Source organism: Coccinella septempunctata, chromosome X (genome assembly GCF_907165205.1).
Source record: "Coccinella septempunctata chromosome X, icCocSept1.1, whole genome shotgun sequence".
Lineage (NCBI taxonomy): Eukaryota > Metazoa > Arthropoda > Insecta > Coleoptera > Coccinellidae > Coccinella > Coccinella septempunctata.
In genome coordinates, this window is record NC_058198.1 from 20,995,567 (window position 1) to 21,067,655 (window position 72,089).

Below are 72,089 nucleotides of genomic sequence, written 5' to 3' on the forward strand. Positions count from 1 at the left end.
ACGGGTAACACATGCATGAGATGAACAGAAGACGTAACAGTGTAAACATCGCACGCTAAAAAAAACCTGCCAAGAATCGCTCTATTTTTCCCTTCTAACACGCTAGTGAAGATAAATATTCCGCAAAGTGCCGTGCACGTGCCATTGTTCAGGAAGACAAAAAGGATTAACACCGTTGAACAGCAGACAGGTAAGATTCCTGATGCCAGATCGTTCGTTTGCCATTTTTTCTAACTAAAATACAATACAGTCCACATTTCTCTCTTATAAACTGAGTTTCCCCAACAATGTATATATATAATATAGTATAGTTATTACCGTGTTCTCGAAGTTCTCCTCAACACTGAGATACTCTTCCACAGTTTTCAAAGAGTCCTCGTCGTCCAAAGGGAACTGGAACCTCGTGAATATTGAGTCCCTTTTAGTTGCTGGAACTGTAATGAATCGGAATAAGAGAATTCGAATTAATTTGAGATAATTGAAACGAGGTATCGCTGGAACCTTCATACATTGTTGCAGCCGTGTTGCAGAGGCGATTTTTAGTTGGAAATATGACACCTTGAGGCGCTTGAGATCAGGCGGTATCAAGTCGCGGGAATTTAAATAATAACCAGCTCGATAGGAGTTGAAAGAGTTAGTGTCACTCAGTCAGAAATTCTGCAGATATTGAAACAATGTACGTTTTCGGAGAGCAACCGGCGATCGCCGGCCTATGTAATTGATTCCAATATCCGGTGATGAGGACTTCAGAACGGGTGAAAGCGGTCAGTCCTGTAGATTAAGAAAGATTTATTAGTCTGGAGACCCTGAGAGGAAAACAGTTCTCAGAATTCGAAGTAGCCGAAATTTTCTTGTAACCGCCGAGCTTGGGAACGCTGATTTTTCAACTCAGCAAGAATTATCGTCCAATGATTTCGATTTTGGGACGTTTTGGTACCACCCGTAGCGTGGGAGAGAAAGACCGGGGAAAAAGTACGTCGGAAAAAGTTAGTCAGTCGGTCCGAGGAAAGTGATCAAAAAAGAATACCCCTTTAAGTCGGTCCGGGGACGTGATCTGTAAAATATCGAAAAATATACCCCTTCGAGTCGGTACGGATAAGTAGAGGAATTATAAAGTCTTTTGTAGAGTCAGTCATTAAAGAAAGAGAAAAGGGACTTAGAATAAATAGGTTTTCACGAAGTAAGAGAAAAGTATAGGTAGATCACGGAATAGAATCGGAGACTCGGTCGGCTCATAGATATTTGGAAAAGTTCAGTATAAAGAAGAGTCCAGTCCTTTGTTTTGTTGGTTTTGTTCAAGTAGAAACGGAATATCGGGAAATAGGTAGTTAAAGAGAACGGAAATAATTTGGAGTTAAAGTCAGTTTTATCCGGAATCAGTAAAGTAGTATTCGAGGAGTGATCGTTTATTTTTTTGAGTCGTAGTAAGACCAGATATAAATTTGTGTTGAAATTTTTGGATAGGGAATCTTAAAGCGAAAAACGTTTGCGACGGAAAAGTTCGGGAAGTTCGGTTAAGTGTAAAGAATTCGCCGATTTGTGCGGGTAAAGTATGGTGTCGAAAAGTTCTTCATCGGCAGCGTCCTACCAATAGCAGTCGCAGAAAAGGTAGAAAGTTCCAATTTTTTTTTATTTGTCCAGAGTCCTGAAAGCTCCTCTAAAATTCATTGATAAAGTATTGATTTATTATTGCGCGCTAAGTTGGGCAGTTGAATTTTAACCCAAGATTTTTGTAACGGAAAATATGGTTTATTGTTTTGCGCTCATTTGCATATGTTTAAGAAATTGAAGATTTTTGTTGGTCGTCTTCGACCGAGTACGTATTTGTAGAGAAGTTCCAATTTTATTTTGCCAATAGATTTATTTGTTAAAGTTTTTCATGAGTTTCATTTAAACTTCTCCTCAGAAAAAAAATAAGAACTTCATTCATTATATCATACCATCTGTGCTTCGATTGTCGAGACGTATCTCTGTATCCTCTACAGTTTTGAACTAGTTATTTGTATAATAACCGTTGAAGATTTCCGAGTTTTCGCAGAGAGATTGTGAGTGTTTCAAAGGTACGAAAACCATCGTTGAATTTTATTGAGATTCATTTTTTCTGAATTGGTTTCTAAGTGTGAATTATTTTATTTTGTTATCAGTTGGAGTTTGTTTACATTTTTCGCGTCTTCACGTCTGTGCGGTTGCGGCTCCCCACCACTTGCGCACTACTAGTAATTTATTTTCAACGTCGACCGGTTTCCCATTCCCACACGGGAACCGAGACCAGTATTTCTAGCGCTAGAAGCGGAGCTGTTACGGTGCGCTGAGTAGTCTCCTAGGATTTGTACTCGCGTATTTGTTACTTTCCTATATTGGGAAATCTCCCACCGGGGTCATTGCTAGTTTGCGGAACAACCTCTTTGAATATTTGGAAGAGATAGAAAAGACTCCTCGTTCCGTGGTTTCTGTAGATTGTTCTTTTTTCCTAGTTTCTTTTTCATTCCTTATCCACTGGCTGTATACCTTTTTCCTTCCGTGGCCTTCCCTATCTGTGTTAAAGCCTCTCATATCGGCCCATGAGAGTGAAAAATCTGTATTACCCTTTTCCCTTCCTTATTTGAACATCTGCGATTCAATTTCATTAATTAGCATTCTTTACGAGGCTCTGATGGCTCGGTGCCTCATATGCTCAAAGAAAACTTCAGGCACTCGTTTCTCCAGCTGCTCCAAGTGTAAAAGTTCCTTTCATATAGACTGTCTGCCACCGGAGCAGTTGAGCTTGCTGGGTACCAGCTGGGAGTGTGATCGTTGCAGGGGGGAGGGGCGATCTCTTCGTAGTAACTCTACTTCCTCGTCAAAGATGAGTGATTTTCAATGTTCTCCGACTACTTTGAATGCTGATCAGTTCACCTTACTTATGTCGAAATTAAATGAGATATCCAATGATATTGCCGTTATAAAAACCACCCAACTAACACTTCAGTCGGATCTTACTGAATGTAAGTCCATCTTGGAGAAGCACTCATCTGAGTTACTTCGTCTAGACAAAACATTAACTGGGCACTCACATTCCATCAGTCAGCATGATTTGGATATCGCTTCTTGTTCGTCCAGGATCGACCGCTTGACAGACAGTCAGAACTCACTCAAAGTTGTGGTGGATTCTGCGAGTCACAGATTGTCGAAGGTTGAGTCCTTGCAGCAGGGGATTCTAACTAACAACCGGACCACCCCTAGTCTACAACCATCTGAATTACTTGACCGTCTGCGGAGATCACATAATATCCTTATCCGTGGGGTTCCTGAGACTGGCGCTGAGGAAGACCTGTCTTCAGTTTCAAGTATACTCGATTGTGTGTTGCCAGATGCTAATAATCAGTGCGTTTCAGTTGCGAGGATCGGTAAATCTTCTACTGATCGTCCAAGAATTCTCAAGGTTTCCTTTTCTAACTCAGTGATTGTTAACAAAATTCTTAGGAATAAAGCACTGATAAAAAGTGTACCAGATTATCATAGAATCATCATTTCGGATGACAAAACGCCTCTGCAGGTTAAAGAGCTCGACAGCTTGCGCGAAGAGCTCAGACGCAGAAGAGGTGCAGGAGAGTCTGGCATTGACATCAAATATATTTCTGGCACTCCTACCATTACCAAAACAGATCATACTGCGCGGTCGAGGAATTAGATGAAACATGCGAGTGGTCAATCGTTTATACAAATGCTCAGTCTTTATCCTCAAAATATCTCGAGCTTCTGGCTTTTGTTGCATCCTATCGCCCCACTTTTGTACTTGTGGCTGAATCTTGGCTCCGTCCCGACATTCCGGATGACTTGGTCACTTTGCCAGGCTACTCTATTTACAGAAGTGACAGCATAACAACTGTGGGCTACGGTGGTGTGTGCATTTATGTGTCCAGCCAAATCTACAATTCATTCTCTGTCCAGCATTCGAGTCCCAATTTTCCAGGAATCGACTCTTTGTTCATTGATCTCTTCAAGGGCAATTCCTGCTGTTTCTCGATTGGTTGCATCTATCGTCCCCGTCCCTCTGTTTCTGATGGACCACTCGCCGCTTTGCTCGCAAGTCTTTCAGCTAAAAAGAAGAACCTCTACATAGCTGGTGATTTTAACATGCCGGATGTAGTTTGGCCCTTATCATCAAAAATCTATAACAGTGCATCAGCTGTTTTTGCGGACATGATCCGTGATAGTGATCTCACACAATTGGTCGACTTTCCAACTCGTTTCAGAGGTACACAGTCTCCTTCCCTCCTGGATTTGATTCTCGTTAATGATACCGACATTGTGTCCAACATCGAACAGCATCCCCCATTCGGGAAATCCGACCATGTTGTGATTCGGTTAACTTTACTACTTAAATTTCCTTCCGCAAATAATATAGCTACCAAGTCAATCAAGATCACTGACTACGAAAAACTTGTCAGTTTGGCCGAAGGAGTTGACTGGGTGAGTTTGCTGCAACCTGCTGCTGATGTGGAGGTGATGTGGAACTCTTTTGCTGAGACTTTACTGGGTTTGTATGACCGCTGCACCGTCACGAAGGATGTTTCTTTCATTCCAACTAAACCTTGGATCAATGCCGAAATCCTCAGGCAGATTCGTCATAAGAGGTCAATCTGGCGGAGGTATGTTCGTGGCAGAAAACGAAGGGATTATGATGCTCACCGAGCATTTTCTAGTTACCTATCAGCCACAATAAAAAATGCCAAAAGGGAGTACGAACTTAAAATAGCAAGATCTAAAGACCGCAAGAAATTTTTTAAATATGTCAGATCAACTTTGAACTCTAAAGTGGATACTCCATTGGTCTACGACCAGAACAACAAACTGTGTTCAGGTCCGGAAGAGTCTGCTAACGTTTTAGCTGATTCCTTTGCGGCATCTTTCACGCATGAAACTGGCCAACTACCTAGGATGATTAATCCTCGCTTATCCGCTGAACTTAGTGATGTAATTTTCTCTCCATCCATCGTGGAGACCCATTTGTCTGCTCTCAAAGTTGACTCCTCACCTGGTTCCGATGGAATCTCATCCAGACTTCTGAAAGAGTGTGCCCACTCCATTTCGCTGCCTCTTTCTCTTATATTTGCCCGCTCATTTGCGACTTCATCGCTGCCGTCTGACTGGAGAAGTGCACGTGTGACACCTATTTTCAAAAAGGGAAACAAGCGTTGTGCCGCTAACTACCGTCCTATCAGCCTGGTACCAATTGTTGCGAAGGTTTGCGAAAGAGTTATCCATGGACAGGTGCTGCGGTTTGCGCTGGGCCATAACCTTATCCCCCGATGCCAACATGGTTTTCTGCCGGGTCGCTCGGTGATCACTAATCTGCTCGACTGTGTTGATGCCTGGTCGATGTCCCTCGACAGGGGTGATCCTGTTGATGTGATTTACCTTGACTTTTCTCGGGGGCATTCGATCGTGTGCCCCACAGACGCCTCCTATACAAACTTGAGCACTTTGGCATTCGTGGGCGCCTGCTTTCTTGGATTGAGGCATTTCTTTCAAACCGATCTTTTAAGGTTCGTGTTGGGGATTCTTTTTCTTCTCCCAGAGATGTTTTGAGTGGAGTCCCCCAGGGGTCTGTTTTGGGTCCACTTTTGTTTCTGTTGTATATATCCGACTTGCCCTCCTGCGTTGTCTCGAATATCTCCCAATTTGCAGATGACACCAAATTATTTGGTAATCCCACTAGTGCCGGCATTATTCAGGACGATCTTGACTCTATCTCGAGGTGGTGCCAGGACTGGCAGCTGCCGCTCAACAGTGATAAGTGTGTGGTTCTTCACATGGGTGCTCGGAATCCGCGATATCAATACTTACTTAATGGTATCCCCATTCCTGTTTCAAGCAGCCATAGTGATCTTGGTGTAATAGTGACGGATACTTTGAGTTGGTCTGAGCACATCTCTCAGACTGTAAGCAGGGCCAAAAGATCCTTGTTTCTGCTGCAGAAGTCATTTGGCAAGTGTGACCCACGTACATGTGCGCTGGTTTACCGAACTTATGTGCGACCCATCCTCGAGTTCGCTGGTCCTGTGTGGTGTCCGGTTCTGTCTCGCGATATGTCCCTGCTCGAAAACCTCCAGCGTCGTGCCACGCGTATTCCCTACGGAATCTCGCGCCCTTCTTATGATGAAAGACTATCCATAATGAGCCTGCCTAGGTTCGCCGACCGGAGAACTCGTGGTAACCTTTTAACAACTTTCCGTGCTTTGCACGATCTCTTTGGTGTGAGCTTGCGTCGCTTGTTCACGATGAATACGGATTGCCGTTTGCGGGGTCACTGTTTAAAACTGAGAAGAGAGAACTTCAGGACGGTTCAGAGGCAGCACTTCTTGTCGAATCGGGTGTTTAGTGTGTGGAACTCGTTGCCTTCATCTGTGGTTGGGTCGTCATCTGTGAATTCATTCAAGAACAACTACGATGGTTGGCTTCTTCGTGGATGATTTTGAAGGACTGCTCACTTTGTATTTTTGTTTTGGAATTTATCTCTTATTGTATAATCGAGCATTTTTTTTTCTTATATGTTAAATTTTTTGTGAGTTTATAGGCATGGCCTCAACTCTCATCTGTCAAATAATAATAATAATAATAAGTTCAATGTCCTTCGTGCGACGGGCCGGATCCACATTTTTTCCCCTTTCGAGGGCCTTCAATTAGTGTATTTAACATCAAAAAATAATCACCCCATGACCAGTGGAAAGCCGCTCTTCCACTGATCGAGATAAGGGGTGCATTATTACAGAACGCCCTGCTTGTCTTCTAAGGAAGATTTGATCTCTCCGAGATCTGTCTTCATGTCAGCCATGATGTTTGTCAAAAACGCAAACTATTTCTTTATTTTTTTTAGTTCATCCTCTATTTATAACAAATTTCAAAATTAAAATTCATTAAAAACTTTAAACTTCGAATACTCTTACCTATTTGTATGTTGTTTTTATGAATTGGGCAACAGCAACAAGTGCCCAGTGGAGAATCTGCTATATCAGCAGTTTCTGAAGCATCAGCATTTCCTTTAAAATAAAATATTATTATTATTCTCTCCACAAATTTTTCATTTTCAATTATTCCACATGCAAACAGGCAAGTACTGTAATTTTCATATAATTTATCAATGCAGGATATTTCATAAATTTATGAAATATCAATTTCTGTTGTGTTCCTTCCAACCCAGTGTCATGTGAATTGAAATAAGAGACTCTCCAGCGAGTCAAGCAAAGGTACATATGAAATATCATCTTGACAAGAGAGAGATCATTCAAGTCCAAAGCAAGTTAAGTTTGCGACCTAATGATTAAAAAAAAAACACTCTTGTTGATGAATCTGTAATGTATATAACAGATGTTTGTACATATTGTGAATTCAGTATTAAATGAGACACCGAGCTAGCCAATTGTTTTTATCAAATCGAAATACATCACATGGCGCAGTCGACGCGAACATAAGCGTGTGTGGAAAATTGAAATCCTCTCGTGGAAAAATAATATTGAATTATAATTGTAATAATGACAAAGACACCATCCGAGATGAAATCAGAAGAAAATTCGTTGTACGTATCCATGTCAGCCAAGCCACCATCCGAAATGAAGTTAGAAGAAGATCCAGCAGTGGAATGGAAATTCTTTCTACAGTGTTCAAAAATCTGGGTGTTGAGATTTTTGGCAATTACTTAAAAGTGGACTGTTACCAAATGATTGAGTTGGAGATGGTAAAATAAAATCTTTATTGTATATCAAACACGTCACATAATAAATAGACACTCGCATGAAGTAAAATTATATACAACATCTAAACAGAGTGAACCTATTTACAAGTATTGAGAAGTTATTGAGAGAATTTGAGAGTAATGTTTCAATGAGAAAATCAACGTTGTATTTGCTTGAGAGAAAGAGCAGGTTGAGTGAATTTCATGTATCGAGTAACAAGATCAATTATTATGCGTTTGATAAGAATTGAGAGATTTGAGATAGATCTACTTAAAAACGTGTTTATGTATTTTGAGTTGCATAATAATCGAGCTTGATAGTTATGAATTGATGTGAGTGTTATCATGCAAGCACAACGTTTACAGTGATAGAGTTTACGATTTCATAAACTGTCTCGCTATCAGAAAAACAGAAGGTTGCAGTGACAACTTGAGAAGTTAGAGATATGTAATGTAGTGAGACAGGTGTAATGAGACAGAGTGAGAGAGATGATTACCAACGCTTACAGGAATAGCAAATCTATTAGAAAAGCAGAAGGTGTTGTATGAGAGTACATAAATTGAGGTGAGTTGTGTTACAAATGTAATGTAGAGAGATGATTACCAACGCTTACAGGAATAGCAAATCTATTAGAAAAGCAGAAGGTGTTGTATGAGAGTACATAAATTGAGGTGAGTTGTGTTACAAATGTAATGTAGAGAAATGAAATATTGTAAACGTAGAAAGAATTAATGAGTAGTATTCATAATTGAGATGAAACAAGAAGAGCAGTTCATAACTTTAGAGAATAGAAATAAAGTATCATAAGTTTCAGGTAATAGAGACATGCAAAAGTTTATAATAAATTATACTTATTGAGTTGAAATCAGGTTGGACCTCCTCGAGCGTTATCACAAACCAGTCTGTCCAAGAGAGTTAATTGAGTGTATTCCTTTGTTCGGAGTGCTGAGTGTAGTGAGATGGATTTCGATCTGGTCTATGAGAAGCCTTCGAAGTGTCCAACTTGAGCGTAGAGGTACCTGAAACTTAAGAGGCCTGAGAAGTCTGATCGTAAGAGGTGTAAAGTTAATCTGAGGTGACATATATACAAAATGAGAGTGAATACAAGTATATAAGCTTCTAATAGAGTGGTGTGAAATGTGAACTTGGTGCTAAAATCAGAGAAATTAAAATGTGAGTGATTGTCGAGGTGATGTGATTCACAGTGAATGAAATATCGATGCATTTTGAGGAGGTTGAAGCAGTTAGGTACATTGAGCACGTGGTTGATTGAGAGATTTGGAGAAAATTGAGAAAATATACATGCAAATATGATATAGAGATGTACAGCAGAATATTGCAAATGTAATAGTGAGAAAATGCATAGCGATGGAGTGAATGTTGAGAGGAAAATTATGTAAAATGAAATTGTAACGTGACACATGCAAAAAATGATTACATTTTTTGTTGAGTGAAAAAAGTACTGTACCTTTTTGAGATGTTGATCGATTGATTATTATAATATAAAATAATATTATTAGATTTGAGCTGACTGAAAAAGTTGAGAGTGCACTAAAAATCACGTTAAGAATTTAGACCAAGTTCCAATTCACTTGAGCGAACGAAGAATCTAAAAAGAATGAATTAAATTGAACAGATTCAACAGGTTCCACCGGTTTTTTTGAGCAGCTGATTGACAGCGATTTAAAGGTTACGTTCACAGAAGCATGTAACGATAAACGTAGTCACTGAGTTGCTAAAGATGTGCATCTAGTGATAGAGTTGGGTTAAAAATTACTCCAATTTTTAACATTCCGGCCGCCATAATTAACGGAGTTGATTATAATCGAGTAGGTCTTCGTAAATTATCCATTGTGAGGAAGTTGAGGCAATCCATCACTCCAGTGTCTGAGCTACTCAATCCACCCATAACTGGAGCGAACAGACTGCTTTCAATCCTCAGTGTGGAGGAATGGATGAGATGGCTGCACTTGAGATGTGGGTAGTTGTGCCATGAGTTGTTGAGAGCGGTGCCACAGTGCCTTGCATGTAGAGTTGTTTGGTGAGTTTCATCTATAACCAAAGAAGTAAATTGAGAGTGTTGAGGAAGAATAGTTGGATGCTTGCTATCTGGGTCGAGCTGAGAATGGGAAATTCGTCCGCCTACACGAATTACACCATTGTTGTCGAGTTGTCGAGTGAGTCTACTGAATACATGTGAAGAGAGAAGTGGAGTGTGTGATTGAAGAGCCTTGAGTTCATGTGGAAAGTAGACTTTTTGAGTTGCCTTCGAGATGCATCCAAGTCAGTTGAAGTCAGGTGTGTGAGGTGTGCTGGATCCAGCTTGCGTTGGAGTCGTGCGAGAACCTTTGAACAAATAGAGGTGATTCTTAACAATTTATTCAAACTGGAATACCTGTAGATGAGATCCCATGAGTAGTCTGACGTAGTGGAGGTGAGTATGGAGATGGCTGGTCTTGCTTCTGATTCATGGTCGGTTGTCGGTGCCGGCTGACGATTTGGCCATGAATCTTCTGACTTGGAAAGCCATGGTGGTCCCGTCCACCATAGCGAGTGGTTGCGAAGTTGAGATGAAGTTAACCCTCGTGATGCACAGTCAGCAGGATTGTCTTTGCCGGAAATATACCTCCAATGGGCCCTTGGAGTTAGATCTTGGATTGTTGCAACTCTGTTCCGTACAAAGTCCTTCCAACGTGAAGGGTGAGTGTTGATCCAAGCTAGAGTGATTGAGGAGTCCGTCCATAGAGTGGTTGAGTGAATGTTGAGAGCTAAAACATTATGCGCATAATTAACGAGTCGAGAGAGGAGAAGAGCAGCTGATAATTCGAGTCTCGGGATTGTGAGTGGTTTTAAAGGCGATACTTTGGTTTTGGAGCAAAGCATTGTAACTTTGCATTCCTTGGACGGAGTTCGAACGAGAAGATAGAGAACGGCTGAAATGGCGAGTTGAGATGCATCAGAGAAGCCGTGAGTTGGATGAAAGAACCCTCTTGAGTGTTAATCCATCTTGGAATTGTGATGCTGGCCAGCTTAGAGAGATCTTCACTGATGTCGTACCATTTCTGTTGGAGTAGTTGAGGTAGAGGTTCGTCCCATGATAACTTTTGGAGCCATAATTCCTGCAACAACATTTTAGCCCTAATCGTAACAGGGGAGACTAAACCGAGTGGATCAAATATTTTAGCAATATGAGATAGAACTGATCGCTTGGTGATCAAAGACCCAGATAGATTGGAGCTGACTTTAAAAGTGAAATAGTCTTCTTGAGGGTACCAGATTAGACCTAACACTTTAGTTGAGTGAGAACCTTCATCGAATGAGATTGGAGTGGGGGTTGATTCTTCCTCTTGAACGACGTGAGAGAGACTTGAGACGTTTGACTGCCATTTTGCTAGCGGAAGGCCGGCCGCCATGCAAAGGTTCTGGAGTTGTTTGGCAATTTCGAGAAGTTGATGTTCAGTATCTGCTCCACCACAAATATCATCGACATAACGACCTTTCGTTAGTGGAGGAATGGCTAGTGGAAAGTTGTGACCCTCATCTTTGAGAAGTTGGAGAAGAACTCTGATTGCCAAAAATGGAGCTGATCTTGTTCCGTATGTGACTGTTGTGAGATGGTATGTCTTCACGTTGTTGTTTGAGTCGAGCCAAAGGATGCTTTGAAGATCCCAATCATCAGGATGAACAAGAATCTGTCTGTACATCTTTGTGATATCTGTAGAGAAGACAAATTTAAATTTACGCACCCACATAAGAACATCAATCACGTCGAGTTGTAGTTTCGCTCCGGTGTGCATAATATCGTTGAGAGAAATGCCAGTCGAGGTGGGGCTGGAGCCGTTGAAGACTACTCGCAGTTTCGTTGTAGAGCTGTCTGTTTTGAGAACACCATGATGAGGAAGAAAATATCTTGAGTTGACCTTTTCTGACGAGACTGGTTGCATGTGCTGGAGGAGTTCATATTCATCGAGAAATTGGTGGTAGAGCAGAGAGTAGTCAGGATCCTTGTCGAATTTCCGAATCAAGGCTTGCAGACATCGGAAGGCTCGTTGTCTGGAAGAACCTAAGACGTCAATAGATGATTTCAATGGTAATCTTACTACGTATTTCCCTGAGGAGAGCCTAGAGTGAGTGGAGACAAAGTGGTTTTCACATTCTTGCTCGTCAGAGGTGAGATGTGACGTAGACGTTGGTTGAATTTCTTCCTGTTCCCAAAACTTAGTGAGGAGATGATGTAGATCTTCATCTTGAACAGTATGAAACATTGGAGATTGGATTGGAAGGCGTTCCTGTTCTTGACACACATGTCCTAGGATTAGCCAGCCGAAGATTGAGAGTTGCGCGATTGGAGATGATGGAGGGCCTTTTTTCATCTGAGGAAGAACAACTGAGCCATATACATCAGCACCCAAAATGATGTCGATGGCTCTTGAGATGTGGTATTCTGGATCAGCTAACTTGAGATGCTGGAGATGTAGAGATTGCTGAAAACATGTATAGAAGGAAGGCAAATTAGAGAAAGATGATGAGAGAATGTGAGCATCAATATTTATGGTTTGATGGTCATACGTCGACTTGAGAGTGAGGGCGAGAGATCCTTGTGTCTTAGAAGTCTTTCCATGAATTCCCACAATTACAACATGCGACTTCCTTCTAGAGATGTTGAGTTTTCTGGCTAGATCTTGAGAGATGAAGGTCAGCTCGGATCCACTGTCGATGAGTAGTCGAACCGTGTGTGATCCTGTTGAGGTGATGAGATGGGCGATGGCAGTGGCGAGGAGAGTGTTGAGTCGTGGTTGAGGTAGCTGAAGAAAAATAATTCAACGTTTCTTCGAACTATTTTGACGGCTTTAGAGCTGAGTTGCTAGAACTCACCTCCCTTTGAGCAGATTTTTGAGATGTGAGAGCGTATTGTGGAAGCACTCGAGGGGGTACCGGTGGAACTTTGCAGTGTGGTTTACTGCTGAGAGGAGCATCATGTAGAAGTGTATGATGACGACTTCCACAGATTTTGCAGATCTTTGTCGTTCTGCAAGAGTGGCGATGATGTCTACCGAGGCAGTTAGAGCAGAGGATGCGATGTAATACTACATCAGCTTTTTCTTGAGGTGAGCGTTTGGAGAAGCTAGGGCAATCTGCAATAAAGTGGTCGTGTCCACAATCATCACAGGTGTAACTGGGCATAGAAGAGACTTTTGAGATTGGAGTGTTCGAGGAGGCCGATTTGCTTGAGATGAGTGAAGGAGAAGGTTTACTTTGAGCTGTAACCTTTTGAGAGATGGTGTGCACTGTTGTGCGAGAGCGAGAGGATTCTTGAGTTGACTGTCTCTGATTGGACTCAGTCCATTCTAGAGCTCTAGAGCGAGATTGGAGGAACTCCATCAACTGAGCGAAGGAGGGAAATTCGGTATTAGAGGAGATGAGAGTTTCCCAATGAGTGCGAGAGGCGTGATCCATACGATTGATGATATGGAACACCAAAAGATTGTTGTTCTGCTCTAGATCTTCACCTAGAGCTTTCAAACTTTGGAGAGGATTGACGATGCTGTCAATAAATTGACGAAGAGATGAGGCGGTAGAATTTTTCTGATTCGCCAATGAGAAGGAGAGAAGTTTTGTGTATTGAGAAGAGAGGAGCAGCCTTTTATTCTCATATTTGTCCATAAGCTTCTTCCAAGCTATGGGGAACGAGACTTCCGTTAAGGGAAGACTAGAGATGGTGTCGAGAGGTTCGTGAGAGAGACATGTCCGAAGGTAATGTAACCTTTCAATGTCAGAAATTGAGGTGCTATTGATCACGAGTGATTGAAAAAGGTCTCGGAAGGCAGGCCATTTTGAGAAGTCGCCTGAGAAAGTGGGAATTGAGATGTCAGGCAATCGAGGACGAGTTTGAGAAGATTGAGGGGCTTGAGCAGAAGTGGATGGCTGTGAATCCACAGGATTGAGTGACATATTGAGTTGTATTAATTTCGAGATGGCTGATTGGAATAGAGAGTATTCCTCGAAGAAGACTGAAGATGCGAAGTATTCGTGGTCGAGACACGACTCAGGCCACGCTGACTCAAAATACGAGTGAGTCTTTGAGAAGTTCTTGTGAAGGTCTTGCAGTCGCTCTTGAGTGTGTGACAGGTCTTGCACAGTCCATGTTGAGATGTTGGACAGCTTGGAGAAGATGTCCTTCATGAGTTGTAGTCTACTCAGTTGAGTAGCGACTTTCAATTTGAGGTTGGTGGGAAGACCAGCCGAGCGAGTTTGAGGTCCCACATCAGGCTGCGAAGATGTGGAAGATCTGGATGATCGAGTAGGAGGGACCTGGAGTTGAGCGTCATCCTCTTTTGGAGATGGAGAAGATCTTCCCGACTTTTGAGACATGACCTTTTTGAGATGAATGTGATATGAATGAATGATTATTCCAACTCAACCATCCGGCCCGAAGGACCAAATGTTCAAAAATCTGGGTGTTGAGATTTTTGGCAATTACTTAAAAGTGGACTGTTACCAAATGATTGAGTTGGAGATGGTAAAATAAAATCTTTATTGTATATCAAACACGTCACATAATAAATAGACACTCGCATGAAGTAAAATTATATACAACATCTAAACAGAGTGAACCTATTTACAAGTATTGAGAAGTTATTGAGAGAATTTGAGAGTAATGTTTCAATGAGAAAATCAACGTTGTATTTGCTTGAGAGAAAGAGCAGGTTGAGTGAATTTCATGTATCGAGTAACAAGATCAATTATTATGCGTTTGATAAGAATTGAGAGATTTGAGATAGATCTACTTAAAAACGTGTTTATGTATTTTGAGTTGCATAATAATCGAGCTTGATAGTTATGAATTGATGTGAGTGTTATCATGCAAGCACAACGTTTACAGTGATAGAGTTTACGATTTCATAAACTGTCTCGCTATCAGAAAAACAGAAGGTTGCAGTGACAACTTGAGAAGTTAGAGATATGTAATGTAGTGAGACAGGTGTAATGAGACAGAGTGAGAGAGATGATTACCAACGCTTACAGGAATAGCAAATCTATTAGAAAAGCAGAAGGTGTTGTATGAGAGTACATAAATTGAGGTGAGTTGTGTTACAAATGTAATGTAGAGAGATGATTACCAACGCTTACAGGAATAGCAAATCTATTAGAAAAGCAGAAGGTGTTGTATGAGAGTACATAAATTGAGGTGAGTTGTGTTACAAATGTAATGTAGAGAAATGAAATATTGTAAACGTAGAAAGAACTAATGAGTAGTATTCATAATTGAGATGAAACAAGAAGAGCAGTTCATAACTTTAGAGAATAGAAATAAAGTATCATAAGTTTCAGGTAATAGAGACATGCAAAAGTTTATAATAAATTATACTTATTGAGTTGAAATCAGGTTGGACCTCCTCGAGCGTTATCACAAACCAGTCTGTCCAAGAGAGTTAATTGAGTGTATTCCTTTGTTCGGAGTGCTGAGTGTAGTGAGATGGATTTCGATCTGGTCTATGAGAAGCCTTCGAAGTGTCCAACTTGAGCGTAGAGGTACCTGAAACTTAAGAGGCCTGAGAAGTCTGATCGTAAGAGGTGTAAAGTTAATCTGAGGTGACATATATACAAAATGAGAGTGAATACAAGTATATAAGCTTCTAATAGAGTGGTGTGAAATGTGAACTTGGTGCTAAAATTAGAGAAATTAAAATGTGAGTGATTGTCGAGGTGATGTGATTCACAGTGAATGAAATATCGATGCATTTTGAGGAGGTTGAAGCAGTTAGGTACATTGAGCACGTGGTTGATTGAGAGATTTGGAGAAAATTGAGAAAATATACATGCAAATATGATATAGAGATGTAGAGCAGAATATTGCAAATGTAATAGTGAGAAAATGCATAGCGATGGAGTGAATGTTGAGAGGAAAATTATGTAAAATGAAATTGTAACGTGACACATGCAAAAAATGATTACATTTTTTGTTGAGTGAAAAAAGTACTGTACCTTTTTGAGATGTTGATCGATTGATTATTATAATATAAAATAATATTATTAGATTTGAGCTGACTGAAAAAGTTGAGAGTGCACTAAAAATCACGTTAAGAATTTAGACCAAGTTCCAATTCACTTGAGCGAACGAAGAATCTAAAAAGAATGAATTAAATTGAACAGATTCAACAGGTTCCACCGGTTTTTTTGAGCAGCTGATTGACAGCGATTTAAAGGTTACGTTCACAGAAGCATGTAACGATAAACGTAGTCACTGAGTTGCTAAAGATGTGCATCTAGTGATAGAGTTGGGTTAAAAATTACTCCAATTTTTAACATTCCGGCCGCCATAATTAACGGAGTTGATTATAATCGAGTAGGTCTTCGTAAATTATCCATTGTGAGGAAGTTGAGGCAATCCATCACTCCAGTGTCTGAGCTACTCAATCCACCCATAACTGGAGCGAACAGACTGCTTTCAATCCTCAGTGTGGAGGAATGGATGAGATGGCTGCACTTGAGATGTGGGTAGTTGTGCCATGAGTTGTTGAGAGCGGTGCCACAGTGCCTTGCATGTAGAGTTGTTTGGTGAGTTTCATCTATAACCAAAGAAGTAAATTGAGAGTGTTGAGGAAGAATAGTTGGATGCTTGCTATCTGGGTCGAGCTGAGAATGGGAAATTCGTCCGCCTACACGAATTACACCATTGTTGTCGAGTTGTCGAGTGAGTCTACTGAATACATGTGAAGAGAGAAGTGGAGTGTGTGATTGAAGAGCCTTGAGTTCATGTGGAAAGTAGACTTTTTGAGTTGCCTTCGAGATGCATCCAAGTCAGTTGAAGTCAGGTGTGTGAGGTGTGCTGGATCCAGCTTGCGTTGGAGTCGTGCGAGAACCTTTGAACAAATAGAGGTGATTCTTAACAATTTATTCAAACTGGAATACCTGTAGATGAGATCCCATGAGTAGTCTGACGTAGTGGAGGTGAGTATGGAGATGGCTGGTCTTGCTTCTGATTCATGGTCGGTTGTCGGTGCCGGCTGACGATTTGGCCATGAATCTTCTGACTTGGAAAGCCATGGTGGTCCCGTCCACCATAGCGAGTGGTTGCGAAGTTGAGATGAAGTTAACCCTCGTGATGCACAGTCAGCAGGATTGTCTTTGCCGGAAATATACCTCCAATGGGCCCTTGGAGTTAGATCTTGGATTGTTGCAACTCTGTTCCGTACAAAGTCCTTCCAACGTGAAGGGTGAGTGTTGATCCAAGCTAGAGTGATTGAGGAGTCCGTCCATAGAGTGGTTGAGTGAATGTTGAGAGCTAAAACATTATGCGCATAATTAACGAGTCGAGAGAGGAGAAGAGCAGCTGATAATTCGAGTCTCGGGATTGTGAGTGGTTTTAAAGGCGATACTTTGGTTTTGGAGCAAAGCATTGTAACTTTGCATTCCTTGGACGGAGTTCGAACGAGAAGATAGAGAACGGCTGAAATGGCGAGTTGAGATGCATCAGAGAAGCCGTGAGTTGGATGAAAGAACCCTCTTGAGTGTTAATCCATCTTGGAATTGTGATGCTGGCCAGCTTAGAGAGATCTTCACTGATGTCGTACCATTTCTGTTGGAGTAGTTGAGGTAGAGGTTCGTCCCATGATAACTTTTGGAGCCATAATTCCTGCAACAACATTTTAGCCCTAATCGTAACAGGGGAGACTAAACCGAGTGGATCAAATATTTTAGCAATATGAGATAGAACTGATCGCTTGGTGATCAAAGACCCAGATAGATTGGAGCTGACTTTAAAAGTGAAATAGTCTTCTTGAGGGTACCAGATTAGACCTAACACTTTAGTTGAGTGAGAACCTTCATCGAATGAGATTGGAGTGGGGGTTGATTCTTCCTCTTGAACGACGTGAGAGAGACTTGAGACGTTTGACTGCCATTTTGCTAGCGGAAGGCCGGCCGCCATGCAAAGGTTCTGGAGTTGTTTGGCAATTTCGAGAAGTTGATGTTCAGTATCTGCTCCACCACAAATATCATCGACATAACGACCTTTCGTTAGTGGAGGAATGGCTAGTGGAAAGTTGTGACCCTCATCTTTGAGAAGTTGGAGAAGAACTCTGATTGCCAAAAATGGAGCTGATCTTGTTCCGTATGTGACTGTTGTGAGATGGTATGTCTTCACGTTGTTGTTTGAGTCGAGCCAAAGGATGCTTTGAAGATCCCAATCATCAGGATGAACAAGAATCTGTCTGTACATCTTTGTGATATCTGTAGAGAAGACAAATTTAAATTTACGCACCCACATAAGAACATCAATCACGTCGAGTTGTAGTTTCGCTCCGGTGTGCATAATATCGTTGAGAGAAATGCCAGTCGAGGTGGGGCTGGAGCCGTTGAAGACTACTCGCAGTTTCGTTGTAGAGCTGTCTGTTTTGAGAACACCATGATGAGGAAGAAAATATCTTGAGTTGACCTTTTCTGACGAGACTGGTTGCATGTGCTGGAGGAGTTCATATTCATCGAGAAATTGGTGGTAGAGCAGAGAGTAGTCAGGATCCTTGTCGAATTTCCGAATCAAGGCTTGCAGACATCGGAAGGCTCGTTGTCTGGAAGAACCTAAGACGTCAATAGATGATTTCAATGGTAATCTTACTACGTATTTCCCTGAGGAGAGCCTAGAGTGAGTGGAGACAAAGTGGTTTTCACATTCTTGCTCGTCAGAGGTGAGATGTGACGTAGACGTTGGTTGAATTTCTTCCTGTTCCCAAAACTTAGTGAGGAGATGATGTAGATCTTCATCTTGAACAGTATGAAACATTGGAGATTGGATTGGAAGGCGTTCCTGTTCTTGACACACATGTCCTAGGATTAGCCAGCCGAAGATTGAGAGTTGCGCGATTGGAGATGATGGAGGGCCTTTTTTCATCTGAGGAAGAACAACTGAGCCATATACATCAGCACCCAAAATGATGTCGATGGCTCTTGAGATGTGGTATTCTGGATCAGCTAACTTGAGATGCTGGAGATGTAGAGATTGCTGAAAACATGTATAGAAGGAAGGCAAATTAGAGAAAGATGATGAGAGAATGTGAGCATCAATATTTATGGTTTGATGGTCATACGTCGACTTGAGAGTGAGGGCGAGAGATCCTTGTGTCTTAGAAGTCTTTCCATGAATTCCCACAATTACAACATGCGACTTCCTTCTAGAGATGTTGAGTTTTCTGGCTAGATCTTGAGAGATGAAGGTCAGCTCGGATCCACTGTCGATGAGTAGTCGAACCGTGTGTGATCCTGTTGAGGTGATGAGATGGGCGATGGCAGTGGCGAGGAGAGTGTTGAGTCGTGGTTGAGGTAGCTGAAGAAAAATAATTCAACGTTTCTTCGAACTATTTTGACGGCTTTAGAGCTGAGTTGCTAGAACTCACCTCCCTTTGAGCAGATTTTTGAGATGTGAGAGCGTATTGTGGAAGCACTCGAGGGGGTACCGGTGGAACTTTGCAGTGTGGTTTACTGCTGAGAGGAGCATCATGTAGAAGTGTATGATGACGACTTCCACAGATTTTGCAGATCTTTGTCGTTCTGCAAGAGTGGCGATGATGTCTACCGAGGCAGTTAGAGCAGAGGATGCGATGTAATACTACATCAGCTTTTTCTTGAGGTGAGCGTTTGGAGAAGCTAGGGCAATCTGCAATAAAGTGGTCGTGTCCACAATCATCACAGGTGTAACTGGGCATAGAAGAGACTTTTGAGATTGGAGTGTTCGAGGAGGCCGATTTGCTTGAGATGAGTGAAGGAGAAGGTTTACTTTGAGCTGTAACCTTTTGAGAGATGGTGTGCACTGTTGTGCGAGAGCGAGAGGATTCTTGAGATGACTGTCTCTGATTGGACTCAGTCCATTCTAGAGCTCTAGAGCGAGATTGGAGGAACTCCATCAACTGAGCGAAGGAGGGAAATTCGGTATTAGAGGAGATGAGAGTTTCCCAATGAGTGCGAGAGGCGTGATCCATACGATTGATGATATGGAACACCAAAAGATTGTTGTTCTGCTCTAGATCTTCACCTAGAGCTTTCAAACTTTGGAGAGGATTGACGATGCTGTCAATAAATTGACGAAGAGATGAGGCGGTAGAATTTTTCTGATTCGCCAATGAGAAGGAGAGAAGTTTTGTGTATTGAGAAGAGAGGAGCAGCCTTTTATTCTCATATTTGTCCATAAGCTTCTTCCAAGCTATGGGGAACGAGACTTCCGTTAAGGGAAGACTAGAGATGGTGTCGAGAGGTTCGTGAGAGAGACATGTCCGAAGGTAATGTAACCTTTCAATGTCAGAAATTGAGGTGCTATTGATCACGAGTGATTGAAAAAGGTCTCGGAAGGCAGGCCATTTTGAGAAGTCGCCTGAGAAAGTGGGAATTGAGATGTCAGGCAATCGAGGACGAGTTTGAGAAGATTGAGGGGCTTGAGCAGAAGTGGATGGCTGTGAATCCACAGGATTGAGTGACATATTGAGTTGTATTAATTTCGAGATGGCTGATTGGAATAGAGAGTATTCCTCGAAGAAGACTGAAGATGCGAAGTATTCGTGGTCGAGACACGACTCAGGCCACGCTGACTCAAAATACGAGTGAGTCTTTGAGAAGTTCTTGTGAAGGTCTTGCAGTCGCTCTTGAGTGTGTGACAGGTCTTGCACAGTCCATGTTGAGATGTTGGACAGCTTGGAGAAGATGTCCTTCATGAGTTGTAGTCTACTCAGTTGAGTAGCGACTTTCAATTTGAGGTTGGTGGGAAGACCAGCCGAGCGAGTTTGAGGTCCCACATCAGGCTGCGAAGATGTGGAAGATCTGGATGATCGAGTAGGAGGGACCTGGAGTTGAGCGTCATCCTCTTTTGGAGATGGAGAAGATCTTCCCGACTTTTGAGACATGACCTTTTTGAGATGAATGTGATATGAATGAATGATTATTCCAACTCAACCATCCGGCCCGAAGGACCAAATGTTCAAAAATCTGGGTGTTGAGATTTTTGGCAATTACTTAAAAGTGGACTGTTACCAAATGATTGAGTTGGAGATGGTAAAATAAAATCTTTATTGTATATCAAACACGTCACATAATAAATAGACACTCGCATGAAGTAAAATTATATACAACATCTAAACAGAGTGAACCTATTTACAAGTATTGAGAAGTTATTGAGAGAATTTGAGAGTAATGTTTCAATGAGAAAATCAACGTTGTATTTGCTTGAGAGAAAGAGCAGGTTGAGTGAATTTCATGTATCGAGTAACAAGATCAATTATTATGCGTTTGATAAGAATTGAGAGATTTGAGATAGATCTACTTAAAAACGTGTTTATGTATTTTGAGTTGCATAATAATCGAGCTTGATAGTTATGAATTGATGTGAGTGTTATCATGCAAGCACAACGTTTACAGTGATAGAGTTTACGATTTCATAAACTGTCTCGCTATCAGAAAAACAGAAGGTTGCAGTGACAACTTGAGAAGTTAGAGATATGTAATGTAGTGAGACAGGTGTAATGAGACAGAGTGAGAGAGATGATTACCAACGCTTACAGGAATAGCAAATCTATTAGAAAAGCAGAAGGTGTTGTATGAGAGTACATAAATTGAGGTGAGTTGTGTTACAAATGTAATGTAGAGAGATGATTACCAACGCTTACAGGAATAGCAAATCTATTAGAAAAGCAGAAGGTGTTGTATGAGAGTACATAAATTGAGGTGAGTTGTGTTACAAATGTAATGTAGAGAAATGAAATATTGTAAACGTAGAAAGAACTAATGAGTAGTATTCATAATTGAGATGAAACAAGAAGAGCAGTTCATAACTTTAGAGAATAGAAATAAAGTATCATAAGTTTCAGGTAATAGAGACATGCAAAAGTTTATAATAAATTATACTTATTGAGTTGAAATCAGGTTGGACCTCCTCGAGCGTTATCACAAACCAGTCTGTCCAAGAGAGTTAATTGAGTGTATTCCTTTGTTCGGAGTGCTGAGTGTAGTGAGATGGATTTCGATCTGGTCTATGAGAAGCCTTCGAAGTGTCCAACTTGAGCGTAGAGGTACCTGAAACTTAAGAGGCCTGAGAAGTCTGATCGTAAGAGGTGTAAAGTTAATCTGAGGTGACATATATACAAAATGAGAGTGAATACAAGTATATAAGCTTCTAATAGAGTGGTGTGAAATGTGAACTTGGTGCTAAAATCAGAGAAATTAAAATGTGAGTGATTGTCGAGGTGATGTGATTCACAGTGAATGAAATATCGATGCATTTTGAGGAGGTTGAAGCAGTTAGGTACATTGAGCACGTGGTTGATTGAGAGATTTGGAGAAAATTGAGAAAATATACATGCAAATATGATATAGAGATGTAGAGCAGAATATTGCAAATGTAATAGTGAGAAAATGCATAGCGATGGAGTGAATGTTGAGAGGAAAATTATGTAAAATGAAATTGTAACGTGACACATGCAAAAAATGATTACATTTTTTGTTGAGTGAAAAAAGTACTGTACCTTTTTGAGATGTTGATCGATTGATTATTATAATATAAAATAATATTATTAGATTTGAGCTGACTGAAAAAGTTGAGAGTGCACTAAAAATCACGTTAAGAATTTAGACCAAGTTCCAATTCACTTGAGCGAACGAAGAATCTAAAAAGAATGAATTAAATTGAACAGATTCAACAGGTTCCACCGGTTTTTTTGAGCAGCTGATTGACAGCGATTTAAAGGTTACGTTCACAGAAGCATGTAACGATAAACGTAGTCACTGAGTTGCTAAAAATGTGCATCTAGTGATAGAGTTGGGTTAAAAATTACTCCAATTTTTAACATACAGAAATTCAAAATTTTCATTCAAGCTACAAAAGCAGAAAGTGAATCCGAAGAATATAAAGCCGCCTTGCTGTTGAATTGCATCGGTGATAAAGCCCTCAAAATATACAATACCTTCGAGTTTGGAAATGAAAAAGAAAAAATGAAATTGAAGAATATTCTAGAAAAATTTGAGGCATACTTCATACCAAGTGTTAATGTTACATATGAAAGGTACATATTTTTCACCAGAAATATGGAAGAATCGGAAACTGTGGATGAATATGTAACTCAGTTGAAACAATTAAGTAAAAATTGTGAATTCGAAAATTTAACAGATTCTCTCATAAAGGACAGATTGGTCTTAGGCATCAAAGATAAAAACGTCAAGGACAGACTCTTGAGAACAAAAAATCTGGACTTGATAAAGGCGGTGGAAATATGTAAATCTGCAGAGATAACGAATAAACAATTGGAAATTTTATGTTCAAATCCTGGTCCGAGCATGAGGAAGAGAGAAGATAATCAAGAATTAATGGAAGTGAGACGAAAAAATTTTCACATGGGTATGAAGAAGCAGGCACAAAGGAGACAGAATGAAGTATCTAATGGACAAGGACAACAACATCCCAGGAGTCGTCAAAGAAAACAGATAAGTTTCAAGTCATTTAATAGTAATAATTTTCAACAACAAAGAAATAATAATGATGAATTTCATTGTACGAAATGTGGTACTATTCATTTCAGGGGAAATTGTAAAGCATTCGGGAAAATTTGTCGAAAGTGTGGTTTGTATAATCATTTTGCTTCATTTTGTAAAAGTAAAAGTGTTAATAATATTGCAAGAAAAGAAGAACTTTATATAGGTTCAGTGGAAAATAGTACTTCATCTACAAAATCAAATTGGACAGTCGATTTAAAAATAAATAATGAAATAGTAAATTTCAAAGTAGATACTGGCGCTGATGTTAATGTTATTCCATTCAGTTTGTACAATGCAATTTTCAAATCCGAATTAATTATGAGAGATGATACCAAATTGATAGAATATACAGGAAATCGAATCGAAATAATAGGATATATTACAGGATATGCCAATGCGACAAAATATAAACACAAATAATCAACAAAGAATGATTCACTCACGGAAAATTGACAAAAACTTCAACTCGCTTTCCACACGAATGAATGAAATTCGAAATGCTGAATACGAATTTCTTTTCTATCTAACAGTCGACGAGTCCATTATAAAAGACAGAATTCGAATGGCTGAAGAATGGAATAAAAAATTTCCGCAATCAACAGACATTATTCTGAGAACCAAACTGGGCTATCTGCTAAAATCAAATGGTAATAAAGAAAAACTCGAAGCTGCCCTAGAAGAAATGAAAATCGACAAGATTATAATTAAATATAACGAAACAAGACCATACGAAAGAACAAAGGAAAGAAAAGAACCACAAAAAACTTTCTCAGTAGTTATCACTGCCGTAGAAAAATCTATTGATGAAAAAGACATAAGCCAACACCTAAACAATCTCAATCTAAAACACAGATACTGTAAGAGAATAACATCAAGAGCAACAAATACACAAACAGGGCATATAAGAATAATAACTAGAGAGGAAGCAACATTTGAAAAACTGTTAAATGAGGGGATGTTTTATAAAAACAGACACTACCTTGTCTACCCTAGTAACCCACCTGAACCCACACCAATGCCGTGCAGCAGATGTTTATTATTTGATCACACAACCGATAACTGCATAAGTCCTCTTGTGTGTACTAAATGTCAGGGCCCACACAGAGAATCTCAATGTAAAACAACCCTCCCTCCCAAATGCAAGTCGTGTGGCTCAGAAGATCACCAATCATGGTCCCCTAAGTGCCCAAAACACCCCAGAAAACCGTTAGAGGGAATACCTAACGTCTCAATCAAACCACTCAACAAAAAATCAGGAAACATAGAAGAACTAAACAAGAAACAGAGCAAAATTCACGGCACAATTACTATTCATGATGATATAGTTAATACATATATAAGGAAGTTAAACAAACCTAAAAATACCAATAGGGAAGAACTAATCAACAAATTAAAAAGAAGATTCATCAACCAATATAAAATCGACAGTATCGCCGTTTTTTCAGGGAGCAGAGTGTATATTTTGATGTTTGACATGGAGAACTCAGAAGATCCGTCACCAACAGAGCCAACCCATAACAGCATTCAAATTCAATTCTGAAGTAAAAATTCTTTACAACAACATTAACAGCTATGTTCCGAAAAAACAAATTATAAATAACTTCATTGAAAATAACGACATCAAATGTGCTATGTTTGTGGAGGCAAAAATTGAAGAGGATGATAAAGTGACATACAGGGATTGGAAAACCATCAAAAAAATAGGAAACAAAACAATAAACAAAAGAGGAGGAAGTATTGTGCAAGGCCACCCAACCATGAAAATAGGAAAGGAAAACCCACCAGTGCTGAAGAAACATTGGAATGAATGTCTCCACTTCACTATACCATTCAAAAATGAGAAGCTGCATGTATTTTTGGTGTACATACATCCACACTCCGCTATTGAAGAAACAATATTCACCAAGGCAGCACTATACAAATACGCTATAATCATAGGAGACTTCAACGTTAACAGAAGTAAAAATAAACAGCTAAGCAAATTTTTGCAGAACGGGATATTCACTAAACACCTGACAAATCCAACATTTATTATGGGCAACAATCCAGACAGTACTCCGGACCTAATATTATACACTTCTAACCTGAGAAGCAATGTCAAGAAGGTTGAGCTTGTTCCAGACCTGGGATCCAACCACCTAGCAATGGTAATCACCTTCGATATGTTGGAAATAACAGAAGATATACCCAAGAAAACAACATATAACTTTAGGCAATGTAATATGAAAGAAGTCAATCGAGAAATAATGAACTTCATAAAACAAAATGAGGGAAGAGAAATTAACGAAGACTACATCACAGAATTCAACAACTATTTATCAGACAACATAAGAAAACACACCCCCATTGCTAGACATAATCCATCTCTTCATGAACTCCCCCCCTATATCATAAAACTCATCAAGACAAAAAGAAAAATGTACAGAGAATACCAGCAACAGCCAAATCCCGATTTCAAAAGAAACATAAATGAAATTTACAAGAGCATTCACAACATGATCAAGCAATACAGACAACATACATGGATGAGCGCGTGCAATGAAATAAATAAGACAAAGGGACGAACATTCTATCAACATGTAAACAGGCTTTCCAAATACAAAACATACCATAGTATACCAACCCTAAATGAGGCAGGCAAAATATATGACACAGATAAAGAAAAAGCAGAAATATTCTCCAGGCATTTCAATATGATAAAAACCTCAAGTTTGACAAACATCATGAAAAAGATATTAACGACTGGTACAACAAATATTTCAATAATCCACAAACATCAACAAGAAATCAAAATTCCTCATCAAAAATTGATGAGGAAGTCTACTATGACATTTTACATAAGAGCAAGAACAGTGCTCCAGGAGCTGATAATATTCCATGGAGCGTTCTGAAAATGCTACAAAAAGAAGTACATAACGAAATAATCAAAATATATGAACACTGCTTAAATACTGGATTATTCCCTAATATTTGGAAAGTAGGCACTATAATAACCATACCGAAACATAACACGGATCATCAAAAGGTACAAAACTATAGGCCAATAACACTGCTCCCTGTGCTGGGTAAACTGCTGGAGAAGATCATAAAAAGTAGACTTGAGGAACAACTGGAAAATGTCATACCTAAACACCAATTTGGATTTCGGACCAAAAAATCAACTACTCTGCCAATTACCATATTTATATCTAACACACAAAATGCTCAACTAAATCGAAAGAAAACAGCTGCGATTTGCCTAGACATCAACAAAGCATTTGACAGCATTTGGCACAGAGGACTACTGTTTAAATTACACCAACTCGACACTCCTCACTATCTCATAAAAATAATCAAGGAATTCTTGGAAGAAAGAAAACTGACAGTGAAGATAAATGAGACGACCTCTTCCTGGTTCTCCCCAGAGCAGGGCACACCACAGGGTTCACCACTGTCCCCGTTCCTCTATAACATATACTGCAGCGATATATATAATGCACCCAGCCAATCACAATACCTTCTACAGTATGCTGACGACACAATAGTTATTTCACACGAAAAAACAGAACAAAAATGCCTGAAAGGCCTACAACTCTACACAAACAGTCTAGTTTCCTGGTTTCACAAATGGCGACTTCAACCTAATCCAAGCAAATCAAAACTGATAATATTCAATCATAAGATACGTCCAAATTCGCCAACAATTCAGATTGAAAACAACATCATATCACCATCTCCATCAATAAAATACCTAGGCATACAAGTAGACAACAAGGCCAATATGAAATTGAATTCCAACATAGCCAAAAAAAACACAATATCAAGAGCTAAACATTTCAGATGCCTCACATATAACGACCAAGGAATAAGTTTGGAAAATTCCATCAAAATCTACAAAACCATCTGTAGACCAATTTTAGAATACGGACATCCACTATATACAAACGTTGCGGACTCGGTAATGAGAAATATAGAAGTAGGAGAAAGATCAGCACTAAGAATTATAACTCGACAGAGACACCCACTTAATAAACTCCACAACCCATCAAATGAACTATTATATGAAAAAGCCAACATACAGCCAATCAAGGAGAGACTAGAGAAACTGAATAGAAGATTTGCACAAAGATTGAAAGAAATAGAGGATGTTGAAATCATGTTCCACAAGGACCCCCCGGTAACTAACCCACACAGAAAATTTCCAACTCGAAGTGTGATGGACAGACTATCTGAGCTGCAGTGAAGAAAATGAAATAGAATGAATTTTTTTTTTTTTGTATTTTTGTAATTCACTAGGCTGAAGGACTTCGGTCGATGGCCAATAAAAAACAGTTATTATTATTATTATTATTAATTTTCAACAACAAAGAAATAATAATAATGAATTTCATTGTACGAAATGTGGTACTATTCATTTCAGGGGAAATTGTAAAGCATTCGGGAAAATTTGTCGAAAGTGTGGTTTGTATAATCATTTTGCTTCATTTTGTAAAAGTAAAAGTGTTAATAATATTGCAAGAAAAGAAGAACTTTATATAGGTTCAGTGGAAAATAGTACTTCATCTACAAAATCAAATTGGACAGTCGATTCAAAAATAAATAATGAAATAGTAAATTTCAAAGTAGATACTGCCGCTGATGTTAATGTTATTCCATTCAGTTTGTACAATGCAATTTTCAAATCCGAATTAATTATGAGAGATGATACCAAATTGATAGAATATACAGGAAATCGAATCGAAATAATAGGATATATTACAGCCCCAGTTTTTTATAAAAATAACGAATTTAATGTAAAATTTTTTATAGCTAAAGGATATGGCCGTCCAATAATTGGAAAAACCTCAATAGAAGACTTGGATATTGCGAGAATGGTAGCGGAAATGAGTGACACCAAGAGGTATATGCTTGATTTTCATGATGTTTTTGATGGAATTGGGTGTTTACCAGGTCAATATAGAATTAAGGTAGATGAAACTGTTAAACCTTGCATCCATGCAGCTAGACGCTTTCCCCAAGGGATTTTGGTGAGATTGAAAAATAAATTAGATAATTTGGAAAAACAAAACATTATAGCTAGAGAATTCGAGCCAACTGAGTGGGTTAACTCCCTAGTAATTGTAGACAAGCCTAATGGAGATTTCAGAATATGTATTGATCCCACTGATTTGAATAGAGCAATTAAACGAGAACATTTTTCAATTCCCACTTTTACAGATATTGTTGCTAATTTAAATAATGCTAAAGTTTTTTCTGTGTTGGATACGAATAATGGATTTTGGAATATTGAATTAGATGAATATAGTTCGAAATTATGTACTTTCAACACTCCATTTGGCAGGTACAGGTTTAAAAGATTACCTTTTAAATGTGAAATTTTTCAGAGAAAAATTTCAAAATGTTTTGAAGGAATTCAAGGTGTCAGCATATATATAGATGATATTCTGGTCTGGGGTGAAAATCAAAGAGAACATGACGAAAGGCTGGTCGAAGTTCTAAAAAGGGCGCGTGAAAATAATATTAAATTTAATAAAGAAAAGTGTAAATTTTCAGTTTAGGAGGTGAATTACTTGGGTCATAAAATAACGAGTAATGGTATAGAGCCAGATGAAAGTAAAATTTCAGTAATAAAAAATTATCCAGAACCAACGAATGTGAAAGAATTGCAAAGATTTCTCGGTATTATTAATTATTTGCATAAATTTATTCCGAATGTAGCAGAAATAACTGCCCCTTTGAGGGATTTATTAAAAAAGAATACAATTTTTGAATGGGGTTGGAAACAAAAGGAAGTTTTTGATCAAATAAAGAAAATTTTGTCATCGCAAACAATATTAAAATTTTATGATCCACAGAAAATGTTGGTGTTATCTGTGGATGCTTCAAAAGATGGTTTGGGAGCGGTACTATTACAAGAAAGCAAGCCTATAGCATATGCATCGAGGTCTTTAAATAATGCGCAAAAATGCTATGCTCAAATTGAAAAAGAGATGTTAGCAATAGTGTATGGGGTTAAGAAATTTCATCAATATATTTATGGTAGAAAAGTGATTGTAGAAACCGATCACAAACCGCTGATTCATATTTTCAAGAAAGCATTAATTGATTGTCCGATGCGTTTACAAAGAATGCTTTTGGATGTTCAGATGTATGATTTGGATGTTCAGTTCAGGCCTGGAAAGGAAATGTATATATCTGATGCCTTGAGTCGAATCAATATGCAAAAGGACGATACAAACATTTTTGAAAATGAGTATGAAGCACAAGTTAATTATTTGAAAAAGTTTTTTCCAATTTCACCACAATACTTAGAAAAGTTCAAAGAGGAAACTAAAAAAGATTCAACTCTTCAAGTTATTAGTCAATATATTAAGGAAGGATGGCCGAATTCTCGGGCTAAATGTAATTCTTTATCAAAATTATATTACAATGTAAGGTCAGAATTGGTTATTATTGATGACATAATTTATAAAGGAAATTGCTTGGTTGTACCAGAATCATTGAGAAGAGAAATGTTGAATCTGATCCATTTAAGCCACATGGGCATTGTTAAGTGTAATTTAAAAGCAAAAGAACTACTTTATAGGCCAAATATGTTTCGTGACATAGAAAATGTAGTATTATCATGTGACATTTGTCAAAAGTATTCTAGAAATAACTTCAAAGAGTCACTCATACCGCATCCCATTCCCGAATATCCATGGCAAAAAGTAGGTTGTGATTTGTTTGAAATTGATGGCAAAAAATATATGATTGTTATTGACTATTTTTCAAAATATGTTGAAATTTGTAAATTGAATTCTATTTCTTCAGAAATTGTTATTAAAAATTTGAAATGTATATTTAGTAGATTAGGCATACCACAAATATTCATGTCTGATAATGGTACACAATTCTCCAGTTTTGAATTTCAGAGTTTTGCAAAAAGTTGGCAATTTGAAAATATAACTTCTAGTCCAAATTATCCACGCTCTAATGGTATGGTAGAGAGAGCCATTCAAACTGTTAAGAATATAATAAAGAAAAATTCAGAATCAGATACAGAATTAGAATTAGCTTTATTGGACTATAGAAATACTCCAATAGATGTAAACATACCTTCACCTAGTGAATTGTTTTTTAATAGGAAAACTAGGACAATTTTACCTGTTAAAAATGAATTGTTATATCATAGAAATATAAATTTTAAGCGACAGAGAAATCTCTTAGTGAAAAGACAAAACAAACAGAAGACATATCACGACAGGATGTCAAAAACTTTAAGAATTTTAAATAAAAATGAAAAAATATATATAAAAATGAATAATATTTGGGTAAAAGGAATTGTAATTAGGAGAATTAATTTAAGATCTTATTTAGTTAAAATAGCAAGTACCAATTCTATAATTAGGAGAAACAGATATCATATAAAACCATACTTTGTGAACAGTTATAGATATAGATCTGACATTGATATTGAGGATGAAGAAAATGAAGTTAATAATACTTGTACTTCAAATACTCAAGACATAGAAAATTCACGCAGAACTACTATTTATAATTGATATGGTAGGAAAATAAGACAACCTATTTAGGCAATTATTATAATGTAAATTATTATAATTTTAATATAATTGATAATATAGATGTAAGAAATTTAGGGAAATTCTTATAATTCTAAATTGAATTTTATTTTGTTGAAAAGGGAGATGTAATGTATATAACAGATGTTTGTACATATTGTGAATTCAGTATTAAATGAGACACCGAGCTAGCCACTTGTTTTTATCAAATCGAAATACATCACAGAATCCATTCCATTTTTTCATTCCCAATAACGAAAGCACAGGAAAAATTGGATTCCAAGAACCACAGTCCACAATGATTATCGTTATGGACAGTTTTGTCAATGAATGAATATTATAGTATTTGACCAGATCATAAAACTAACACTTACTGTTGATGGTTATGCCACTACTGTTCCCTGCTGTTTCCGTGACCGACCTGGTCGGAGGTTTAGGAAAGGCCTTTACTTTTTTAATGGAAATGAGCTCCTCATCATCATCTGAAGATGAACTCATTGGTCTTTTATGGCGAATTTTTCGCGTTTCCGAATGGTCCTCCTGGTTGAGGTCGCTAGTATACTCTGCGACATTCAACTTTTTTCTCGCTTCCAAATAATTATCTGAAATTAAACTTATAATTATACACAGCGTCCTTGTTTGCAAGCGATTATGGTCGAAAATTTTTGAGCTAGAAGAAATAGTGCATTGAAGTTCGATTTTTTCGATAATTTTTGAAGAACGTGATATTTTAAAAGCGTTTTCATGTTGAGTGAATTGAAAAAAAGGGCGTTGAAATAGCATTTAATACATACCATATGTCCCATTTCTGAAAACCTCAATTTTATGAGAAGGCCAATGTGAGCTCGGATACTCGGAGTTTTTTATGGCCGCCAACAACCTGTCCCTGGGGTATGGGGGCCAAAAGCAAGAATTCCCTTTTAGCCATGTCGTTGGTACAGCCTCTACTGTATCCTCCTCAATAAATTTTACCACTGTCCATGATTTATTTCCATCCATATTTTCTATTTTGTAAAAATTGTCAGTAAATGTAGTTACCTACCGCTATTAATTCAATTATTTGTTGGGGTATAAATCGATTTGAATTCTATGAAACTTAGTTGAAGAAATATCCAATATAATCACTAATCAGTTTGATGAAAGGTCATCATCGTTACTCAGTTGTAAGCTTACAACTTAATACTATTATAGTATTAATCGAGATCGTAATTTCGTAGGTATATGCAAAACATTTTTATTTTTATCCTACATAAACACAATATAATAGATAAAGAATAATTACTACAGAAAAAAATTCATGAAGGTAAAGTAGTTATTTAATTTTTATTTTCATAAAAGTCAAGTTGAAATCGAGAGAGATTTTAATATCATCTATAGGCATTTTAAAAAAAATGTGGTCCACAGTTAACAAGAATTTGTTGAATGTAATATTGGAAATATTACATATTTTTCTTCGAAATCTAATTTCATGCATTCATGAGAAATATCTCGGGAATCAATTAATTCACATGAACCGAAGTCACTAGCAAGAAATATGCCCAATTCCGAAGACTTACAAGGAGATTCATAAAAGTTTTCTAGCTTAAGTAATTTCTGAACTAATAATTTCACATCATTATTAACTATTAAAATGTTTTTTATAACAGCTACAGAATCTCCAATAAGAGAACAACAATTATCTGGTTCAGAAATACTCAATGAGAAATGTTCAAATAACAATTTTTTGAATTGTTTGGAATATGTGACATCAACTAAAATTGGACCATTAGAATGTTCATTAGATGGTTCGGGATAAGTTTTATGAGGTGGAGTGTTTGACGTTTTTTTTGACTTCTCTTCTTCGGCAATTCGATGTATAATCTGTTGTAAAGGTTTATCAGTTTTCCGGATGTGCCTTTTCAAATTTTTCATGTGATTCTCAAACGGAAAGGCACTGAACATATCTAATGCCCCAAAATTTTTAACATAATCACATAAATGTAAAAGGTTATGAATATTATGAGATGCATGCTGAACACCATACAAAACAATGAAAGTTTCGACGAAATACTTCAGTAAAGATTGACAGTACACTATGTTAGATTTCCACCGCGGACTTGACAAAAATGACAAAGAAACATGGAGACTCAGGAAGTTCAAATATTTCTCACAATCCAAAACCTTTTTTAAAATTACAGGACCTGAATAAAATAAAAATAAACGAAATTCTGTTGCCTTCCATCTGCTAGCTTCATCTAGAGATCTCGGCTTACGATTAAATTCATGAGGAATATTGGAGGCCTGGCTCAGCAGCAATTTGGAAATATTTGAAATTTGTTGGAATGACAGTTTGTTAGGAACTTTTCCGTTGATCCACAAATTCACAATCAATTTTTTTACTACCCCTAAACGCACTAGATGCATATAATCCAAAGGAAAATCCTTGATCATATCAATTCCAGGAATCATTTCCAAAACTGACGTTCCCGTATGATGGTTTTCATCAACTTTGGCTCTGAAATCCGCATCATTTCTTAGAGTGAAATTTTCTAAGTCTGGAAAACAGACTCTTCTTTCCTCGTAAACACCTTTTATTTTACATTTTGAACATGAGTCATCTCGAGTCATACCCACTGTGACCCATAACATATTTAATGTAAGATTTGGCAGGTACGTCACAAATGAATGCTTTTATTTTTACCTGATACAAGCGGTTATTGAAAGAAATAACATGGTGTAAAACATCAATGGCTTCGTTCACAAGAAATTTCAGAAAGCTATTGGCATCTTTTGGTTTTTCATTTCCATGATATATACCTATATATGATCGAGTAGAGTTTTTGTTGTTGCTGTGACTCTTGTAGGCTTGTTAATATAAGAAATAAATCCACATGATCCCATTTCATTTAAATAGAGGTTTGCCATTTTATCGTTTCCCTCCAAAATATCAATGTTTAAGTCACCAATAACTACCTCTACATCATCCCAGTTAACACAGACATCCATGAGATATCGCATTCATGCTCCCAAATGGTGCAAAAGTGAATCATTATAATACGTCGCGGTTACCTCTAGAAGATGCAAAATAAGATAAAAGGTTCACAATGCTCTTCTCATTTTGGTTGATCTGAGGCGGATATGAATGTTTATTTGTGAAGCTCTCGAACTTCACAAACACGTTCATTTCTGAATTAAACATTTCAGTTGTTCAGAATCTGATTTTCATGTCTCGAAGTTGAAGAAGTGATTCACCTCATTTCAAATATAATATTATTCTTCTGTGAATGCGTAAATATACAGTTTATCGATTTTTTCAATCTACCAGGAACAATTTTTCAAATAAAAATCATCGCGTTCGCAAATATCAATTTTTTTGTAGAGCAATACTTGAATTTTCAAGGTTCGCCCATCCATTTTGTAATCATTAATTATTCAAAATGCTCATTTATCCGGACAAAACGACTTCCAGGTGAGTATATAAGTATGAAAGATTTCACCATTGTTCCGGATTGAAATGTGATCATTAAACCTTTTGTTAAAAAAAATCTCATTTGAACCTAATTTTTAAAGTAAAGAACAATATAAAATTAATATCTTTTGGGTAACGAATTGAATGAAATAATGTTATCTTTTATTGCGCTCTATTTCTTAGATGCATTTGAGCGTTTGTTTTTAGGAAAGTCTTATAATTTCACTCTGATAGGAAGGTAGGTATCTATCATTTTTTGATTTCGAGCTCAAAATGATCTCAAAAAAATGAACTGATTTTTTGTCTTTTCATGAAGAAGAGGTTGAGCGGTTGAGGTTGAGGTATGTTGGGAAGTGAGAAATTTGTCCAGCACTCTTCAATTTTTGTTGTTCTGCATTATGCCGATGAAATTTTTTTTTATTCCATACGGTTTCCAGAATATTCCCCGAATTGGGACTTTAGGTTTGATTATGAAATCGGCCGTAAGGATATTAACTTTCGTTACCAAGCAACGGCAATTCACACAATTTGAATGTGCATACGAGTTACCGTGTTGCTTGGTAACAAAAGTTAATATCCTAATATTAGTTATTTCAATTTACATTCCACAGGTGAGGGCATATAATACCACAAAGTCGCGAGTTCGGCTCCCAACAAAGTTGCATCGAAATAAATTTATTTTGGATAAATTCATAATACCATCTGGAATGTTTCGACAGCTCAATTTAAAAATTTTGTTCAAAGCCCAACCAATTTTTTGTTGATTATGTTAGAGGTTCCTACGAGATATTTGGACGGCTGCAGTATACTGCAGCAGAAAAGGTTTGATATTTTTCGATTCTGTTTTCATTTTCGTGTTAGGTATAAGAGAAAGTACAGAGAGGAAACATTTCAACAATTTCGGGTGAAATTTGTTTTTCGTTATAGACATAAAAAAAAGTTATGTTATATTAAAAATTTCTTCACGGGAATTGTTCGAAAATTGTGTTCATTCAGAAAATTCAATTTGGCAACCGCAAAAAAAATCACGAACATTTGCAGGTTTTCCGCCATTTTGTAATTTTTTTGGAGTTCCCCATCTTTTCTGAATTGAGCATTCAAAAATACTCAGATGTGATCAGAAACCGTTACTTTGAGGTTTATACATAACTGACTACACTCATGAGAATATTGCTCAATATGACGTTGCACACCCTGTATCTCCGCTTATGAGTCATAAGACAAAAATGATTCTCCCGGTGTCATTTACCGACCATGCATATATGTTTGTCCAGTTTATAATGAAACACCCTGATGTGTATATGAATTAATCATATTAAATTTTATTTGTTTCGAGAAAGAGATACATTTATACAATACTAGCTGACCCGGCAAACGTTGTTTTGCCATATAAATAATTTCCATGTTGTATCATAAAAAAATAGAAATTAAAAATTTTGTCTAAAAAATAAAAAAAAAATTTAGGGGTGGACTACCCCTAACATTTAGGGGGATGAAAAATAGATGTTGGCCGATTCTCATAGATACCGGATAAGCACAAAAAATTGTGACTCGGCAAACGTTGTTTTGCCATATAGTTATGAATAACGTATCCAAATGTCTATTTTTAAAAAGAACTTATTTCTTTTTAGGGTTGCCAATTATAATTAAAGGACAACTCGATAGAAAGGATATCGTTTTTATTTGTACAAGGAACAAGCAAGTGAATCTATCTAACGCTAGACATCAACTGACTATTATTCAAATTATGAAAACGGAAAAGAGTCACAATCGGTGGTCACGCCTTGTGTCGTCTTCCAGGAATCCTGGGTTTCGGGTTCCGATGCGATTCCGTGTTTCTTGTGGGAAACGGTCTCGTAACACTTCCCCCCTTAGACTGGAACGTCCTCGTTATCAGTACCAAGGCCTTGAACGTTGCTCATCTCTAGGTGGATGATTTTCCTGGGACTGAACAGGAGCTCTTGAATTCTCGTTTTGTTTAACAAGATAGCAATTATTCCTAGAACCATGAGACAAAGTAATATTCCACTTAGGGCATAATGTGTCATGTGAATGACCGGATGTAGATACATGGGTTCATCTCGGAGTTTCTCAGCTTCTTGAATAATGGAGGTTGGCTCTCTCAAATGTTTCAAATGGAATTCGATTTTGTGGTTGAATTTCAATGTAATTTTTGAAATGTTTCTGAATGTGATATTGTAAATTGGTATTGTGTTGTCAAATATAGAATTTTCAATTATGATTTTGCAGTCGGAACTGAGCAAATTGGCTCCTTGAATGGATTTCTTCATTATGATTCCATGACAATCTTCTATTACTTCTTGGGTTTTCTTGAAGATGGTCAACAATTGTTTGTTTTTCAATACGTGGGTAATCTTGAAGTTGTTTATTGACAAAGAAGTCTGGCAAAGTTGAGGCTTTGTCAGGGTACAGGCTTCTTTTGTTGGCGCTTGAAGACAGAGTACTAAGGAGTTGCTTATTGATCGGCAGGCTTCGTCGGTCCAATATTCCTCATTTTTTTATCTTAATCAAATACTTCTTTGGTGGTATTATCGCAATATCTTGATGATTGGGTACTGGGTACACTTGGGAGTAATTTGCAATGAATTGCTTAAGAATAGGGATTTTTAATAGGAATGTTAAGGATTTGTCTGTTCCTATGACAGATATTTTTGAAAATTCTAATAATTTGTAAAGATGAGCATTATTAATTGATGAAAGCTCTTGTGGTTTATAAATTTTCTCAAGATATTGTTCAATAGAATGGAGTTCTTCAACTTTGAAAAGTTCTAGGTTCGGTATTTCAAATATTGCAAAACTTATTGTTCTTTCTATCATAAGTAGACAGTTGAGTAATACTTTCGATTGAAATATAAGATTTTGTGTCCTAATCGTGAATTCTTCATTAGATTTTATTTTGTCAAATAATGACTGAGTCTTCAAAATATTTTCATTTAACAAAGCCACATCTTCTGAATATCTTTTAGACAAGTGATTGGCAAATGATGTTAATTTATCGATTCTTTCAATTTCATTATTTGCATTTTGATGAAGTCTTTCTAAATTTTCATTTATGGTATTCAAGTCATCATCGTCTAAATTTCCAGTGATAAATTTTATACCTTTTCCAATGAAATTCACCAAACCTCTCTTAACTTTGTAGTTGCCACTAAATTTATTCAAAATTTGTTCAACTTGATTGAGATTTGTTTGAAATTCAAGACATATTTCATGAGTGGATGTACTTAAAGTATCATGTTCATGTAATTTATAAAAACTGTTTCTTAGCTGTTTGTAACTGTTTCTTAAATAAGAGACGTCAATCAAGAAAAGAAATTTGTGATAGTGATCTAAAATTTTTGCATTACGCAAGTTTTCTTCGAAGTATCCGTTATTGATTATTTTGGTGACCTGAAGGGCCTGGTTGGTTTGGGTCTGCATCAGCATTATTGGAATTCTGAAAAGAGAAAACGTTTTTCCTTAATTTCTTGACTTTATTAATATTTGCGGTAGTTTCTCGAGATTTTTCGGTTAAACCGCTGATTTTATTTTGTTCCTGTTGTTCAACAATGATTTTTTCGAAAGGAGGATCAGTTTTTCTAGGTCTTCCTCTTTCTACAAAAACTTCTTTTTGTTTCAAGTTTGGAGGGTCATTTCGGTTTTCATTCAATTTATCTAATTTCTTTTGAGATTTTTCCTTATTTCTCTCGTAAACTTGATCGAAAAATGGTAAAATTTCTTGTTTTCTTTTTTCGTTGTATTGTTCGTAAACCGTCATATTGAGGTCGAATTCAGGCAGTTTGTCATAAGGACCATAAAGTAAATAGAATGGTGAGTAGCCGGTGGCTGAATGAATTGATTGATTATAAATAAGTGTAGCTGAGATCATTAAATTTGAAGGGTTTTCGTTAGGGTTCTTCAGTTTTAAAATTCTTAATTTTTCCAAGATTGTAGAGTGAAATCTCTCAATTGGGGAATTAGAACTTGGATTATTTACTGTTGTGAAATGTAAATCAATTTTATTCAATTTGCAAAATTCTATGAAGGTTTTATTATGGAATTCTTTTCCTTCATCACATACGATTTTCTGAGGTATGTTATGATGTGAAAAGTAGTGACGTAGTTTATTCAGAATAGTAAGGGCAGTGCCATCCTTTACTACGTAAGATTGGGCATATTTGGAAAATAAGTCAATAGTCGTTAAAAATTTTGAGTTTTGGAATGAGAATGTGTCTATGTGTATAACTTCAAAAGGTCGTTTTGCCAGAAGTGGTCCTGAAAATTTTAGTTTATAAGGTTGTCTCTCGTATTTTGAACGAAGACAGAGCTCACATTCATTTATGAACGAGGTAATTTTATTTTTCATTTTAGGCCAATAATACTTCTTAGAGAGTTGGTTAAAAGTTTCTGATATTCCGTTATGATTTTTGTCATGATATTCTGAGATTATTTCATTTTGATTTTCTTCTCGTTCTACATCTAATAAATAAAGATTACTAATGTAGAGTTTAACTGAGTAGTTGAAAGATTCTTTACAAAATCGAATAAAAGGAAGTCTTAAATTTTTATCTCTGAAAAAAATTCCGTAGGTTTCAGTGGGTCTGAAAACTTCTTTGAAAAGTGTAGTCAAATCATTTTCTATACAATTCAGTTTGATAGTAACATTATACGTATTTTTTCCAAAAGGTTTCGTGTATTTTAAATTGTACTGTTCTCCGATATTAAGAATTATTCTATTTGGGTAAATATTGACTGGGGAATCTGTAATGGGTATTGCTTTCCCGTTGTCGTCTTGGGTTGAATGAATAGTATTACCGGAATCGTTATCTTCGTTTCGATTTTCGGAATTGTTGAGGATATTTTGATTATTTTCTGAATTTAAAATGTTTTCTACTTCTTCATCTGCTAGAACAGGTATTTCATTTACATTCGCTAATACTGAAGAGATTTCGACGTTCAAATCGTCATCGGAAAGTAAAGAAAGATTATCGTTTTCCCGATTATTGATTTCAACTCTTGAAAGTGCGTCTGCTACTTTGTTTTCTTTGCCTTTTGTATGCACGATATCGAAATCGAATTCTTCTAATTTTAGTTTCCATCGAATAAGTCTTGAATTTGGTTCTTTTATTTTATAGAGCCAGACAAGTGGGTTATGATCTGTTTCTACAGTAAAATGTTGACCGAAAAGATAGGGTCGGAAATGTTTTGTGGAATCCAATATTGCTAATAATTCTTTCTCGATTGTCGAATAATTTCTTTCGGCTGAATTCAATGTTCTAGAGTAATATGCTACTGGGCGATTAGACTGGGATAAAACACTTCCTAAAGCAACGTTTGATGCGTCTGTTGTCAATTTGAAAGGTTTTTCGAAATCTGGATAAGTTAGAATTGGGGCATTTGTTAATAGTTCTTTACACAACTGAAATGATGATACATAATCTGGATCTTCAGGTTTTACCTTTGCGCCTTTTTTCAAGCACTTTGTCATTGGTGAAACGATATGAGCAAAATTTTTGATGAATCGGCGATAGTAACCTATCAATCCTAAGAATGATTTTATTTCTTTCGTATTCCGAGGTATTGGGTAGTTTTCGATCGCTTTCAGTTTGGAAGGATTCGGTGCTATTCCGTCGGGAGTTATTACATGTCCCAAAAATTCAACATTTTTACTTAAAAATTCGCATTTATTTAGTTCGATTTTGAGATTGAATTCTTTTAGTTTTTGAAAAATTAATTTTAAATGATAGATGTGTTCTTGTAAAGATTTGGAAAATATTACAATATCGTCCATGTACACAAAACAAAATATGTGGAGATACTTTTTGAATACATCATCCATGACTCTTTGAAAAGTACTTGGTCCGTTTTTCAAGCCGTAGGGCATACGTACGTATTCATAGTGTCCGTTGTTTACTGTGAAGGCCGTTTTTTCTATGGAATCTGGGTCCATTTCAATTTGGTGGAATGCTTTGGCCATGTCCAATGTTGAAAAATAACAACTTTTTCCTAAATTGTCTAAGATCTCTTCAATTCGGGGTAGGGGATACTTGTCTTCTACCGTTTTTTCATTCAAACGACGATAGTCGATTACCATTCGATACTTTTTTTCGCCGGATGCGTCTGTTTTCTTATTGACGATCCATACGGGGGCACTATAGGGTGAAATTGATGGTCGTATAATTTTATCATCAAGCAATTTTTGTATCTGTTCTTGGATAATTCCTTTCATACTATGAGGGTGTCTGAAGGACTTCACGTAAACTGGTTCTTCATCTTTTGTTCTGATTTTGTGTTTGACTGTGTTACTGAATGAAAGATCACAATTTTCATTATAAAAAATATTTCTGAATTTACTGCAAAGTTTTAGAATTTCTCTCTTTTCTTCCGAATTCATGTGTTCAGTTCTAATATGTTTGGAAAATTTAAAATTTCGATTTTCCGCGGGTGGTTCTGATATTTCCGCTTCGAATAAAGATTGAACAGGTACTCTTTCTGAGAAATTTATTTCGGTACTTTTTATTGGTTGAGGGATTGGTATACAACATAATCCGTCTTTCGCGTGGGCAATACATTCTGGGGTTGAAAATTCTTTGAAGTTCAGCTCTGGTATAATAACATCGCCATTTTCGATAGTAACTGGTATTTTGACATGATTTTTCGCAGTGAATTTTCTAGGTTTAATTTTGGAATTGGAATATTCGAGATTGAAAGGGATTTTTAAGCCGTTAATTTCTAAAGTGTGTGTTTGATAATCGATTTTTGCTCCTAGTCTTTGTAAATCGGAAGTTCCTAATAATGCGTCGAATTTTTTATGCCAATCAACTACATGTAAATGAATATTTTCATAGATCCCTAATTCGTATAAAATGGGGATATGTAAATTGTCATCTGATTCAATAGTATTTCCTAAGCCAGAAACACTGAATGGTTCTTTGAAAAGGAAATTGAAAAATTTTTCATAAGCTGGTTTTTTATTAATTACTGAATTTGTTGCACCTGAATCAATAAGAATTCTTAAATTTACTTCTGGGAGGTAAATATAGGGCAATTTTGACTTAATCTTAACACAATTCAAGTCTAAGTATTGTTTGTTTCTAGGGCACATGACTGAAAATTTTCATCTTCATAATTTTCTTCCCACTCTTCTTGAGGGTTAACGAATTCATTTTCTGCATTTTCTGGGAAATAATCTGTCATATTTTCGTCTGAATTACAATTCTCCGATTGAACATTAAATAGTTCTTCTGAGATGAAATTGGGTTTCTGTTGGATTCCCGTTCTTCTGGTGGAAATAGACATGGGTGTTACCGGTTGTCTGAAAGTATTTCTTGTGCTAATAGACATGGGCGTAGGCTTTGGTTGAATCTTATGAAAACTTGATCCTGGTTTTGTCCCGAAAACTTGTCGATTTGTTGGAAATTTTGGATTATTAGTGATCGGTTGATTAATGGGGTGTGGAAAACCTTTTTCATTAGGAATTCGTGCAGGAGTATTATTATAATTTTGCTGACTGAAAGTAGGGGTATTATTATAGTTTTGCCGACTGAAAGTAGGTTTTTGAGTAACAAATAAATTCTCTCTATTTGAACTACTATTTTGTTGTCGATAAATTGGTTTTTTATCATTATCTTGAGTTTTTCTTAAGAATTCACAATATTCCCACTCTTGCTTTCTATTATCATAAAATTTGCATCTGTTTATACATTCTTCAAGAGTTTTAGATTCGAAATTGCTTAAATATGACCGATATGGTTCTAAGAGTCCAATTTGGAAAGTTTTGAGGGCTAATTTTTCTACGTCTTGTTTTTTGTAAAGCAAATAATTTGGATCTTGTGTATTGAGTGTTAGGTATTGTAAAAGGTCATTCAAGTTCTTTGAAATTCTACTGTAAAAGTCGAAATAATTTTCGTTCTTTTTCTGAACGGATTGTGTTAAGGCAGAAATCAATAGGTCTTCATTTCGTTGATCTCCGTATCTTTGCAATAATGATCGTCTGATAGTGATCCAATCCGTAGCATTTTGAAAAGAAATGAAATCTCTCGCTTCTCCTTTAATTTTTGATCTTATTGTGAAATTCAAGGCGTAAGTAAGGTCTGGAGTTAACCTTCCTTGGAGATGTATAAGAAGGTTGTCTATTTCATTGATAAATATTGATAAATTTTGACTTGGAGAAAATTCAGGTATTGAGTTCAAAAGCAATTGTATATCTTGTCTTGACATTGCGTCAACTACAGGTGGGTTAGAAGAAGTTTGGTTATTCATTTCGAGGTTTTCAAAATTTCTTCTTGAAGGATATGGTTGGAATCTTCTATTTCTAATTGATTGATTGTTGGAAAAATTTGTTTCTAATTCTGATTGGTTATTCAAAAAGTTTGTTCCTAATTCTAATAATTCTGAATCTTCAGCGATAACTTCTAGTACCCTTGAAGAATCGGTATCTGTCATTTGAACTTTGGGATTCTGGGTTTAAGGAAAGAGATTGATGGACTTACATCACCAAGATATGCATCCTAGAGTGTGTAGTTCCTTCTTCTTAATCGAAGTGGATCGAGTTGATGGTCTTCCTTCTGGATGAAGTGGGTAGAATTGATTCTCTGCTGGTTCGATGTAGTTTCTTGGTGATACCGCACAAAGACTTGATAGTCACCGGGAGTTCCTCGAACACTCTTCGAACAGCCTGGCCGGACGAGTCCGTATTCACTTATGGAAACTGATTTTAGTTTTTTCTTTTCACTAAAACCCCGTTGCGATATCCTGTTCGCAGCGCCAGTTATGAATAACGTATCCAAATGTCTATTTTTAAAAAGAACTTATTTCTTTTTAGGGTTGCCAATTATAATTAAAGGACAACTCGATAGAAAGGATATCGTTTTTATTTGTACAAGGAACAAGCAAGTGAATCTATCTAACGCTAGACATCAACTGACTATTATTCAAATTATGAAAACGGAAAAGAGTCACAATCGGTGGTCACGCCTTGTGTCGTCTTCCAGGAATCCTGGGTTTCGGGTTCCGATGCGATTCCGTGTTTCTTGTGGGAAACGGTCTCGTAACAATATAAATAATTTCCTAATGATTAAATTACTATCATAAAATGGCTATTAAAAAATAAGGGTTGATCGTAGAAGGGTGAAAATTGAGGATTGTATGTATTTTTGTATGTTGTATCATAAATGTCCGAAAAAGGAATAAAAAATTTAAGGGTGGACTACCCCTAACATTTAGGGGGATGAAAAATAGATGTTGGCCGATTCTCATAGATACCGGATAAGCACAAAAAATTGTGACCCGGCAAACGTTGTTTTGCCATATAAATAATTTCCTAATGATTAAATTACTAAAATGGCTATTAAAAAATAAGGGTTGATCGTAGAAGGGTGAAAATTGAGGATTGTATGTATTTTTGTATGTTGTATCATAAAAAAATAGAAATTAAAAATTTTGTCCAAAAAATGAAATAAAAAATTTAGGGGTGGACTACCCCTAACATTTAGGGGGATGAAAAATAGATGTTGGCCGATTCTCATAGATACCGGATAAGCACAAAAAATTTCATCAAAATCGGTCAAGCCGTTTCGGAGGAGTATGGTAACGAAAACTATGACACGAGAATTTTATATATTAGATATTTCAAGCGCTTGTAGAAAAATATTGCGAAAAGTGTCTTCCTCGCACGAAACTGCCGTCTGCATCGCATCGTTCGAGCAAGAGGAAGTTCCTCTTTGGTTCGAGCGTGCAATTTTTCTATTTCATTTGCTCCTGACAAATTATTAGTACAAGAATTTACGCAGGAGCAAATCGATTATTTCAATATTTCAATTGATTTCGTTTCAGGGACTGGGAGTGAAATCCCTTAAAAGTTTCAGAAGAGGCAGAATCCTCCCAGATTGAATTTCAATCGATATCTAAAGTAAACCATTTAACCAAAAATGTATATAATTCTTAAAAACGTCTCATCCTCCCTTGTTGCTTAGGAAAAGCGCGAAAACTTCAAATGCGCTTTCATATGGATATACATCCGTTTCCAGCAAAAGCTACAATCTGATTCGCCGAGACTGCCAATATCGCTAGATTATTCGTCTTGGCGGTCTAATGGTTGGCCACGGTTGGCGAAGAAGTCATAAAAGTACCCTTTCCAGGACTATCCAGAGCTGTATCATTTCGTACGCGTAGGAAGCAGCCTATTCTGCCGTTCGACATTGTGTCTTTCGATTCTTTCGCCATTACTGCATTACTTCAAGTGTTCTTGTGTGCTTGTGTAGGTATAATAATAGTGCGATATTTCATATATTTTGGAGGTGAGTACTTTTAGGATATTTTACTGGGTGCTCTTATTCGCCTCTACTTAAAACATGCCTAGATACCAAGCGATTTCGCATTCTCATATGACTGCACGCCGGAAGAGAAGAATGAAGTCCGCGTTTCTCAATATTTCTCAAAGGCAGTGCAAACCCAATGATAATGCAAAAAATTCTTCGAGCTTAACCTCTGATCAGATGCCCGTGAATTTACCTCTTGAAATCATCAGTAACATTACTGAAAACACTAGTTCATGTTTTGATAACGCTGAAGAGACCGTTGGAAATATCAGGACAGATAATAATAACTGTTATGAAAATCAAGTGGGAAATGCATTTTTTGCCCAGTCTTCCCTAAGTTCTGGTAGTATCATAACTCGTCAATATTCAAGCTCTTCGTCTTTGAAAGAATATAAAACAACTTTAACGGGTGACCTAAAGAAGTGTTTTGTAGAGGAGAATATAAGCCACTCGGCAGCTAATAGAATTTTAAAAATTTTAAATAAGCATGAAGTGGATCATGGCCTACCAAGAGACATTCGTACTCTATTGGGAACTCCACGTACCGTTAGTTTGCATGACGTTTCTCCCGGAAAATATGTTCATTTTGGTTTGAAAATCTGTCTGGAACATTCTCTGAATTCGTACTTTAAAAACACGGTACCTAAAGAAATATTTTTAAATTTTAACATTGATGGCCTTCCAATTGCTAAAAGTAGTTGTAGTCAATTCTGGCCTATTTTGGGATCCATTGCTCAGATAAATTTTTATACAGAACCTTTTGTTATTGGATTATATCATGGAAATGCAAAACCACAATCAAATAACGAATTCTTAAAAATGTTCGTTGAAGAATTGAAAGATCTGCTTGTTTCAGGATTTAAGTTCAAAAATAGTGATGTAAAGATTAATATTGGTTCCTTTATTTGTGATGCTCCAGCAAGAGCATATATTATTAATGTAAAATCACATTCCGGTTTCAATTCTTGTACTAAATGTACCGTACATGGGGAATATTACGAACGCCGTGTCATATTTCCTGAAATTGATTGTCGACTAAGAACGGACTCATCTTTCATTTCAAAGGAAGATGACGACCACCATAAAGGTAGTTCCATTTTAGAAGAGTTAAATATCGGAATGGTAACGCATTTCCCTCTTGATTACATGCATTTAGTTTGCTTGGGAGTGATGAAAAAAATTTTAATATTGTTAACGAGAGGGAATATCACTTTAAGACTTAATAAAGAAAAAATTCAAGAGTTGTCCTCCAAATTAATAAATTATAAATCTTTTATTCCTATGGAATTTGCTCGCAAACCTAGGCCACTGGACGAACTTGACAGATGGAAGGCTACTGAGCTCAGGCAGTTTTTATTATATACTGGACCTGTCGTTTTAAAAAGTATTCTTCCATTTGACCAGTACCGCCATTTCATGGCACTGAGTATTGGCATTCGAATCTTATGTCTGCATCAAAAAAAACTATATCCCTATGGTCATTCACTTTTGATATATTTCGTCGAAAACTTCGAAATATTTTATGGCAGGGAGAATCTTTCATATAATGTTCATAGCTTGATTCATCTCTTTGCTGATGTCCAAAAATTTGGACCGTTAGACAACTTCAGCGCATTCAAGTATGAAACGGCTCTTTTCAAATTAAAATCCAAACTGAGGCAGACTCATAAACCCCTGCAGCAAATCCACAATAGAATTTGTGAAAGCTATCAGAATATTTCATCTAATAATAGCCCTGTTTGTTCAAGTCCTATTTTGGGAAACTTTATTTCCACAACAATTAATGGTCATTCAACATATAAAGATATCCATTTTGAGAATTTCACACTTTCAATAAATTCACCAGATAATTACTGTTTTTCTGATAAAAATGTTTTTGAAATACTTTCAATTGAAAAATCTGGACATGAAATTTTCGTATATGGAAAACAATATTTAAATCAAGAATTGTTCCTTGAAAAACCTGATGTTTCTAAACTTCTCATTCTCCTTGTCCAGTCTAATAACTTTGTTTTCAAATATATTCCAGTCAACAGAATTTCACAAAAATGTATAAAAATCCCTACTGATTCAACACATTTTGTAGTAATGCCCTATATTCATCAAATGTGAAAATATTTTTCAAATATTCCATAATCCACACAGGGTGATTCATAACTATTGGGACATAGGCTAAGGGTAGATTCTTTGGACCAAAATATGGCGATAGGATCTAATATACCCCAATAAAATATTGCTGTGGAAAAAGATAGAGGGCGTTAAAGTTGAATTTTCTATAAGGGGACAGAATAATATTTTCTTCGAAGTTCGAAAGTCCTTTATTAAAAGAATTAGAAAAGGCATAGAAGTCGGAGGAGGCTACGTAGAACATTTAATTCAAGTTTATTCTTTTTATGTTACATTGTTTTTAATTATGCTTTATCGTCGAAATAAATAAATAAAATAAATGAATCGTTACTTCAAATCCCCTATCGATGCTCTGAATTGTTCAACTGTGTTTTTCTTAAGAACGGATGAAAATACAGTGAAATTATTAGCAAAAAACTATGGAGGGTAAAGCCTCCATACAAAAAACGAAAAAAAAAATACAATATATATATATATATATAGGTATATTTGGTCCTATCGCCGTATTTTGGTCCAAACAATCTGCCCTTAGCCTATGTCCCAATAGTTATGAACCAGCCTGTATAATTCTACTTATTCGATATTCTCTTTACACCTGTAAAAATCATGTAATTCAGTTTCTCCTTCAATTATTAAAAACTAAAACTAAAATTATCTATAAATATTAGGAATTCATATGTTTTATTCAATTTGAATTTTCAATCATAATGAATTTTTCAATATTCAAGTTCTGTGGAAATGAATTTTGTCGAAATATCATCAGACAAGGCTTGAAAGAATCTGAAATCGAATCATAATCTTGGGGATTGTGTTGTCGGGCTGATCTGAGACATACAAATCATTCTGCTGCTTTCAAAATTTTTCTAGGAAAATGTCGTATGCAGTTGTCTGCTTTGTGGATGAGTGCCAGGGCGATTCAGAAGTCGTCCAAGAAGTGCCCATTTCTTGGCTAAGGAATAATAATACGATGTGTATGTGGCCTCCATCAAACATCTCGTATCATATAATAAACGGAACACCACCATCAAGTTCATGGAAATTATGTCCTATCAGGTGTGATCGAATTTGTGGTAAGTTACTGATATTCTTTCCAAAAGAGCGTACACAAATATTTTCATTTTAATAAAAATGAATTCGCTTGTTCAAGTGATGTGAAGCCTTGAAAAAATTCAGCAATGCTATCAAAAATTATTTCAATTATGTACATATATTATGAAAGGCTGAAAAGGCTGTCGTATTTGTTAGGGTAGATTTTTGTCATTTACAATAAAAAATATTGGAGTATTAAAATTTCATTTTGTATTTACATTTTTATGTATTTCAGATAGTCTTGCAGATGCTAGAAGGCGCTGCATTAGGGAATCATCATCAGAAGATGAAAAAGGCAGAGGCCTAAGAAAAAAAATTTTTTCGAAGCACCTGATAGGTAAATATAATAGGTTTCTTTGTGATCATCAAGCAAACTTCAAATCATTAATTAATATTGAGTATATTACAGCAAAAATGATTTTTTTTTATAAAATAGACTCGAAATTTCAGTAAAGCTGGATTTCAGTTCAATCATACTATGATTTGGTCAAAATTATCTAACAGTCGCTGATGAGATATATGTTTGGATAGTAGAAGTATTCAAACCCTATTTTTACCAGAATTTGACTATTTTCTACGAGTCTGAATAAAATTTATTTACTTTCAAAATAAGTACAAGGAAATTTGTTGTTTCATGAACCTATTATTCACTCAAAAATTTTTTTAAGGTCATTATTCTAAATGTGCGTCTCCACCAATGGAGGAAGCTGACCAATCATCAGCAGATTCAGGTAATAGTTTTTTGCTAGAAGACAAAAAAAGTTCTTCAGCCTTTTCTACAATTGATGTATTTTTTTCAGATTATAGACTACAGGAGATCGGGATGCCACAACCAGGTAAAGTTTGTAACTGCATCTGGTATATTTTGAAATAGTAAAATGGAATGGTGTTCCATTGAGAGAATAACATACAGTTAATAAAGATAGTTTCAGTTGGGTTATCAGTTTGGATATGTTAAATTTTATTGGAGCTACTTGTATTGAGTTCATTATTGAATCCATTAGGAATGTATAATAAGATGTTTAAAATGTTTCTACCAGAAATGTATATTTTGTAGAAAACACCTTTTTCAAACACTAGGCAAATAGTTTGTTATTGCAATAATTTTTAACCACATAGGCCAGGTCTTCTCACAATGGAACACAATATGATAATTTTATTTGAAACATGGAAATGATCTATTATATCTAAATACCCTAATCTCTAATGATAATATTATACTTCTGAATTACCTAATAGCGTGAATAATCTTAAGACCTATATATCTCTCAATCACAAATATTTTGCTTTTCAGAGAACGTAACTCGGTTATGGCCTCAAACATCTACCAATTTTTACAGCCCTCCCTGCATGACAGGGACAGTTGCTATCGAACACAATGGTAATTATACACTCGAGTTTCTTTTTAACAGAATGCATTTGTGCATTTTTACGCAGAATAAAAAATAACTTTAAATGTTGAGAGGAACCCCTAGTTTATAAATTGATTGTATTTTATAGAGATCTTACGACACCCATCATGGCCAAAACAAACAGGTGTCAACCAACATGAGCCACTTACCACTGGTAAGTTATATATATTGAATATTTCAGTCTGAAATGAAGAATATCTACAAGTGCTGTTCATGATTGTTTATTTTTATAGAAAATCGATACACAATACCAGATCGACCATCGTCCATTATCAATCAAGAGGTTGGGACTAGAGTTGACAACAATGGTAAAAATATTTCTTGAAGAGAAAAATACAGGGAACAACAAAATGAGTTATAATATTATAAAATTCACTTCTAGGGAACCTAGAAAGAAAGATTGATAGGTTGACCGAGCTTGTTGGAAAAATTCTCGTAGAAATTGAAGAGATAAAGTTGCAGCGAGGAAAAAATGAGGTGCTGAATCACACCGGTTTGAGGAATGCATTTCCGTTCACATCTCTGGAAAAACTAAAGGAATTTGAGGCAAAACTCGAAAATGAGGAGGAGAAAAAAAAAGTGGTGAGTTTTTATCTTGAGAGAATGCACAATAATTTTTTTTCTTGGATATATTAATTCACTTTATCAAAAATACACTTTAGGTTATCAGGATGTTTTTTTCAGTTCCTTTTCTAAAGAATTATTTGTTTTCCAGACCCAATACTTCAAATCTATAGGAGGCTTGAATTCCAAAGACTTTCATTCGAGGGTGATGGCAAGGGTCTTCACAAATTCCCTTGCCATGCAGTGTTCATGGAAGGGGTTCAAAAACAATTATAAGGTGGAGAGTATGTTACTCCTACAATGTTTATATGGTAAGAAACTCTTCAATTTATCCATAATCTTCAATGAATTCAGGAAACTTTGAAGGCCAAAAACGATTTGTAAGAGTATAAGTTCAATCAGATATTGATGAAACAGAGAACAATTGTAAGATGACTTTTTTGTTGTTCATGCAGTATTTCAGCATTTCTGAATTCAACTGAACTGCATAAAGCCAATATGTGCAGAAGTGACATTTGTTTTATTTGTGATATGACAAGTAATACTGGAAGATCCATTGAACAACTGTTCTTCGAACTCTGAACTCATTGAATGATTCATTAAAAAATCTATGCAATAGTTAGGGTTTTCACTCCCAATCTATGGAACAAAATCAATAAAAAATTTGAAATGAACAATTTGCTCCTGCGTAACTTCTTGCACTAATTTGTCAGGAGCCAATCAAGTAGAGAAAATTGTTGCCTGACAATGAACTGAAAAAAAAATTTGAAATTATAATTATATACAGTAACAGATAGTCAATATCTATATCATTGATTTTCATCTGATGAAGGAGTCTGATATAGACTCCGAAACGTTACTGTATATAATTATAATTTTAAAGTTCTTCTTTTCAGTTCATTGTCAGGGAACAATTTTTTCTACTTGATTTGCTCCTGACAAATTAGTGCAAGAATTTACGCAGGAGCAAATCGTTTATTTCAATTTTTTTATTGATTTTGTTCCAGAGATTGGGAGTGAAAACCCTAAAAAGTTTCAGAAAATGCAAAATCATCCTAGATTGAATTTCAGTCGACATCTATGCAATAGTGTTCAACTAAATCTGTTACACAACCACCACTTTTTTTGGAAGATATCTTTGAAATTAATTTATATGATCGTATATTTCGTATAGATGTCGAACATAATACATATGTGATTTGATGTTCTTTGATATTAGCCAGATATTCTCTGCTCTACCAAAATCTTCAGTTGTTTATCGAGATGACTTCAAGTTTCTTTCTCTGAAAACTTGCACCCCATTTTGTGAAACAGTCGCTTTCCGTTATGTGAAAAAAACATTTAATCTGTTTATTTTTCAGATGCAATTTGTGGGGAATACCCCACAACTCTGAAGGAATTCGAGATCCTAACAAGAGACTGGCTTCGCCATCCGAAGCAAAGGAAGGAACGGGAAGCACCGTTGGCCAGATCCTTGGCCCCCTGAATTACTTAATTCTTCAATAAAATAAATGATCAAAATTTAAATAATGTTTTTTTTCCATACCATTCCATTCTTTCTGTAACTAATGCCGAAACCCACTCTCTAATAATAATCTGGAAATTAAGGTGAGCAGAGAATATGAAGAAAGTTGTGAACTTTACCATCTCATATTGTCATATTCTTTCTTCCTAATTGAACTTAAAAATGAATAACGCGATTTTTCATTTTTCACTCCGTTAAGTTTTTTAACCACTACATGGGAGCGTAAAAATCATTGTCCGGTGTGCATCCGACGTCTGACGCGGTTGTTCGATTGGTGATCGAACCGCGTTGATTGAGGCAGAGACAAATACTTTACAACAAAGATTATAGAGTTAGTTAACCTAACTCTATAATCTTTGACTTGTCAATACTTCGATCGTTCGATCAACGGTCGAACCATTAAGAGCGCGCCGGGTGACGTTTGACGTTGAATTCTGAAGGGAACTCATGTGTTTCACTATTCGTAAAACACGTTTAGGGCAAATAGTAACCACTTTACTCTTTGCATAAAGTGAGTCAAGAGGTGTTTTCTGTGATTCTTTGTTTAGGGGTTGAAGAACTCAACGAAGTGAAAATCATTCGATTAATTTTATACATTAAATTTCGATTTTTCCAAATGAAAAATATATTTGTTAACCTTGTTGTGCTAACTACTTGTAGCAGATTGAATAACATGAATATTCAAAAGAAAAATTTAAATTTTGGAGTAGATTACTTCCAATAAGAAAAAAATCTGCGATTGCCAGTAAGAAATTACATCAATCACAATGTGATTCTTTTTCTTAAAAAATTGAGTTTTTTTGCGAGTCGTCTGTTTGGTCTATGTGACGAAAATTTGAAGCCTATGAATCTTCTCACAAAATATTCTCATGGACCTACATGTGATTCCAACAGATGCATTAAAATTGGAGGTATATGTAACATTCCTGGGAGGTACAATATAATTCTCTCAGGGCGCCTCTGGCATCAGAATATGATGCGTTCGAAGAGTCTGAAATCACTTCACATTATCAAATGATGAATGCTTCTCCAAACTTCCCAATGTGTTCACTATGTTACCTCAATGAGACTCAAATTTTGACGTAAAATGAGACTCGCATTCAGGTAACTTCGAGTTTCTTTTCGTGTCAGAATGTGAAGTAGAAAATGACCAAAAGGGTCCGAAATAGAAGTTCTGGAGATAATAATATGAGTAACAATTTGACTCGCAGGTGAGATTTGAAACTGGGATGTGAGTATCAGTGATATCTCTGAGATCAATTTGTGTTTACTGGGATTGTAATCAAGTTCACTTAAATATATTTCCATTTCTTCTATGAATACTTTCATTTTAGTTGCTGGAGCTCTGTAAACAGCCGTCAGTCCAAGAGAAAGTTTATTAATTTTAATTTCTATACGAATAGGAATTGTTTGACTCAGCTGTACATAAACCCCAGCGAGCACAAACATCCCTGGGATGTTTTGGGATGTTTCGAAAATGTTGGCATGAGGATGTTTCTTTGAAACGTAATATGCACTTCCCAAAAAGGTCTCCAAAGGCTATTGGAAATCTTTATTTGTTCTGATCTGTGCCATCTGTGGCATTTCTTCGTCTACCTACTGAGAGGTACTGTCGTGTTGAAAATAATGTAAACGTGTGGATATCTTCTCTTGGCGTCACATAGTTTGCCTTGGGAGGTTTATTCCAAATAAACAATATACAATTCACCTATTTCATTTTGCCGCCATTTCCACTTTCTTCGTAGTTTGGACTGTGGACTATTCGGAGTTGAAAGTTGATTGGTGATTTGTATAATATTAACTACTTCTGTGTTGGTTTTGATTGTGAATTTAGGATCGATCTCTTCATAGTAACCAAATACAATTAATAAGTAAGTATTACATGAATTAAATGTATAGTATAATGTCCAGAAACATACATATAACCTCAAAAGAATCCACGCTGCGTGGTTAATATTATTTGTGTATTTGGGACTAGGTATAAGAGATCATTGTATTTTGGTTGGAATAATCGAATGGTATATGGAAGGTTATTATAATTATTCAAGAAATAACTTTATTAAGTTTAAAGCCATATCATCGAGGATTTCAACATATTTCGATAATCTATCTCTGCCGCTGATAATTCCCAGAATATTTTGTAAGATTACTCTTCCGACGATGATAATAATCATTCATCACTTGTGAATCAAAAAATAATTCAAATTGTCCCAGAAAACTCCTTTAAATTGTTCCATCTTTAAATATCAGTACAAATAATTAAATAAATGAAATCGTTTCGCAAATCAACCTGGTCAGGAGCTATATACAACTCAAATCTTCCAGATCCTTTCATGCAGCTATTTTCTCTGTTATTTTAATTGGAAAAAATCATCTTAAAATTCATATATTTTATGAATTAATTGTTTGAATTGTTTTTATTTTGTAGATGTGATCCATAAAAAATTCCAAATCACTAGGAAAGTATTCGAACTCTATGCCAAAGATTGGTTTAGGCATATAAGGCAGAGGAGAAGGGACGATAAAATGAAGGGAAAATAAATTTTTCATAAATTTTTTTTCATTTTCCCTTTCGGTACATCTAAAATTATAATCAGTTTGTTTCCTATTATTTCTGTTTTTTTATGTTAAATGTGATATTTCTTTTTGGTTATTTATGTTTGTTTTATTGAATGTGATATATTTTTTTGTTTATTCTCCCTTTTTGTAGTATAATATTTATCAATTGTTTTTTGTTGTTCAATTTTTTATGTGAAATGTGATTTCTTTTCCTTTTGTATCTGTTGAAGTATCATTAAAATATTTTTATTCTTATATAGTATTCTGTATTTCATTTAAAAACTTTGTAGTTCATTTAAAATAGAATGTGGTATCCTCAAACATTCAAATGAAAGAAAAAAGGCCTCACAAAAGAATTTCATATAAAGTCTTACAAACAGCGATTTCTTGTGCGCAAAGCGCTTTAGAAATGTTCTATTGTGTACATGAAAAGGCTATCAAAAAAACTTCTGAGTAGTTCTTTTTGTGACATCCCAGGGACATCCATATAATAGCCGCCTGCGGCGGACATTGGCTGTTCTATAAAAGTTCTATTCATGTATAAACAGAACATCGCAGTGGATGTTCAATGTCTCGAAATCTCTTACTTTTAACATCTCTGAGATGTTTTTGTGCTCGCTGGGACAACAGTTGGATTCAGATTGTTACAAATATAAACTATTGTTCCATCGTTTTTATTGAATAGTGAGTTGTTATTGAATGTATCATACCCAGTTATAGTGAATAGATTAATGTTAGTAATTTCGATGTTGAAGGTTTCCGAGAGAACTATTATGTGTATTTTTTCTAAATTTATGCTGTCCAAGTGAACTAACAGCTCATTGAAATGTTTGTGAATACTTCTTATGTTGAAATGCATTATACCCAGCCGCGTATGACCCCCAACAAAACACTCCCCCGCCCCAAGCTCCCCGACCACCGCCGCATCCGGGAACTCATCAAGCTCCACCGTCTCTAACACATTCATGAGACAGATACAAAAATTAGTGACTCTCACATGCCCTCCGATCAAGTAAAAAAATTGAAAAGATTCACTTCATAAAGTGCATAATATACAGGGTCTTTCACGAGGAACCTCACCCACAAGATCTTGTTGATACCATAAGTCATTATGGTTCTGTACCTGCAGCTCAGTTATTTGAGTCAATATGTCAGAATATCTATCTCCTAAGGGAGAACATTCTTTAAATAATGCAAATATGTGTAGTGTTCTATCTTACCAGTTAAAGTCCCATCATAAATGTGAACATCGAGAATTGCATTATTTTTGATGGCGCAAAAAACATTGAAACTCCAGGTCTCTTGAAAGTTCCATTGTCTGAAGTGGTGGTTGTTCTCTTCATCCCAATAATGACTGTTATGCCTATTGAAAGAACCATTCTTTGTGAATTTAGATTCATCTGTCCAAATTATACAGTCCAAAAAGGTTTCATTCTCTTGAAATCGAATCACCATAGCTTCGCAAAACTCTGTTCTCCTGACGAAATCAGTTTCCTTCAAATGCTGTACCCTACTGAATTTATATGGGTGCATTTTATGTTTTTTTAATATTCTCCAAACACTCGATTGAGATAATCCCAGATCAATCTCGGCATCTTTGAGAGAATTTTGAGGATTCACACGAAAATATGCAAGAACTGTAATTTCGTTGTTCTCATCTTCTACAGGCAGATGTAATTAATGATATCTATCATTAAAAAAAAAATGTAAAACATGGTAAGTTTTTGCATATGGTTCATAAGGAATTATTTATTTATCACTGGAGAGAAAACCGATGGCCGATTAGTTGAAATAAAGAGGTTTCCGATACAAATTCGAATCAAAATTCGCCATCTATTTAGGAACAACCTGTAACTTTTTTCTCTTGCATATTAGGGTAGTAAAATCTAAAACATGGTTTAAGTAACAGTTCCTGAAAATTTCATCTTTTTGGCGTGAAGGGAAAAGAAATAGCTGAAAATTCAAGACGAAAAACAGTTTTTTGTGAATAACTCAGAAAAAATCCACTTTAGGGCAAGGGTGTGATGCATACACTCACATTATTTTTCAACGTAGATTCAATGTCTGCCATAAAAAAATGGGGTTCTAATTTGAAAAAATTGATTTTCCACGATTTTGTCATCCCTAACTTTGAAAGCGATTTTTTCACCCCCTGTATCATGAATCGCGATTTCGATTTTTAAAGTGGATACGTCAATCTTACATCTTGAAAAATCCCAAAAATGAAAATTTTCCATCTAAAAACCTCGAAGTTATTCTTGTTTCAGCGGAGCTCTATTTTCGATATTTTTTTCCTTTCCCGCTCAGAGAGAAATTTCCAACCAAAACTTATAAATGTTACATCAAAATAACTTGAAATTTATTTCTGCAATAACAAAATGGTATTCTAATTTGAAAAACGGAAGTTCACGTCATTTCCGGAAAAACCGGAGGAGCTAATGCCTTAAAAATATTTTAGATTTCATCAGCATCGTGAAATACTCATAAGTGCTGAATTTCATGAAAATACGTTCAGTAGTTTCCCGTATAAATATGGGTGAGGTTCCTCGTGAAAGACCCTGTATACAAATACATACTACATACTATTTTATTTTTCAAACAAAAAATTATGATTTCAATAATTCAGAGAAAAAATAATATGAATGACTCAATAAAAAAGAAATTCATTTTAATGAGGTTACATTTTTTCTCTCTACGCCATTCTCACTTTTAATATATATATTTCCGTTGCGCGTGAATACTTGTTTTTTATCCTCGCATTTTCGTTGAAGCGAGCGATATAACTCAAGGCGATTTTTTGTTAAATCTGCAACTATTCCAATTTTGGTTCCACTCAAACGTCCACAATTTTTCATTATTGTTAGTTTTGTTTGATAACGTTCGAAGCGAACAATCACTGGACGCGGCTTTTCCTTTTTCACACCAACTCTATAAAACCTCGCAATGTCAGTTTTGTTAAGTGTTACCTTCATGTTGTCCTTGAATAGTTTAAGTATATTCTCCAATAATTTTTCCTCTTGATTTTCCATCAAATTGAAGATATATACATTGTTGATTTTCTCCGCTTGCATAAGATTATCCATCCTTTTGTTTATCAATTCGATTTTATCCGAGTTATCGTTGACTGCCGACTGTATCACATCTAGTTTTTCGTTGATCTTGATAAGAAATTTGTTTATAAATTCGTCGTCACTTAGAATTTCTATAATGGATTCCTTGATTGCTGCCTTTATATCTGTGATGTTTTTAGGAGCCATTTTTCAATGTAGGTGTAGGTATTCTACAAATGTTCACAACCCAGGAATTCTGGGATTCGTTGGCACTTGTAATTTTTACAATAATTCAAACTTTAACAGGAGCGATGTGTTCACGGTCTACTCTCTGCGCATCTCGAATGATGAATGATAAGACATAAAATAATACATAAGATAAACATAAGATATAGAAATTTATTGTCATGTCCTCACCACAGAACTTCAACATTTGAGAGAAGTTTCAGATATAACATCTATAGATTGTATAACATTGTTCCTCATGAATTCAAGCAGCTCAAAATTGATAAATTTAGAATGAAGATCAAGGATTTCCTTCTCAGTTCCTGCTAACCTGATTGTTTGATACTCTCCGAATATTATAATGTATTAAACTATTATATATTTTTTTCTTTCTTTCACTCTATATGCACTGTTGTATATGATGAGTGTGCTTTTTTTGCTTTTTTATTCACTTCACGGCAATTGTTTTTTTTGTAACAAGGGTTAAGTGGTAGAACACCTCCAGGTGAATTTCTCCTTGAAATTTCTGTGGAAATAAAGACCTTATTATTATTATTATTAAATGTAAGAACTCACAATTCAAAGATAGCGCCTCTACTGTTGAATTCATTAGAAAAATTGATAGTGTTTGACATTCTTAATTCTAGAAATCCATTCCAGAGAGGGTTTAAAGCTCCAATTAGACCTTCTTCCCTGAGGTATGTTGAGGAAATTTTCAGTGAAACTTCAGGATATTTAGAATCATTGGAAATTGATGATACCAATATTCTTTTTCACTGTCGAAAGACATTCGCTTTAGGATTTATTTTGACCATGAAGAATGCACTAGGGCTAGCCAGGGATCTTTTATTTTCAGACGATCCTTTGAAATACTTCCTCACATATAAGTTTTCACAGGATCATCTGCAATTGTATTTCTGCTGCATCAGGTCGAGGGGGGGCTGGAATAATAATCCAAATTCACAGCAATTGAAATGGTCACTTAGGCAATTATTATTTAGAATAGAATTAGAATGTTTCATGAATCAAAATAAATGAATGATGAACTTCATGTGGGATCCTCTACTATTCGTCAGAAAATGACTAAATTAATTTTATTTAATAATTGTTAAGCAAATGTAATATTTTTGTCCTAATCATGTTAAATAAAAATATTTCAGCAATTTTGTTCTTTATTTTTTTATATGGTTCCTTTTATATATTGAATTATTTGGAATATTTAAAATTTCTCGCACTGACACCAGAGACGACTCTGTCTCTGCTGACACTGCTTTTCATATGATTCCAAAGCTTTATCCGAGGCTTTTCAGAAGATCATTTGCTATATTCTTGCCTCACAATTATAATTAATATGTATATTCAAATTACTCTAAAGCTTTAATTTTATTAATTCATCAAGGCTACAAGAGTGATTCAGATATCGATTGAAATTTATTTTGGGAGGATTTTGCATCTCTTCATAAACTTTTTAGGGTTTTCACTCCCAATCTCTGAAACAAAATCAATTAAAAATGAAATCAACGATTTGCTCCTGCGTAAATTCTTGCACTAATTTGTCAGGAGCAAATTAACTAGAAAAAATTGTTGCCTGACAATGAACTCAAAATAAATAACGTTGAAATTATAATTCTTCGTAACGTTTCGGAGTCTATATCAGACTCCTTCATCAGACGGAAAAATCTACTCTTGAAAATCTTCTGAATTGTCGCTTTTTGTCTGACATTAATTGTCAACACACAGAAACAGAGACTGCACAGAAACGTTGATTCATTTAATTTTGAAATTACCGGATGACAGCTCCTTCTTTAGTAAATTGATAGGAATAGATCATATTTGGATCAATTTACTAAAGAAGGAGCTGTCATCCGGTAATTTCAAAATTAAATGAATCAACGTTTCTGTGCAGTCTCTGTTTCTGTGTGTTGACAATTAATGTCAGACAAAAAGCGACAATTCAGAAGATTTTCAAGAGTAGATTTTTCCGTCTGATGAAGGAGTCTGATATAGACTCCGAAACGTTACGAAGAATTATAATTTCAACGTTATTTATTTTGAGTTCATTGTCAGGCAACAATTTTTTCTAGTTAATTTGCTCCTGACAAATTAGTGCAAGAATTTACGCAGGAGCAAATCGTTGATTTCATTTTTAATTGATTTTGTTTCAGAGATTGGGAGTGAAAACCCTAAAAAGTTTATGAAGAGATACAAGAGTGATTATTAAAAATTTCGTTCTCGAAATTCAGGAAATTATGATTAAATCACTAAAAAAAGTGCATATTCGTGAAAATTTTTAGAAATTTCGATTAGAATGACAAACTAATGATTAATTATTTTTAGAACGAACCGACTCGTTGAAAGATTTGAACAATTTCGGAAATAGAGAAAGAAGTGAATTTTTCCAATCAGTATCAAACCTACAAATATTTTCAGTTCGCATGGTTCATTCTTTCATTCCCGCACATTGAAATGTTTACGTTGCTAATAGCAACGGCGTGCGAGAGAGAAAGGTTGCTCTACATCTTCCCTTTCACTCTTCCTCACTTTGCCTGTATCGCGATGCCATTCCAGTTTCCATAGACTCCATAGAGTTCAATGGTAAAATCATACCTGTATAGTATACATTGAACTCTATGTAATTGTTGCTGCTCTAAAGGGAGGTTTTCTCGCATCTCTTTTTCCTCCCCTCTGTAGCGCTCTAGATCTATGACATTGGGAATCGTTTCCAATGAAACCCGAAATAAACGTTTCTTGTTTGGGTTTAAATGTGTTGTTTTCTTTTGAATCTTCCATCTTTCCGTCAATTTTTCTATTAGTAATCAGGGTAAGTACTTTGGGTTGCCTACGTAATGTGGAGTCCTACCACAACCAGACGATCACGATCTTTAGCCATAGAATAGTAACTTGTATTTAAAGTGCTGTCATTCGTAAGTATCTTCGAAGAAAAAAGAATTCTACAAGCATCACTGACCAGCGCCATGTAATTTAAGGCCAGGACAGTACAGAGTGGTGCCGTGACCAGGATCCTTGTAATGAAAGTGGAGGTTGAGAGATTCAATAGATATTTTAATTGTTGTTTTTTTTTTCTTGCATTCTCAACATTTTGAACTTTGTTTAAATTAGTAAACTGCCGTTAACTCCTTCATTGTACAGATTTATTCGCAAGATGGAAGATGCTAACTTATACCAGAGTTGGCTAGCGACTAGAAGCGAAGTGAGAGCCATTGGGGAGGAAGTCCAGCGACAACGGAAACTTCAGAACCATACCCAGGTTCTTTAATCTCTAGCTGGCGAGCTGCGAACGATCCGAGAACTTCTGACGCCTACAGCTTCAGACACTTCGGATCCTCCTTCGCCTGTCTTACACAGAGCTGTGAGTGCATCACCCATTCTGAGGACCTACCCTCACGGGCGACTCGTGGTCGTGACAACCCTGGTGCTGTCTCTCAACCCCTGGGACCATCCTTGAGTGCTAGAGTGGCAGGAGGCGACGCTGTCTTTAATAGCGATGTGCAGCGCTTCCAATTCTGAGGCTCCTACTTATCGGAATGCTGTGCGGGATCATCCAGCGAGGTTCTTTAAGACGTTAGAGGATCAGCTTGACTCATACTCTTGTCAGACCATCTAAACCTTGCTGAATCCAGGTTACGCGGTTCTGCAAACGACTGGGTGAAATTCCAGTCCGATGGTTGGTCCACCTATGACGATTTCAAACGGGAGTTTTTAGCTGCTTTCTGGTCTGTGGATCAACAACATGAAGAACGACGGCGCCTAGGCATGAGAAAGTACCAAGCTACACAGGACGGGGACATGGCGATCCACTTTCTCGCCAAGTCAATTGTTATCGTTTGTTCTCGCCACCTTTGTCACAGGGCACGATGCTGCGAGAAATAATGCAACAGTACGATGCATCTGTTCAGTCACTGTGGGTCTCATTGGACAACCCAACGCTGGCTAACACTATAACATTTTTGGAAAGGCAGGACAACATCATAAAGTAAAAGAGATAAAAACTAACCAATATAACCCCTTTCATCATCGAATGAATGCTTTTGCTTGTTCTACAGACTTATGGCCATTTGATATCTAACATTAACAATCTGTATATTAACCCAGCACGATAACTATTTCGGAGCTTATGCAATGTAGGGGCGTAGTTATATTAGATTTACAAATATTGCGTTGCTAGCAACAAACATTGAGTAGGATAGTGAATATCTATGAAAGAGTAGACAGTAGATCAGTAGGAGAGCCTTTTTATATGCCTTTCTCAATATGAAAATTTACTATAAACTAGGAGAGGCAGAATAACCAAGTCTTGAGGCACAGCACTGGGACTAACCTGTTGGACTTCCCGAATCAATTCATAGGGTGGATAACGTACCCAATGAGAGCAACAGTGTCGCAGTCGCTCTTCGTAGATGCCATGGTGATTTAGGTTCAAACTATACCAAGGGAGCTGGTCGCCTACCTTATTGCGGCTAAACTAAACTTTCTCAACAATAGCTCACCCATGATTCTGAGTGTTGCCGAATTTAATTTTTTTTCTCTCCTTTAGAGAACCCTGAAGACATCTGTGACACTTAATGACGTCGTTATCCATTCGCTGAACAGTAGGGATGCTGCCATTTCTGGAACGCCAGAAATGTGGAACCAACTCTTTTCGTCCAAACCCAACAGAAGTACCTTAACTGTGGCAGATGAACCTACTTCGATATCCGTAAGCCGTCAACATCCAGGATGGCCAAGGAGTATGCAGTCATGGTGTGGCCAGCGACAAATGCTACCACTGACCGGAGAATTGGGGATACTGATCCAGATAAGGTATAGATGTTGAAGCTCCAACTCTCCTCGCATGGTGCTCCTCGAGTCAAACCTTCAAAGGGGCGACTGTAGTGGACTGCTTTTTTTTTATTATTGACATAACGACTGCCCTCTAGTGGACTTTATCAAAGACCACCAGTAAGAAATGAAATGTTAGAGAAGGTTTTCTGTACTAGCTGTTGAATTGAAAGGGGAGATGGCGCAAGCGTTAAGAATCCTGGAAGACGCTCTTTTTCAAGTAGGTACTTGGGATCGAAAAGGCAAGAAATTCCTAATGAAGAAGGGATTCATTAAGCGTCCTTTCTTGAAACGAGTTAAACGGGTTTTCTGTTAGTTTTTCTCTGGAATGAATTTTTGAGTGAGACAAAGCTTGTTTTTTTTTATTTATTTTGTTCAGTGAATTCCATACGTAAGTTACCATTTATTTCATTATTACCGTTTCTTGTTTTATCAATTCGAAGGTTTTATTGCGAATATGCGGTTTTGGGGTAAATGATGCATCTTATTAGTTTTCATTGTTAAAGTATTTCGTTAATTACTCGAGGGCCAATAAAATCAGATCGATGGAAGGTACAGTATTGGAAAATAAGAAGAAAATTTCTGACAATTTTAATAAATATTTCAGCTCATTAGGTCAAAATTACGCAGAAGGGATTATAATACCAGAGAGAATGATAAAAATGTACAGAGCTCCATGTGACTCTTGCCTTACGGAAACGTAAAAAGTGCATCCCTAATAGCACAAAGTAGTCCTATGGACATCCATAGGACGTCCTCTTCGGACATTACGGACATCCATGGGACGTCCATTTCTGGTACAATGGACGTTCTATGGACATCCGAGGGACGTACAAATGTCACAACTTTGAACCGAATTCGGACGTCCATCGCAGACGTCCAATGGATATCCCGTTGGGACTATCATTAGCTATCTCAACGGTACAAAAATTTACCACGACGTTGGTTATCCTATCTATTATAGTATATCCAAATCCAAGAGGCCAGCGGTAAACATTGCAGCATGAAGTGATCACGCGTCAAGAACGTGATAACGCAGAGGTGTACTAATAAATTGAATTCCGAGAGCGTTATATTTTAAAACTTTTTGAGTGTTCCAGTTCCAGTGAAAAATGTGTATGCTTATCTACGAGTCTGAGTAATGAACAATTAATCTAAAGTTCCCACTTTAATAAATACTATGTATATAAATGTGTAACAATATTTTTTTTTGTAAAAGTGACTACCCCGTAGTGTCGTCAGAAGATGCAGAACTTTCCTCTAAGTTGACGATGACTGGTGTTATATCATCCATAATATTATCCAGTTTCCACATGTCTACCTCAACTTTTTGTTTGATATGTTTCACGCACTTTCTCCATCTTTCGGAAGTAACCCGTGGGAGAGCCTCTTGAAAAAGATTTTGGACGTCAGCCATTTCAAATGTGGTGTTTTTATCTGCCACAAAATTCTTGACATCGGCCCAAATCAATTCAATAGGGTTCAGTTCGCAGTGGTAGGGCGGTAATCTAAGTACAGTAATATTTTGGGCCTTTGCGGTTTCATCCACAATGTATTTTTCAAAGTTTTCTTTGTTCTGCCTGACTATCTGCAACTATTGCGCTTTTATGAGGTCAGGGGTGAAATCAATATTTTTCTCCCTCAACCATTGTTGGATATCACTCTTTCTGAATTGTGAATTAGGAATTTTTTCCATTTTCCTTGAATGGTAAGGAGCATTATCTAAAACTACTATAGAATTTTCCTCCAATTTAGGAACTATACCCTCGACCACTTTTCGAAGGACTGACCGGTAGTCACCAGTTTTTTTGGATTGGAAAGTCCAGAGTCCTCCAGTTAAAAAACCAGTGTCACTGCCAATATGACACACTATAATTCTTTGCCCTTTGCCTGGAAAAATATATTCACTTCATTTGAAAAAGAATGTTGAAATTGTTTTCCACCAAAAAGGTACTTACATCAAGTTTCACAAAACTTTGATTGCTCGATCAACGATTTGGCATTCGATTTCCCGAAGGAAATCAACTTTCATATTTCCGAATATATTGGAGGAGTAGCAGTTGAGAATCATCAAATGGGCGTGTATAGATAATTATTTGGTGAAAGAATGATATTCAGAATGCTTATGACCAACTTATCGACTGAAAACTAATTGACGTTCATCCGTCACTCGATCGTTGATTCTCTGATCAAGCTTTATGAAACCAAAGGGTTAAACTCAAAATTCAAGACCTTCCCAGACGGATTTTTAATCCAGTAGATAATCCAGCAAGTAACGCTTGCCGAGAAGATGTAACTGTTTCATCGGTCCACACTTTGGATTTAGTATGACCGGTATTTACCCAAGTTTCATCCAAGCAGTAAATCTTCCTGTTTTCATCACGGAAGGTCCTAATTTTCGTGAGATAGTTTCTTCTCCAACATTTAATGTCGTCACGGTTCATTAAAAAACTGTTGCGTTGGCGACGTCCATATTTGAAATTAAGTTTTTTCAATATTATAGAGAAGGTACTCTTCTTAAAATTTGGCAAGTTCGAGTCTTCATTAACTATTTTTTATACTTTCTCTATAGTCGGGTGTTCATTTCTGAAGAAAAACTCGTGAACTTTTCGCCGTATTACATTTTTATCGAAATCTGATAAGGACTCCCATTTGGTGGTCCGATTTTGATTTGTTGCCGGCTGTGATAGAACACCGGAATTTATGTATTCGGAAATAATTCTCCTAACACTTCGAGCTCCAATGCCAAGTCTCTCAGCAACTCGGAGTTCTACGTCCTTTAAACACATTCCTGCATTTTGAATAATCTCAATTTTATAAGTATTCAAAATCACATCTTTTATCTCGGCACTGAAGTGTCGTTTCAGACGTCTCTTTTTTGGAGGACTTAAGTCAACACGCGATTCCTCAGCAGTATCAGTCCTTGACTTTATCTTAAATGCTTGTAACTTGAATAACTTGCTACAACTATAAACCAATTTACGAAAGAAAAAGCAATGAATGATCTCTGCAGTTCTGCACAACAATTCGCATACAATCAATGAATCAAACGTAATGCGGTACTGCATTACTCCCACCTGCAAACATGGCGTTCCTGAAGCTCTGACCAATAAGAGGAGTACCTTAAATAAGATCACGCGTTAGTCAGTTTGTTTACGCTGGCCTCTCGGATTTGGATAGACTATAGAATTTTAATGTCCTAGAACCCAATGACTTAGGGAGATCGGCCACCGAATGCGAAGTTGAGCGAAGCTCAGCATTTTCAATGCTAAATGATAAGCTACGTCACTCGATTCGTAGCTTGTCGATTATATTAGTACTGAAAATGCTCAGCTTCGCGCAACTTCGCATTCGGTGGCCGATCCGCCTTACACTCAGACGCAGATGGTATTTTCTGTGTTGTTCTCATTTCCATCCATACTTACTAGAAAGTTTTTACACTTGGCCCGGATTCGAACTCGCGAGTACGTGGGGACATCGCATTACTGAGTCTTCGCTGCAACCGTCCTAGCTACCGGGACTATACGATATACCTACTTGTAGGAACATATCCATGATATTGTTAACTGATTTATGGAATAGTAGTCGATTAATACAGAAATACTATATAATAAAAACTAAAGTCTTAAAACTCAAACATAGATTATTTTATAATAGTAATTACTCAAGTATTTAGTCTTCGTTCACCATAACGTTATACATAATATAATATTCATAAGATATCCATATACATACTACAAAGCGGAAAAATGGAGTTTAGTGAAAACAAAATATTAAATTTTGGTATTCATTGATATACATGTATGTATTATTTGGTTAATATTACGGACACCTAGTGAATATCCGGTAAGGACATTCAAAAGATGTCCCTACCGGATATCCACTAGGTATCCGTGATGGACGTTATACAGACCATGTAATGTATATATGTAATTTGGTCCATAATACGTCCATTACGGACTCCTAGTGAATATCCGGTGAGGACATTCAAAAGATGTCCCTACCGGATATCCACTAGGTGTCCGTCATGGACGTTATACGGACCATGTAATATATACATGTTATTTGGTCCATATTACGTCCATTACGGACTCCTAGTGCATATCCGGTGAGGACATTCAAAAGATGTCCTACCGGATATCCACTAGGTGTACGTGATGGACGTTATACGGACCATGTAACTTATACATGTTATTTGGTCCATTATGGACTCTTAGTGAATATCTAGTATGGACATTCAAAAGATGTCCCTACCATATATCCAATAGGTGTCCGTCATGGACTTTATACGGACCATGTAATATATACATGTTATTTGGTCCATATTACGTCCATTACGGACTCCTAGTGAATATCCGGTGAGGACATTCAAAAGATGTCCCTACCGGATATCCACTAGGTGTACGTGATGGACGTTATACGGACCATGTAATATACAGGGTGGACATTTGAAAACGAAACAGACGAGATTACAGACGAAATAAATTTTTTCGATAGAAATGCTCGGACAGGTCGATTTCTGTTTCGAGGGGGACAACTTAAGATGTAGGTTACGGACGCATAGCGCTTCACCCCCAATTTTTGAATAGGGAAGATGGGGTGAGTGATACCTCATTTGAAAGGTATTTTTATACTGATTTCAGCACAGTAATTGTTTTTTCATTTTATGCATTAGTTCTTGAAATATTCTTAACTAAGTATTTGAAAATAAAGTGGTGTTTTCATGGCACTTTTAGTGTTTTTTTGTGAAAAATCGACATTTTGAGCTTCAAAACAACCATGACTGTGGCTTCCTTCCTCCAATACACTGACATAGAAATCTTTAATCAAGATGTCGAACAAACAAAGCGTATTGCTAAGGAGCTCAATCTTGCTGAAACTCAATCTAAATTATCTTCGATATAATTTGCAGTATTTCCAATAACATGCGGTAACACTTGATCGATAGAAATCTCCAAAAAGTCCAAATACGTACATATCTCTAATCAGATTACCAGGTAAGAAAATCAAATCATTAATGATGCCACAGAAATATTCCAGTCCCAATTCGTGAAACGATTTCCGACTTAATTATGAAGTGTTTTCTCAGTTGGCTTCAATAATGTTTTGTTGATAATTGAATTCATATCTTTTTCAAAAAAATGAGAATCGATAATTTTTTATTTATCACGAACAGATCATTAAGTTGGCTTACTGATTAGAGATATGTACGTATTTGGACTTTTTGGAGATTTCTATCGATCAAGAATTGTTTGCAGAGAGTATTTTGCAACGATTTGGTATGGAAAATGCTAAATTAGCGACAACACCAATGGTGGACTGCAATGAAAACTGCCAGAAAGAGCGACAATCACCAAAGTTTCCTTATAGAGAAGCTGTGGGTAGCTTGTTATATTTATCCAATAGGACCAGACCAGACATAGCTTACGCAGTTGGCTATTGTAGCAGAAACTTAAACAATCCGACAGAAAGAGATGTACTCAATGTAAAGCGTATAATGAGATATCTATCATATACAAAAAGCGATGGAATTTTCTACAAGAAGGATCAAGAAAAGGCAATGTTTTTTTATTTATTTATTTATTTATTTATTTATTTATTAGAAATAAGGAATACAACGGACTATTTAAAGTCCACTACTGTATCCACATGTACATAAATTGAGGTATAACATCATATAATAATGAATAAAAGAAAAACAACTCAATTGAACTCAATCCAAAAATGAAACATCAAGAAAGAGAGAGAAGAAAAAAAAATAGCGGTAGTACAAAAGAAAACATATATATAATTAAAGAAAACAAGAAACGATACATTCATCGAACTATTATAATGAATAATGATTTTTCAAGGATTTCTTTAACTGTTTAGATTTATTGGAAAATAAATTGAAATGATCATTCACACCGTTACACAAATGAGTCATTCTCTGAAGTGGCGAATTCTGTGCGCATCTGGTATTTCGAAACTTGAGATGGAAAATATCTGGACGTCTGAGTCTCCTATCGGGTACATTAATATCAATTTGACGCAAAAGGTTACTATCATGAAGCTCGAAGTTAAGGAGTTTGACGAAGAATAAGATGTCATTAACCTTCCTGCGATCCTCAAGACTGATCATGTTGAAAAATTTGAGCCTGATATTATAATTTTCAGTATTTCCAGGAACAAGGCGAAAAGTACATTTAAAGCTTAGAAATCTGAGAAACCTTTTCTGAACATTTTCAATGCGATCAATGTATGTCAAATACTGGGGGCACCATACAGTTGCGGCGAAGTTTAATTTGGAGAAAATGAAGGAGTAGTAAAGAGTTCTTAGAGTAGTCAAATCACTAAATGGGCGACATTGACGAATCAAGTACCCAAGCAGTCTATTAGAGGAATTGACTACTGCCTCCACCTGAGCGTCAAAAATCAGTTTAGAGTCGAAAATTACTCCAAGATCTCTAACTTGGCTTACTCTACACAGTTCTTCACCACCAAGACAGTACGGGTATTTTATAGGGTACTTATTTCTTGTAAATGTAATAACCTGACATTTTGAAATATTTAAGACCAGATGATTTTCACGACAAAAACGTATTAGGTTATTAAGCTCACGCTGGAGCTGAACACAGTCCTCAAGGCTCCTCACCCTCATAAACAACTTAAGGTCGTCAGCAAAAAGTAAAAATTTGCAACTCTCGAAGCATTTTGATATACCCCAGAATTGGTTTCGAAAACTCCAGAGGAATAACCACTAACTGACACAAACTGTCGTCTCTTCGTCAGATAGGATTTGAACCATCGCAACACGACACCACACACACCGACACCAGCAAGAGCCGATACGAGCCGTTCTATACTAATTTTATCAAATGCCTTACTGAAGTCAGTATATATGGCATCGACTTGAATGCGAAGGTCCAAGGAATCATGGAGAAACTCAGCAAATTCAACAAGATTGGTCTCAACCGATCTCCCCTTCAGAAATCCCTGCTGTTCCTGGATTATTTGGTCACCAACTAAATATGAAAGTGAAGTATAAATAAGCTGCTCAAACACTTTTTCAAAAATACACAATTTGCTTATCGGTCTATAATTCATTACGTTACTTCTGTCCCCACTTTTAAATATGGGAACAATACATGACTCCTTCCATCTGTCAGGAAACACACCACTTCGTAAAGACTGATTAAAAATTAAAGTTAGTGGATACTTTAACGAAGAAGAACAAAAAAAGACAAAGTATGAGGGAATGCCGTCGGGTCCAGCTCCCTTATTTTTATTTAGTTTTTTCAGAGCCTGTTCAACCTCATCTACAGAGAACAGAAGACCACAAAAATTTTGAGAACAATGTGAACTCTCAGTTAATTTCGATGATACCTGTGAGCTAGAAGATGGTTCAACGTAAACACTTTTGAAATATTTTGCAAAAAGCTCACATGATTCATGACCTCCATTAGAGATTTCGCCGTTCAAAGTCATAGCGCTGGGAAAACTAACATTTTTTTCTTTAGTGGTAATGAACGAAAAGAGCTCCTTAGGGTTAACAACGATTTCAGATTGTATTTTGTTTCATGAAAATCTTCTTTAATATGAATCTTACAGAGTTTTCTCAACCTTTTAAATTCAATGTAATGCCGCTGGTCTTTATACACCTTCCATTTATTATGAAGCTTTTGCTTACGTTTCAACAGCTTAATTGTCCTGTGACTGAAATAGCTTGGATATTTTTTGCGAACATTTACTTAAGGGACACCTTCGTTAAGTACATCTTGAAGACGTTTATAAAAGACATCAACATTAGTGTTAACGTCATCACTATTCAGTACCACATTCCAATTAATGTTATCAATTTTTGAATTAATCAGATCGTAATCTGCTCTCTTGAAATTATAGCAATCACTCTTATTACCTCTCAAATCTCTCGAATGATGAGCAGTGCGGACGAAGAACTCAAGTGACGGGTGAAAACCGTCCTCCGGCGTCAATGGACTGCAACAATGTGAAACGCTGCGTATCAGAGTCCTATTACAAAACACTAAATCCAAAATCTTATCCTTGAAATTTCTAATAGTGTTAAATTGCTGTAACTCTAAAAATGAAAACATGTCGATGAGACTCTGATATTTAGGCTCAACATTTGCAGCCTCCAAACAATCGTCAGCATCGCCAGGGATCCAAGACACCGAAGAACAATTGAAGTCGCCAGCAATTAGAAGTGAGCAACCTTCGAACTTTTTCTGTAGAGATTCAAGTTTCGAAGTAAAATATAAGGCAGATTCTTTATTACCTGGTGGAAGGTAAACACAACATAATAAGATTTTTTGATTTCCAAGAGAGATCTGAGCCCACACATCTTCAGCGTCACTCTGAAAACCCCGAGCTGGTGAGGGCTGAAGATAGTTTTTTACTGCGATGAATACACCTCCACCCTCAAGCTTTTCACTAGAAGTTGAACCTCTGTCGCGCCGAAAAATTGAATATTCACTCAGATCAACAATTTCCGAATCTAATATACCAGAATGAAGCCAGGACTCAGTTATAAAAATGATATCGTGACTATTAGCATGTACATTAAGTTTGAAATCCTTGAGTTTAGTTCGAAGACCACGGACATTTTGGTAATAAATGTTCAAATCCATAATAGTTAAATAGAATTAAAAAAAAAAAAAAAGAACTTAAACGAGTCTAAAGCCTGGACAAATCAAAGTCGTGATGAACGTGGATTATCCTTGATGTATCATCCTTTCGTAACATGATATTACCATTCTGAACCCATACATACTTATAGGACCTCTCTTTCGCAGCAGAACGTACTTCTTTGAACAATATTTTATTTTCCATGGTCAGGTGTTCATTTATATAAATCTTATCAGCGATATCCTTAACGGAGATTCCTGAATGCCCGCCATCACTTTGCTTTTTGGCCTTGTATGCAGCCAAAAAGTTATCACGATTCGACTTAGAGACAAATCTGACAACAATATTTTTAGGCTTGTTCGTAAGTTTAGATTGAACTCTCGAAATAGATTCGATCATTGACATATTGAGGTCGGTATTAATATGAGAAGCAACTTTAAGTATAACATCATGAAGATTTTCTTTAGTTTTTTCAGGAATATTTTGAATTTCTAAGTTATTCGAACGACTTTGTTGTTCAATTACACCTATTCTTCTATTAAGAACAGATACCTGTTTCTTTAAAGATTCATTCTCCTTCTCTAACTTGTTAACTTTGGCAACCATCTCGCTGAAACCATTGAGCTTAATCTCGAAGTCGCTCACCTTGTCTGAGCAGAAGTTGACGGAATCGCGAAGTCTCTGGATCTCATCAACCAACCGGCCCATCGTATCTAAATCATCCTCACGAACAGTTCTCACATCAACATCAGCAGGATATCTCCGAGGAGTAGAGGAACCGCGGGAGGGATGTTGAAGTCATATTGTGACAGTGACTTTGCAGGGGACACAAGAACCAGAAAAAGTACGACAGGTTATGCTGTGTTTTACTGCAATGGACCGATATCATGGTGTTCGAGAAAGCAACCAGTGGTGGCCTTGAGTAGCACTGAAGCAGAACTTATAGCAGCGGCGGAAAGTGTTAAAGAGGTACTATATCTGAAAGTTTTGCTAGAATGTTTAACTTTACGAAATATTGTTGTTACTTTAAATATTGATAACCAGAGTGCCATCAGTATTATTAGAAATGCTCAGTTTAATAGGAGATCAAAACACATTGATGTGAGATTTCATTTTATTCATGAGAAAGTGAGAGAAGGTTTAATTAATGTTCAGTATTTATGTACAGAGAATAATCTTGCAGATATATTTACAAAACCGTTGAATAATGTTAAATTTCTGAAACTTAAGATTGAATTAGTAAAGTAAATGAAGTTTTGCAACGACTGAATTGTAATATGGTTTTTTTGAGGATTTTATTGTTTGTATGTATTATGTTTTTGGATCATTAGAACAAGGTGTTAGAATATAATGATCAAAAAGAATATTATTTCTGTGACTAAGAAGAGGAAATTGATATTATGTTGAGGCGTGCGCAGTATATATGTAAGAAGAAGTAAGGCAAAAGATGAATGTCGTGGTGAATATATGTAGAAATAGCAGAATAAATTGTTAAGTTATAGAAAGAGTTGTTATTCTCCATAATATAAAATAATATAAAA

General features: G+C 36.3%; 6 protein-coding genes across 6 annotated transcripts; 3 read left to right on the forward strand and 3 right to left on the reverse strand.

The window, feature by feature from the left end:
• Positions 1-1,965: 1,965 nt before the first annotated feature.
• On the forward strand, positions 1,966-3,670 carry LOC123322351. The gene is made up of 2 exons (XM_044910295.1): positions 1,966-2,060; positions 2,800-3,670. The coding sequence occupies exon 2, from the start codon at positions 2,846-2,848 to the stop codon at positions 3,668-3,670; it is 825 nt and encodes a 274-aa protein (XP_044766230.1). The 5' UTR covers positions 1,966-2,060; positions 2,800-2,845.
• A 5,864-nt stretch (positions 3,671-9,534) lies between these two features.
• LOC123322353 lies at positions 9,535-13,560 on the reverse strand. The gene is made up of 3 exons (XM_044910296.1): positions 12,591-13,560; positions 11,188-12,520; positions 9,535-9,767 (listed from the first exon to the last, which is right to left on the reverse strand). The coding sequence occupies exons 1-3, from the start codon at positions 13,377-13,379 to the stop codon at positions 9,535-9,537; spliced, it is 2,355 nt and encodes a 784-aa protein (XP_044766231.1). The 5' UTR covers positions 13,380-13,560.
• Positions 13,561-16,052: 2,492 nt separating this feature from the next.
• Positions 16,053-20,078, reverse strand: LOC123322354. The gene is made up of 3 exons (XM_044910297.1): positions 19,109-20,078; positions 17,706-19,038; positions 16,053-16,285 (listed from the first exon to the last, which is right to left on the reverse strand). The coding sequence occupies exons 1-3, from the start codon at positions 19,895-19,897 to the stop codon at positions 16,053-16,055; spliced, it is 2,355 nt and encodes a 784-aa protein (XP_044766232.1). The 5' UTR covers positions 19,898-20,078.
• Positions 20,079-27,849: 7,771 nt separating this feature from the next.
• On the forward strand, positions 27,850-30,663 carry LOC123321304. Its single transcript, XM_044908774.1, has 2 exons — positions 27,850-28,231; positions 30,331-30,663. Exons 1-2 carry the CDS (start codon positions 27,899-27,901, stop codon positions 30,337-30,339), a joined length of 342 nt encoding a protein of 113 aa, XP_044764709.1. The 5' UTR covers positions 27,850-27,898; the 3' UTR covers positions 30,340-30,663.
• A 16,249-nt stretch (positions 30,664-46,912) lies between these two features.
• On the forward strand, positions 46,913-51,243 carry LOC123322355. The gene is made up of 10 exons (XM_044910298.1): positions 46,913-47,730; positions 47,985-48,086; positions 48,418-48,480; positions 48,550-48,585; positions 49,044-49,130; positions 49,250-49,315; positions 49,395-49,469; positions 49,544-49,743; positions 49,877-50,036; positions 51,087-51,243. The coding sequence occupies exons 1-10, from the start codon at positions 47,532-47,534 to the stop codon at positions 51,209-51,211; spliced, it is 1,113 nt and encodes a 370-aa protein (XP_044766233.1). The 5' UTR covers positions 46,913-47,531; the 3' UTR covers positions 51,212-51,243.
• A 19,353-nt stretch (positions 51,244-70,596) lies between these two features.
• LOC123322356 lies at positions 70,597-71,256 on the reverse strand. The gene has a single exon (XM_044910300.1). The coding sequence runs from the start codon at positions 71,254-71,256 to the stop codon at positions 70,597-70,599; it is 660 nt and encodes a 219-aa protein (XP_044766235.1).
• Between the last annotated feature and the right edge of the window lie 833 nt (positions 71,257-72,089).

What these genes read in the sequence shown, in the direction of transcription:
- LOC123322351 (XM_044910295.1), top strand. Translation starts at nt 2,846, where the DNA reads ATGAGTGATTTTCAATGTTCTCCGACTACTTTGAATGCTGATCAGTTC.
- LOC123322353 (XM_044910296.1), bottom strand. Translation starts at nt 13,379, where the DNA reads ATGGACAAATATGAGAATAAAAGGCTGCTCCTCTCTTCTCAATACACA. An exon ending in AAAAATCTGCTCAAAGGGAG is followed by an intron (nt 12,521 to 12,590) that starts GTGAGTTCTAGC and finishes ATTTTTCTTCAG; the next exon opens with CTACCTCAACCACGACTCAA. An exon ending in TTATGTCGATGATATTTGTG is followed by an intron (nt 9,768 to 11,187) that starts GTGGAGCAGATA and finishes CTTTGGTTATAG; the next exon opens with ATGAAACTCACCAAACAACT.
- LOC123322354 (XM_044910297.1), bottom strand. Translation starts at nt 19,897, where the DNA reads ATGGACAAATATGAGAATAAAAGGCTGCTCCTCTCTTCTCAATACACA. An exon ending in AAAAATCTGCTCAAAGGGAG is followed by an intron (nt 19,039 to 19,108) that starts GTGAGTTCTAGC and finishes ATTTTTCTTCAG; the next exon opens with CTACCTCAACCACGACTCAA. An exon ending in TTATGTCGATGATATTTGTG is followed by an intron (nt 16,286 to 17,705) that starts GTGGAGCAGATA and finishes CTTTGGTTATAG; the next exon opens with ATGAAACTCACCAAACAACT.
- LOC123321304 (XM_044908774.1), top strand. Translation starts at nt 27,899, where the DNA reads ATGAGAGATGATACCAAATTGATAGAATATACAGGAAATCGAATCGAA.
- LOC123322355 (XM_044910298.1), top strand. Translation starts at nt 47,532, where the DNA reads ATGTCGTATGCAGTTGTCTGCTTTGTGGATGAGTGCCAGGGCGATTCA. An exon ending in GATCGGGATGCCACAACCAG is followed by an intron (nt 48,586 to 49,043) that starts GTAAAGTTTGTA and finishes TTTGCTTTTCAG; the next exon opens with AGAACGTAACTCGGTTATGG. An exon ending in AGTTGCTATCGAACACAATG is followed by an intron (nt 49,131 to 49,249) that starts GTAATTATACAC and finishes TGTATTTTATAG; the next exon opens with AGATCTTACGACACCCATCA.
- LOC123322356 (XM_044910300.1), bottom strand. Translation starts at nt 71,256, where the DNA reads ATGGGCCGGTTGGTTGATGAGATCCAGAGACTTCGCGATTCCGTCAAC.